The 72,089-nt window shown below is 36.0% G+C and overlaps 1 long non-coding RNA gene across 1 annotated transcript; it reads left to right on the top strand.

Annotated features, from left to right (window-relative positions):
* Window positions 1-3,721: 3,721 nt before the first annotated feature.
* LOC135744035 (uncharacterized) lies at window positions 3,722-7,268 on the top strand. The gene is made up of 3 exons (XR_010530655.2): window positions 3,722-3,806; window positions 5,003-5,076; window positions 7,221-7,268. It is a non-coding gene; the product is annotated as an uncharacterized lncRNA (long non-coding RNA).
* Window positions 7,269-72,089: the final 64,821 nt, after the last annotated feature.

Consider the following 72,089-nt stretch of genomic DNA (forward strand, 5'->3'; position numbering starts at 1 on the left):
CTTTTATTCAATCTGTCTGTCTGTCTGTTGCTTATATATTTGTCTGTCTGTTGCTTATTTTGTCTGTCTGTTGCTCACCGTTCTGCCTGTCTGTTGCTTATTCAAGCAGCCTGTCTGTTGCTTATATATTTGTCTGTCTGTAACTTATTCAATCTGTCTGTTGCTTATATATTTGTCTGTCTGTTGCTTATTTTGTCTGTCTGTTGCTCACCGTTCTGCCTGTCTGTTGCTTATTCTGTCTGTCTGTCTGTCACTTATTTTGTCTGTCTGCCTGCCTGTCTGTCTGTTGCTCACTGGTCTGCCTGTCTGTTGCTTATATATTTGTCTGTCTGTTACTTATTCAATCTGTCTGTCTGCCTGTTGCTTATTCTGTCTGTCGGTTGCTCACCGGTCTTCCTGTCTGTTGCTTATATATTTGTCTGTCTGTAACTTATTCAATCTGTCTGTCTGCCTGTTGCTTATCTATTTTTTCTGTATGTCCGTCTTAATGTCTGTTGCTTATTCAATCTGTCTGTCTGTTGCTTATCTATTTGTCTGTCTGTCTGTCTGTCTGTTGCTTATTTAGTCTATCTGTCAGTTGCTTATTCAATCTGTCTGTCTATCTTTTGCTTATTTCGCCTGTCTTTCTGTAGCCTATTCAAGCTGTCTGTTTGTTGCTTATTCTGTCTGTCTGCCTGCCTGTCTGTCTGTTGCTCACTGGTCTGCCTGTCTGTTGCTTATATATTTGTCTGTCTGTTGCTAATTTTGTCTGTCTGTCACTTATTTTGTCTGTCTGCCTGCCTGCCTGTCTGTCTGTTGCTCACTGGTCTGCCTGTCTGTTGCTTATATATTTGTCTGTCTGTAACTTTTATTCAATCTGTCTGTCTGTCTGTTGCTTATATATTTGTCTGTCTGTTGCTTATTTTGTCTGTCTGTTGCTCACCGTTCTGCCTGTCTGTTGCTTATTCAAGCAGCCTGTCTGTTGCTTATTCTGTCTGTCTGTCTGTCTGTCTGTCTGTCTGTTGCTCACTGGTCTGCCTGTCTGTTGCTTATATATTTGTCTGTCTGTTACTTATTCAATCTGTCTGTCTGCCTGTTGCTTATTCTGTCTGTCAGTTGCTCACTGGTCTGCCTGTCTGTTGCTTATATATTTGTCTGTCTGTAACTTTTATTCAATCTGTCTGTCTGTCTGTTGCTTATATATTTGTCTGTCTGTTGCTTATTTTGTCTGTCTGTTGCTCACCGTTCTGCCTGTCTGTTGCTTATTCAAGCGGCCTGTCTGTTGCTTATTCTGTCTGTCTGTCTGTCTGTCTGTCACTTATTTTGTCTGTCTGCCTGCCTGTCTGTCTGTTGCTCACTGGTCTGCCTGTCTGTTACTTATTCAATCTGTCTGTCTGCCTGTTGCTTATTTTGTCTGTCGGTTGCTCACCGGTCTGCCTGTCTGTTGCTTATATATTTGTCTGTCTGTAACTTATTCAATCTGTCTGTCTGCCTGTTGCTTATCTATTTTTTCTGTATATCCGTCTTAATGTCTGTTGCTTATTCAATCTGTCTGTCTGTTGCTTATCTATTTGTATGTCTGTTGCTTATTTAGTCTATCTGTCAGTTGCTTATTCAATCTGTCTGTCTGTCTTTTGCTTATTTCACTTGTCTTTCTGTAGCTTATTCAAGCTGTCTGTTGCTTATTCTGTCTGTCTGCCTGCCTGTCTGTCTTTTGCTCACTGGTCTGCCTGTCTGTTGCTTATATATTTGTCTGTCTGTTGCTAATTTTGTCTGTCTGTCACTTATTTTGTCTGTCTGCCTGCCTGCCTGTCTGTCTGTTGCTCACTGGTCTGCCTGTCTGTTGCTTATATATTTGTCTGTCTGTTACTTATTCAATCTGTCTGTCTGCCTGTTGCTTATTCTGTCTGTCTGTTGCTCCCTGGTCTGCCTGTCTGTTGCTTATATATTTGTCTGTCTGTAACTTATTCAATCTGTCTGTCTGTCTGTTGCTTATATATTTGTCTGTCTGTTGCTTATTTTGTCTGTCTGTTGCTCACCGTTCTGCCTGTCTGTTGCTTATTCTGTCTGTCTGTCTGTCACTTATTTTGTCTGTCTGCCTGCCTGTCTGTCTGTTGCTCACTGGTCTGCCTGTCTGTTGCTTATCTATTTTTTCTGTATGTCCGTCTTAATGTCTGTTGCTTATTCAATCTGTCTGTCTGTTGCTTATCTATTTGTCTGTCTGCCTGTCTGTTGCTTATTTAGTCTATCTGTCAGTTGCTTATTCAATCTGTCTGTCTATCTTTTGCTTATTTCGCCTGTCTTTCTGTAGCTTATTCAAGCTGTCTGTCTGTTGTTTATTCTGTCTGTCTGTCTGCCTGTCTATCTGTTGCTCACTGGTCTGCCTGTCTGTTGCTTATTCAAGCTGTCTGTCTGTTGCTTATTCTGTCTGTCTGTCACTTATTCTGTCTGTCTGTCACTTATTTTGTCTGTCTGCCTGCCTGCCTGTCTGTCTGTTGCTCACTGGTCTGCCTGTCTGTTGCTTATATATTTGTCTGTCTGTTACTTATTCAATCTGTCTGTCTGCCTGTTGCTTATTCTGTCTGTCGGTTGCTCACTGGTCTGCCTGTCTGTTGCTTATATATTTGTCTGTCTGTAACTTATTCAATCTGTCTGTCTGGCTGTTGCTTATCTATTTTTTCTGCATGTCCGTCTTAATGTCTGTTGCTTATTCAATCTGTCTGTCTGTCTTTTGCTTATTCTGTCTGTTTGTCTCTCTCTCTCTCTCTCTCTCTCTCTCTCTCTCAAATGATTTTTGCAGTTCACTGATTGGTCACTCTTCCATCCCCCCTCAATAGTAATGTAGTCATCCAATATTGTTTGTTTGTTACAAATTTTAAAGCCAGTTTCCCAGCACATCATGCCTTGGGGACAAAACATATCCACTCCAAAATGTGGCCATACCTCTTTATTCTGATGGAGTGGTTTTGTGGTGAAAGACAGCATGAACTCTTGAGCGAAAGGTCAAGCAGGCTATTGGTCAGTCTGAGAAGTACACAGAGCCTCAAGGGGTCACGCAATAACCTCTGTGCTCCTTAACCTTGACTGTCCACCTTCTTATATCTCCCTAGAGTGACCTTTATCACCTCTGGGTTATCTTCTAATCAGCAGAGCTGTCGAACCCTGACCCCAGCCCCGGGCGAGAGTGTGTCTCAAGCACCAGGCACTCGTCCTTATTAAGCATTTCTTTTCTGTTGTTTAAGTGGAGCGACGGTGCAGGTCTAAACAACTCTTTTCGGCTTAGGCTACGATTTTGTGCAATCAACGGATAAGAACGTCTGATCCCTGCTGCTTTTAAAGTGAACCATGTGTCCCCTCCAGTTACAAGACACACTTAAAGACACCAGCTGTCTGAAAGACCTGAAGCACAATATACAGTACCAATTCTATTGTAACATAACCAGAAGAAAGACATATAACAAACATTATTTCTTGAACCCCCAACTAAATCTCAAACTATGGTCACAGTTTCGACGATGATCTGCAATCAGAAGTCACAGATTATACATTTTTCTTGACAAATTCCTCTAAGACCAATTCATCTGCACTATGCTGTTCACATTTAATACCATTTTATATAAAAAATTTTATGCCCCATATCAACAACCTTTTCATTTAAATAATTTTTTATTAATCGTTTTAGGTTTTTAATTGGAATCACATTAGCAGATTTGAACTCATCCTCTGATTTGTTGAATTTTACAGGATTTCGGAGAAACGTGTGTGTCGCGATCTTTATCGCTCCACTTGGAAACAACACAAAGCCGTCTGATCGAAGAAGAAAGCTGGTATGTTTACATCATTGAAAATACTCATCAAAATTAAATAAATGCTGCATTTTATGTGAGTTTCACGACCTATAGGGTTGGTTTCCCAAACAAGGATTAGCTTAAACCAGGAGTAGGCCTTAGTTAAATTATGATATTTAAGTCATTTTTAAAAACATAATTTATAAATAAACACAACTAGTGTGCATCTTGAGACACAAGACTCGCACTTATATATTTTTAGATATGTCAGTGCAAGTTTTCCTTATCCTTGCTTTTTTGCAATTAGGGGAATCTAAAAGAGATATTTTAATGTAAAACCAATTTAGAGTATGGTGCAATAAGATTTATGTCAATTTTATCACAAAAATAATATAGTTTCTGAACTATTACTATAAAATGTGCAATAATATAGTTTTTTGATTGAATACTTGGTTGAGCTCACAGATTTACAGACATTGGGTCTCATTCACTAAGAATGCGTAAAATGTGGACGTTTTAACTTACAAATCATGATTCAACAAAAACTTTTATGATTGTTGCGTATGTGTGGTCTAAGTTGTTCTTACTTTTTTGCATACATTTAAAATAAATTTTAGCGTGAAAGTTTTTGTTGAATCATGATTTGTAAGTTGAAACGTCCGTGCGCACATTTTACGAACAAATTTGTGCGTCTGCATGCTTAGTGAATGAGACCCATTGTCTTTTCTCAGGATAATTTTTTGAGGAAGACTTAAGCAAAAGTTAATGTAAGTTAATGTCTCATTGATGTCTAGAGAAACTATTAAGGTTTTAAATTTTATCGAAAGACCGAACTTTATGCAAGACTTTTCAGGTTTTAGTAAAATTGATAACATCAACCACTGCCTCAGCTGTATGCCACTAGACATTCAGAATAACATTTATAAAGAAAGGATGGATGGTTACCGTAGTTTCGTATCTTAACCACTTCCTGTTCCAACCTGAGCACTTCATTTGCTTTCAAACGACAAAGTTACGCTCAGTTTGGAAAAAGTCCCATAAGACACGCTTCTGTGCTTTCATTTTGACTATGTGGAACTCTTTTATCTCCTCAAGATGTTTTTCAATATCTTATGCTATTCAGCCTGTACGTGTGTTTAATGTTATATTAAAACAACCAACCAAATCTCCAACCACCTGGGTTGATCCATGGTGACAGTTAAACAATTGTTTGCCTTTGTCACCTTTAATTTCAGAATGAACACCTGTGTATCTCTGTTCCACCTGAGGGGCCATGCAGGTCACGACTCCAACTCTGCCACAATCCAGTGTGAGTTTAAGTCAAATGTCTACTGAATTACTAACTAGTCTACTAACCATTTATATTTACACATTTGGCAGATACTTTTATTCAAAGCAACATACAGTGCATGCATACTTTTATCAGTATGTGTATTCCCTTGAACACACAACCTTTTGCACTGCCAAAGCAATTTTCAAATTTTGAGTTGGGACCCGATATAATAACTTAAGTTGATTTTACCATTTGAGCTCATTTAGTTAGAATGGTTGTTTCTGGGTTTTTTTAATGGTTAGAGAGGCGTAAACAGGAGGCACAATGGTTTTTGTTGAGGTGCAGTAGTGGGTGATGTGGTGAGTAGGGTTCGGATAGAAAGGAAGCTCTCAGAACACATTCACGTTTTCATATCTCACTGTACATTATGAAGTGCATAAACAGTCTAAAACATTTTCTTAACCTTTTCACCTGATTGGCTGGCTTTAAGTGATGATTTTAGAGGAAGGCCATTTTTTATGCATTTTTTATGCATTTGTCAGATGCGGTTAGCGGCATCAAATCTGCAAAAGGAGCATCTTAAAAAAATTGTGACTGGTTACTTTACATGTCAGTCAGGTCACTTCTTTCTGACTAAATGCACTCTTAAAAATAAAGGTGCTCAGTGATGTCATAGAAGAACCAATGTGCTTCCTCCAAGAACTATTTAGTCAAATGTTCTTCAAAGAACCATTTGTTACATACCTTATTATAATGCTGATGGTTAAACGTTCGCATGTTAAAGGTTCTCAATGCAATCATTTAGCCAATAATGGTTCTTCTATGACATCATAAAGCACCTCTATTTTTGAGAGTGTGGGCGGTTCAGTTACAGTAAGCTGTAGTATGGACCAGACTTTCATATAGATCTGCTGTGAAATCATTGAAGCCTTGAAAATGCATCATGGGAAAAACCCCACCATTCACCATACACGTCTGTTCAACATCATGCCTACAGAACCCATGAGGAAATCTCTTCCCACACATGCATACATGCAAACACACATGAACATATGGAAAGATATGCAGAGTTTTCCACTTTGGTTGCCATAGTTTTGCCTTTAAAACAAAAGCAGACGTGTTTTCTTTAACATTAATGTCGTTAACCTGCCGCTTTGTTTAAACTCTCACTTTCCCCAGTTGACCGTAATATGTTTATAGCATGTACAAGTTTGTTGTTTATCAAGTTTTGTTTTTGAAGTAATAATAGAAGCTGCCAACATCCGGAGAAGCTCTATATTTAATCTGAAGTGTCTTGTTTAACACTAGCTGCGTTTTCATTGCAGATTTGTGCAAAACTTTACACTTGACAGTGTTTCCATTAACTGATGATATGCTACTGAAATGTAGTTTTTACTCTTGCGATAAGTCATTCCAAACATCACGTCAACTGATTTTGTTTACTAATATCACATCCACCACACTAGGCATTATTTTTAATTGAAGCAGAAGTAAGAGTGTTATACAAACATTAATGCCAAGGAAAGCCCCTACTCAGGAGCAGCAATGTATAGATGTTTTTTGGAGGGCTGTGCCGATACATCGCGTTCCCCATTAAAAAGACCTGCCTGAAATCGATTCTGAATCGCAAGGCTCCGATTCTGTGTTTCATGCACAACTTGTGCATGTACTACGGCTCTGATCAGTAGGAAGTCCTTATCAATCTAAAATACCTATGAGTTTGATGTGTTTATAACGTGCATTTAAAAAAGCAACACTCGTCAAACACAATCATTCAAAATATTTTTATTATCATGAAAATACCTGAAACAATTTGAAGAACAGCAATATAAATATGCCTTTAGACATTTCCTGGAATAGTTTTTGTAATGCTGCTTCTTCTGTGGCACAAATGGCTTTTCTACACGAGAGCGCCCTCTGGCTTTTGGATGTAGCGCAATTTCACCGTAATTCATTCAAATTCACTCACTGAGAAAACGCGCATTTGCACGATTCATCCGCACAGCCCTTGTTTTTTCGAGGAAATAGTACATTATATCAAATCAGAATAGGAGTGTTTTCCGAACAATATTGGCAAGAAAAGCCTCTTATACTTGGGAACAGACACGTTTTGAGGTGTTTCTGGGAGGTTTTAGTACATACCGCATCATCTTCAAATAATAATTTTGTTTCCATTGCAGTTTTGTGAAATGCACCTTTTCCGAATTGCCTGAAAAACCACCTCATGTGAGTGTAAAAACGTAATTGTTTTGCGATTATATGGTATAACTCATATTTTTGTAATATATGGGAATTCTTGAGAAATGGACGTGTTTCCGTTGGCTGTATTTGCAATTCGCAATGTCAATTTGCGCAATTTAAAGTTAGTTATTACTGATAGGGATGCACCGATGTATCGGCCTATAATCTGTATTGGCAGACAAAAACAATTTTTCCCATTACTGGATATCGGCCGATTGTTTAAAATCAGACTATGATGAGGGCAGATTATATCATGGCAATTAAAAGGGGCAAAAAAAAATGCATCAGAACTAAAGATGCACCGATATATCAGCAAATAATCGGTATTGGTCGATTAAAAACAAAACAAAAAAAAAACTTTTAACACAATCGGCTAATAGTAGTCACAATAGTCTAAAAACACCCAATAGTCATGGCCGATATATCCTGTCAATCAAAAGAGAAAAGGAAAATGCAATGAATTTGAATTCCGTGTATAGAAAATGTAAAGAAACATCTCTAGTTTAAAGTCAAATATTAATTGAATAGATAGCATTAAATTTAATCATCAGAATTTAGTTAATGCAAGTTAATATAACCACCAAATTATCGTATCTGCATCGGAATGGTGCGATATCAGTCTGAATAATCGGTTATCGGTATCAGTGGAAAAATTTAATATCGGTGCATCTCTAATCAGAACTAAAATAATGTGTGATTATTTTAAAACGGGTAACAATGTCAACAGAATTGCAGTTTTTACGCCCCATACTTCCAGATTTTTCCATCATAATAGTTTAAAATGGAAAAACTATCTGTATCAGTAGATATCATTATAAGTGATCGAATATCGATATCGGTACAGACATTTTGTATCGGTGCCTCCCTAATTATAGCACACACTTTCTAAAGTTTGTCCTTGTTTTGTTTTCGATGCTAAGTGAGCTAAAACCTGTTAAAAAGCTGCATGCATATTTATCACAGGATTGTTTGCATTTGAATCAAACATGACATCAGTTAGACTCTAAAATGATGAGTTTTATAATTTGTGTAGTTACAGTCTGAGTGGTTATTACAGTGTTGCGTGTGGCTGCCAAGGGTTTCTTGGTGGTTGATTGATTCGTGGCCCAAAAAGTCAAAAGAGTCCACATTTATGTCACTATGATATTCAGGTCTCTAGATATGATTTGGCGCCTTCATCATGTAAATCTGAAGGACCTTTGGCCTATTATTGGTTCACAAGGTGATAAGCGACATGAATCATAGTCAAACTCAAAAGCAAAAACTGTTTGCTTGTCAGGTTGTACCCTATTTTGGCAACTTTTGTTTATGTGTTTGTGGTTTAACGGTGGACTCACTCATACTTTCATAAGTTTCCTCCAGAGAAAATGTGCTATAGGCAGCAGCTGCTATATCCTTTGCACGCATGCTCATTTATCTCAGATGACTTGATAAGTTTCATTTTTTAGCTGAAACTTATTAAAGATTCAATAACAGGAAAGTGCTACCTGGTTTATCAGCTCTATCATATCTCACGGTATCTCCAACAACATTTATAAACTTTTGAATTGCTCATTTTCTTGTTTTTCTCATTGTTGAAGTAAAATCGTAGCTCAATTGGTAGCACGTGTTTGACCCCAGGAACACATAGCAATGATAAAAATTTACTATTATGCATTTTAGCAGATGCTTTTATACAAAGCTTATTTACAGTGCATTCAAATGTAAACACATGAGGTTACCAGTGACTTTCTCACCAGAGATAAATCTGAGTATCTGGAGACTTGTGTAGCTTCAGGGCCCACTTTTGGATCCACATATTTGGCATCTGTATCGAGGGTAACTCTGTGGCTCTATGTGGGAGTTGAGTGCGGCCCGGGACATTTTTGCAGCACGTGTAAAAACGTTGCAGTTGAATGAATCCACCGATGTCGCCACAAACACAAGCGTGTGATTCACTTTCCAATGCGCATGTGGCTTAATAAACATCTGAATAGCAGAACACAAGGTACCCCTCGCTTATTCTACTCCGACCCCATCATCAGGCGGCCATTTTTAGAGCGAGCCGGAAACATCTTGCTTGGGTGTGGCCGCTACTACAATCCCACTAATGACGGGTTGGTGGGGGATTGTTCTAATCTAGCAAACCCAACGTTTTAGGAAGTTTTACTTTTAACTTTAAAATGGAAAAGACTGGAAGAGACGTTTCCCAAGCACAAATACGTTCTGACATTGCGACCACCAGGAGAGGAATGGAGGTAAAATGAGCATACGGTCCTTTAAATATCAGACCACCCACTCCAAGACTAACAGAATAACATCCTGACGGTGTGTATTTAAAGATGATCTTTCTGTCGTCTGTTTGCTTAAATCTATAATAGACCAGAAGTACTTCACAATTCTCAAAGGAATATTCTTGCACTGTAAAAAAATGCAGCATGAAGTTTAAAAAAACTTGGTTTTGCAAGTTAATTTTACCTGCTATTTTAAAGGGGTCATATTATGAGATTTAAAAAAAAAAGTAAAATAAATATTTAGTGTCCCCAGAGTGCATATGTGAAGTTTTAGCTCAAAATACCCCACAGATAATTTATTACAGCATGTTAAAATTGTCGAAAATTTGCTGTTTTTAGGTGTGTTATTTTATATGCAAATGAGCTAATGAAATGCAAACGCTGATCGCAATGATGGTGGTTTGTTGAAATTAAAAGTGTGCTTAAAGGGATAGTTCGGCCAAAAATGATATTAAACCCATGATTTACTCACCCCCAAGCTGTCCGAGTTGCATATGTCCATCGTTTTTCAGACAAACACATTTTCGGATATTTTATAAAATGTTTTAGATCTTTCAGTTGATTAAATGTAATGTTACGGGGTCCACGACCTTCAAGTCCAAAAAAAGTGCATCCATCCTTCACAAAATAAATCCAAACGGCTCCAGGATGATAAACAAAGGTCTTCTGAGGGTAATCCACGCAGTGTTGTTGTAGAAATATCCATATTTAAACTTTATTAACGAAAATAAATACCTTCCGGTAGCGCCCCCATCTTAGTCGCGTCCGCATTCAGGATGAGCGCTTACGCAGCCTACGGAGGCTACTCTGCTGCTGCTCTGTGCCCCCCGAATTTGTCATACGTCACTAAGAAAAGTGCGTACACTATGCTAATACTCTCTCCTGAATACAGAGGAGTCTAAGAAATAGCGGCGCTACCGGAAGGTATTTATTTTCGTTAATAAAGTTTTAAATATGGATATTTCTACAACAACACCGCGCGGATTAACCTCAGGAGACCTTTGTTTATCATCCTGGAGCCGTTTGGATTTATTTTGTGAAGGATGGACGCACTTTTTTTGGACTTGAAGGTCGTGGACTATGGCTGGACCCTGTAACATTACATTTAATCAACTGAAAGATCTAAAATATTTTATAAAATATCCGAAAATGTGTTTGTCTGAAAAACGATGGACATATGCAACTCGGACAGCTTGGGGGTGAGTAAATCATGGGTTTAATATCATTTTTGGCCGAACTTTCCCTTAAAGTAACTTTACTTTAGTGCTATAAGTGGGACATGATTATAGCACTTAAATATGGAAAGTCAGATTTACATGCTAAGAACCCTTTAAGTTTTGACTTGTGATAAGTTGACATAACTAATGAAAACAAGTTGATATTGTTTAACATAATTTGTTAAGTAAAGTTACTTTAAGTTAAAGAGGACATTTTATGAAAATCAGATTTTTTTCCATGTTTAAGTGCTATGATTGGGTCCTTAGTGCTTGTATCAACCTAGAAAATGTGAAAAAGATCAACCCAGTAACTTAGTTTTGGTAAACCATTCTCTGCAAGCATGTGAAAAAATAGGTAATTGAAATTTGGCTCCCCTTGTGATGTCAGAAGGGGATTATTCCGCCCCTTAATCTGCACTATCCAACCATGGCACTGCCATTTAGTGCAGAGATCAGCTCATTTGCATTTAAAAGGACACACCCAAAAATGGCACAATTTTAACTTTTTATAATAAATTATCTTATTATTTTATTGTATTTTGAGCTAGAACTTCACATACGCACTCTGGGGACACCAAAGATTTATTTTAGATTGTAAAAAAACTCAGGGCAGAAATGTAATGCACTTTTATTCAAAGCTTTCGACCGCTTCTGTCCGGATTACTTTGAGGTGGTGGTCTGTGGGAGAGTCCATTTGCTTACGTTTAAACGCGAAATTACGAGTTTAAATTGACGTGCGCTAATATTAGGTCAGAGTTCACTGCTTATGTTGTTTGTTTACATGCTGCACAACGTTTTGTACATGCATATGCGAGAGCTTTCTCAGATAGAAATCACTGAAATAAGCTCACGCAACTTTCACTCGCAAAATGAAACAAATGAAACGACTCACGTCCAGTGGAAAAACATTGTGCTTGCTGCATCACATTAGATCAATAGACAGAGAGGAGGCGGTTTTTTGTGGCAGCTCGACCACATGAGCGTCTAAACCACAGAAGATATCCGGTCGAAATTAGTTTTCGACCACCTCTGAATGTGGTCGAAAGTGGACGAGCTCAAAATGTTTTACACCTGTATTTAGCGTCATCCATTTGTGATTCGATCAACCAAAACTCATCTTAATACCAGGTGTAAACAGCCTCTTAGTAATTAACAGTCAGTGCTCCTGGTTTGAGGTGGACATGCTCTTGATGTGACCGTGCAGTTTCCAAACACAAAGTTTATGTCATCTTCCTCTTTTAGTCGAGGTGACTCACCGTGTGGCAGTCTGAAGGAGTCGCGAGTCCTACACGCCGGGCTTTTCTTGGAATGTTCTCGGCTCTGTAGGATCGTAATCTTTCCTGACCCTCAGCAGTTCTTTTGTCTAGAGCGCCGTGTGCTAATTACAGAAATCCGCCAGCGTGCCGAGGCTCCTCGAGCCCTTGTGCTCTCATAAAGGAACGGACGGGGGATATTTTGGGATATGTACTCAAGCATTGGCCTTGTCTAAAATGCCAGGAAGACGTGTGATATGTAATTGTACCATTCTGACATGCCTCACATACTGGATGTCTAAAAAAAAATTATGAGTCAGTTATATGCTTATCTTTCACTAAATAAAAAATATATATGTCAATACTTCAATGTATGCCGTGAGATAATTAAAAAAAAGTTTTTTCGTTTGAAGACTTTAAAGGAGTGGTTTATCTAAAATGATAAGTCTTTAATCATTTACTCAGCCTCATGACATCTAAAATCCCACATGAATGCTTTCTTTCATGGATCATTGCCATGGGAAGAAAATTTCACACATTGGAATAAAGAGAACAGATAGACACATTACAAACCTCTTAAACAGGGCTTATCCTCGTCCCAGACTAAAATGCATGTTTGAGGTGCCTTCATTTAAAAACATCTTGCAATGACATATATCAGTACCATTATTTTTTCTCAAGATGCCCTTTTGTAAGTTATGATTGTAAAAACTACTTAAATGTCCTAATATAACTAAGGCCTAGTCCTAACCTCAGCCCTGTCTGGGAAACCACCCCGATAAGTCATATTAGGTCTAAAGCTTTCTGTGAGGAAAACATTGATGTCATCATTTACTGACAAAATCTTCACTGCAATAGGTGATGATTTAAACGTAAATCTGTTCCTCACACAAAGCTGTCACATCCCTTACGAAACTGAATCAGAGTTTTATTGAAGTAAAAGTAAAAGTTAGGCATACTGATTACAAATAATTAAACAATGGTTTTTACTACAAAACACCGTTAAACTGTGGTTACTGTTGCAAAACAATGATTCATTTGTTGCATGGTTTAACCATGCACTATAAACCATTTCTGTAGAAATTACAGTATCACTGGCAGCTGTTTGCCGGTAACTTACTGTAGTTTTAGATTTATGCTTTTCCTGGTAACATTTTGTTCAAAGTTAAATCAACATGAAACATTAACAAGTCTTGATCTTTACAGACTAAAACTATAAAATATCAGCCTCATGCAAAGCATTCTGGGAAACAAAATCTGAAGAAGAAAAAACAGAAAAAGGTTGATGAAGATTTCTGGTTCCCAAAATGCTTTGCATGAGGCTGTTATTTTATAGTTTTATTCTGTAAAGATAAAGAGTTGTTCATGTTTAATGTTGATTTAACTTTGAACAAAATGTTGCCAAGAAATAACATACATTTAAAACTACAGTAAGTTACTGGCAAACAGCTGCATAATATAAAAACAAAAAGACAAATTTGCTGTAACTATGCAGCTGTTTGCCAGTAACTTACTGTAGTTTTAAATGTATGTTATTTCTTGGCAACAGTTTGTTCAAAGTTAAGTCAACATTAAACATTAACAAGTCTTTGCCTTTACAGAGTAAAACTAAAATAAAAGCCTCATGCAAAGCATTCTGGGAACCAAAATAGCCTAAATTTAAATCTACAGTAAGTTACTGGCAAACAGTTGCATAATTACAGCAATTTGTCTTTTTGTATATCTGTGGTAAAACCAGGTTAATTTACTAAAAGATGACAAGCGAGAGCCCTTAATTTTTTTACATTTTTATGTCATTTATATTGTGTCAATTTAATGTGACACTTTTTTACTATATTTGTAGATGAGTAAAATCAGGAGAACTGGATGTGAGATGAGGAGTGAAGGGCGATTTATAGTCGTGCGTAGGTCCTACGGCGTAGCTACGGCGTAGGCTGTCCGTAGCCTGTGCGTAGCTCTGCGTAGCCTGACGCGCACCTCACAAAATTTCTAACAGCGCGTCGGCTCTACGCGGACTGTAAGTGCTGTGATTGGTCCACCAGAACCCCTCCCGTCAGGTAAAAAAACTGCGTCATAGGTATTTCCGTTTGAGACGGTGAAAACAAAGATGAGCCAAGTTGAGGAGTGATTTATCTCAAACTGATACGACTATAAATCACCCTTGACTTTGAAACTACATTGTTGCGAGTAAATCGTAGCAAATTTTCAGTTTTTAAAAAACATATTGCGTTGGTATACTAAATGCGTTCAACCATTGTTCATCCTCTTAAAGGGATAGTTCGTCCAAAAATGATATTAAACCCAAGCCTTCCGAGATGCATATGTCCATCATTTTTTAGACGAACACATTTTCAGTTATTTTAGAAAATGTCTTATATCTTTCAGCTGCTAAACAGTAAAGGGGTCCACATCCTTCAAGTCCAAAAAATTTGCATATCCTTTCCCAAAGAAATCCAAACTGCTCCAGGATGATAAACAAAGGTCTTCTAGGGGTAATCCGCGCGGTGTTATTGTAAAAATATCCACATTTAAAGGAGCTATGGCACAAGACATTTTTTAGGTGTCAAATAATCTTTGGTGTCCCCAGAGCACATATGTGAAGTTTTAGCTCAAAATACTATATAAATAATTTATTATAGCATTTTAAAATAACCACTTTGTAAGTGTGTGCAAAAATGTGCCATTTTGGGTGTGTCCTTTAAAATGCAAATGAGCTGATGAAATTCAAACACTGATCACAATGATGGTGGTTTGTTGCAATTAAAACTCAATTGTGCTTTTCTCTTTCTAAATGGCAGTGCTGTGGTTGGATAGTGCAGATTAAGGGGTGGTTTTATTATAATAAGAGCTCCTTATGACATCATAAGGAGAGCCAAATTTCAACGACCTATTTTTTCATGTGCTTGTAGAGAATGGTTTACCAAAACTGAGTTACTGGGTTGATCTTTTTCACATTTTCTAGGTTGATAGAAGCACTGGGGACCCAATCATAGCACTTAAACATGGAAAAGTCAGATTTTCATGCCATGGCCCCTTAAAACTTTTTAAACGAAAATAACTAGCTTTCGATAATGCCGCCATCTTAGACTCCTTTGTATTCAGGAGAGTATTAGCGTAATGTACGCACTTTTCTTAGTGACGTATGACAAATTCGGATGGTGGGGGCACAGATCAGCACCACAGAACCCTCCATAAACTGCGTACGCTCTCATCTTGAATGCGGACGCAACTAAGATGGCAGCGTTACCGAAAGCTAGTTATTTTCATTTATAAAGTTTTAAATATGGATATTTCTACAACAAAATGGTGCAGATTACCCTAAGAAGCCCTTTTTTATCATCGTGGAGCCGTTTGGATTTATTTTGTGAAAGATGGATGTACATTTTTGGACTTGAAGGACATGGACCCGTAACTTTACATTTGATTAACTAAAAGATCAAAAACATTTTCTAAAATAACTGAAAATGTGTTCGTCTGAAAAATTATGGACATATGCATCTCAGACGGCTTCGGGGGGAGTAAATCATGATTTTAATATCATTTTTGGCCGAACTATCCCTTTAACAACATTTCCGATCCATCATATCCAGAAAACATTTGAAAGGCTTAGCTAAGGAAAACTGTTTAGGAACGCCACTGCCTAACTCGCAGTGTTTCAGCTTTTCCCAAAAAGACACACAGATCGTATAGAACGATGACATCGGCCCATGAGGGTATCTGTGTGTTTTGTGAGTCAGTTTTTCCTGTCCTTCATTTACAGCAAATGATGGAATGCTTGTGAAGTCAGACACAGAGCGTAAGTCTGACTGACGATCTTCTGACCTCACCGTTGTCTTGTGGTGTGAAATGTGTGAATGTCTTGCCTTTTATACCTCCCTCAAAATAACCGCCTGCCCATTGGCTGAGAAAACCTCACTTGTTGAATCACACCAAGCCAATTAGACAGCGACACTTCCTGGTCAGTGAAAAGATGTTTCCTGTTGATAGAAGGTGAGAGAGAGACAGAGAGAGAAAGAGAGAGAGAGAACCAACCTCCTGCCATTTTCCTGGACCTCGCTCTATTTGTACAAACATTGACATGACTCTTTGAACGCAGTGTATATATTCCGCTAACACTGACCCAAGATCAGTGCGTAAAAGCAGTTTATAAAAGTTTTCAGGATTATTAAAAACCACGTTTTCATTGTTCACATTTAGCATCTGGAAAGCATTGAACATAATATAAAAATTGTGACTATAACCACAGGTCAAAATTGTATAGATTTTGTGACGCAAGTGTAGCTAAGTAAACACACGCACACATTAGGAATGTCAGGACTGGAACATGTAGTCTGAAATCAGCACAGTACCGGAAACGACACACAAACACACACACACACAATGCTAATGTGCGTTTGTGTGTGTGAAACAGTGACATGTTTGTGCTTCACATGCATGTAAAGAAACAGAGAAAAATAACATGGCACACAGACGTTTCCTCTGTTTGTACAGGACTGTGAATCAAACACACGTCCTGTCAACCTCACAGAACATGTTTAATGGATCTTTACTTCTCGCTGGGACAGATATCCAGGAAATACACTGCAGAATATAAATTATGAATTTATTACATAATTATATAAAGTAATACATTATACATTCTCAATTCAATTCTAAATACATTTTCTGTACTTTTAAAAAGTGCTGGGTTGTTTCAATATTGGGTTAAAATGGACAAACCCATTTTGTTAAATAACCTAGTAGAGTGGTTCTCAAACTTTTTTGGCATGTGTACAGTGCAATTTTTTGTGGCTCCCCAAAGAAAATTTATGACATTACAAAACTTAAAGTTTGAACAAAACATATTCCATTATACAATGTAGTGCTGTTGGTTAGTTGCCTTATATTCCTGAGGTTTAAATACACAGAATTTATTATACACAGTATTAAAAAAAAAATAGGAAAGTATTTTATAAAATGTAATTAAACTGCCCCCCACCCCCCGGCACCATCTCAGGGCCCCCAGTTTACCTTAACCCAGCATAGCTTAAAGGTGTTTTTTTATTTCAGATTTGTGTTGTTGCAAAGCAACTTTATATAAGAAAAGAACTGCTGGGTTGTTTTATCCCATTGTTGAGTCAAATATAAAAAAATGTTGGGCTAATTTAACCCAGCAACTGGGTTCATTCCTTTTTGATCCAACGCTAGGTTGAAAGTAACCCTGCATTTTCTTCAGTGTCAAAAAAAATCATTAAACAAGAAAATAATTAACTATATCAGGCCTCCAGACTGCCCCCAAATGGTGGCATTTTGCCCCTAAAATTTGAGAGTGTGCCACTGAATTTTACATCCAGTCGCACATGTGCAACCAGTAAATTTTACCTTTTTTTCCAAAAGTGCACAATAAAATGCGACACTGAATTTGAAACAGCACATTGTACTTTCTGCATCTATCATTAAAGTATTTATTAGTAATACAGTGGAAATTAGTAGAAATGTGAATATTTGGTTAGCATGTTGATTTACGGTGTGTGCCCCTAAATTTTCTGGTTGCGCCCCTAAAATTTTCAGTTGGGGGCCACTGTGCTCCTAGTGAAAAACGTTAGTCTGGAGCCCTGTATATACAATATTAGTACACGCTAGGGATGTTACAGTGATGGAATTTTCCCACTGGTTAATCAGCGTGTGACAAACCTGGTGATACCGGTATCACCGGGTGGGAGGGGCTTATAAATGCACATGCAACCGTGCATTTTACTTTCATCTTTGAATTAGAGGCAATTGTTAAAATGCAGCTTGCGTAAGCTACGTTAAATCGCTTATGAATCCACGTGCAATGCAAGGGCAACAATTGTTTTTAATTAAAGGTCACTTCTTCCTGATCCCATTTTTTCAAACTTGTGTAATGTTGCTGTTAGAGAATAAATAATATGTGCAAAATGATAAAGCTCAAAGTTCACTGCCAGGCGATATATTTTCTTTAACAGAATTCCCCTTTCAAAGTTTACAGCGAATGGCCGGTTTGGACTACAGGCCTCTACTTCCTGGTTGAATTACGTCCATAAAACAGTTTTTGACTAAACTCCGCCCACAGGAATACGTCAGTCGCCAGCTTTGGCTCAAACTGCTCTGCTAAGCTAAGCTGCTGACGAATCATAACACACTAAACAAACTACACAATCAGAACTCGATACGTATTTCTGAAGGAAGGGACTTCATACAACAAGGAAGACATCAGCCCGTTTGCAGCGGTATACAGATAAGTAAATTGTGTGAAAAATACCGAATTTTTTTAACACGTGAAACATGAAAACATGTTATATTGCGCACTGTAAACAGTATCAAGCTTAAAAAAAACAGAAAAAATGGGACCTTTAAGTGCTTGAGCCAGTATGCGCAGGTACTTCTGACGGAACGCTAAAGCACCATGTATCACCGGTTACACCGACTATATCGCAACATGCCTAGTACACACTAAAAAATGTTGATTGATTTTTAACCCATGGTTGGGTATATATATAGAAGAGAACCAATGGTTATAAATAAACCTATGCTGGATAGATTCAACCCATGGTTGGGTCACAACAACTCATCATTAGCTATAACCCAATGGTTGGTTCCGTCCAATATTTATCCAACCATGGGTTACAAAAAAACTTTTTTTATAGTTTATCTTTTATTAGATGTACATATTAGCGATATAGTTTATATAGTTATATTTTAGTTATATTTTTGTGATATTTATAGCACTAGTAAGCAGGGATGTATGCAGCCTGATCTCACAGGAATACGTATGTATTTTACGAGTTGGCTAATTCGTATGAATTCGTACGAAGTGAATCATACAAAAACATACTATTATAAAAAACTATAACGAAAACCCTAATCCCAACGTCACAGGGGCAAAAGCACATTGTTTAAAAAAGTATGAATGTGAAAGTATGAATTTATAAAAATTTGTCCACCTTTGTCATGAGATAGCGTTGGTATATGATCACATACACACTGTAAAAAAATCCGTAGAAATTACGGATAAATCCGTTAAATTCATGTTATTTCCTGGCAAGAGTTTGTTCGAAGTTAAATACATTTTAAATATTAACAAGTCTTTATCTTTACAGAATAAAATGATACAATAACAGCCTCATGCAAAGCATTCTGGGAACCATAAATAATCATCAACCTTTTTTTGTCTTTTGCTTCAGATTTTGTTTCCCAGAATGTTTTGCTTGATGCTGTTTTTTAGTTTTACTCTTTAAAGACAAAGACTTGTAAATGTTTAATGTTCATTTAACTTTGAACAAAATGTTGCCAGTTAAAAACATAAATTAAAATCTACGGTAAGTTAACGGCAACCCAGCTGCAATTTCTACTGATTTTTTTACAGTGCACTGTAAAAAATTAGCTGTAATTATGCAGCTGGATGCCAGTAACTTACTGTAGAAGATAAAGACTGAAAATTATTAATGTTCATTTAACTTTGAACAAACTGTTGCCAGTAAATAACATAAATGTAAAATCTACAGTAAGTTACTGGCAGCTAGTTGCCAGTAATACTGTAATTTCTACAGCAATTTTTTACAGTGTAGTGAATGCGAATCTTTTCACCGTATCATTTATCAAGTAAAAAATATCAGTCACATTGTAACTAAAATCAATCTCTGTGTTGGCATAAAGTGTACAAATGTAATGTCAGAACAGACTGATCTCACGGAAAGTTGTGTTATAGTCACGCAAAATGTTATTAATGTATTTGTGTCCATGGCACGAAATTTTTTGTGCCTTGAACACGAATGTCTTTTTCGTGACACTCTGTAATTTCTATAAATATTTTCTTGTGTCCGTGGCACGACTTTCTTTTTCATTTTATGTATTTTTTTCTCATTGTTTTTTTCCTATTTTCTTACCATTGTCGCTTGGGGTTAGAATCACTTTCTGTTACATTTTTAGACATCCTAACCCCAACTCTAACCCCAGGCGAGAATAGTTTAAAAAGCGGAAGAAAACATGTAAAAAACCAATACATAAATGTAACCCAAACCCCAAATCTAACCTCAAGCGACAATGATTTAAAAATTGAAAAAAGAGAAAACAATACATAAAATGACACAAGAAAGAAAGTCGTGCAACAGACACTAGAAACTATTTATAGAAATTTGTGCAAGTGTCACGAAAAAGCTGAATTTTGTGCCATGGACACAAATAAATTAATCAAATTTTGCATGACTATAACACAACTTTTCGTGAGATAATGTTGTGTTAGAACTTCTAAAAAAATACCTCAATTGTTAAACCCAAAAAATGTAAGCTTTTTTGTTATAAAAGCCTGATAATTTGGCATTTAGAAGTCTACATTATATAAAAGTAGTGTGCAGTATACAGTCTGTACGGTTCAGTGTTCCTATACCTCCGCTGGTTGCTTTTGCAAACACAAAGGTTATGGGTTCGGCTTTCAGGGAACACATTGGTACATACCTTGAATGTACCATATGTCGTGTTTGGATTAAAGCATCTGTCAAATACATAAATGCAGTAAACAGTACTAGTATTTCAATACGGATAAATACATACATTAAAATACATCTAGGTAGGGACAGTAACACCAATTGACATGTATGCATTTGGCAGACGCTTTCATCCAAAGTGTCTAACAGTGCATTCAAGCAATGCATTTTAATCAGTATGTGTGTTCCCTGCGAATCAACCCTATGACCTTGGCGCTACCTTATTGCTAACCGATGTGTATATTACAGTAACAGTTGTATTATAACAATTGTATTCTAAAGAATGATTGCACAATTGTAAAAGTGATTGCATGTTCATCCGCAAAAAAATTATCTTTTGTGTACTGAGTCAACTTCCACTCCATGGGAGCAGATGATGTTTACAGTAAACTGTGACATTAGTCACTGAGAGCATGGCGCTCCTACGCCACTTGCATTTTCTCTCGAATTCTGTGGCTTTTTTTTTACGGAAGCGTGGGACATATTAGACATTTTAATGAGATTTGATTGTTATGTACGTTGTCATGGAATGGTGTTTTGCATTACTGCATACTATGATGCAAGAATTGTGTGAAATTGACTTTAATCATAGTGCGTAATTCTTATACAACACAAACGTGACTTTGTCGGTGATCAAATATACGATTACAGGGCTTATGTGGAATCTCACATCAGCCACTAAATAATTATAGTGAGCAATCATCAATAAAACATCCTCACACCCTTTACCATTTACAACATGACCTATTATGGTTTTAACGGTCATGTTGATGTGTAGATAAAATGAGGTGAACTACACTACAGGTTAGGGGTTAAGGGTTAATGGACTGAAATGTTTCTAATGATCTTAAAAGGGATAGGACATCATCCCAGTCATCATTTACTCATCTTCAGGCTGTTTTAATCCTGTATATGTTTCTTTACTCGGTTAAACACAAAAGTTTTTTTTAATTAATAATGGTAAGCATACATTTGACGGCACCCAGTATTTGTTTTTTTCACTATGGAAGTCATTGAGTACTATTAAAGTCGCAATGAAATTGAAATGAAAAACTATATATGTATTTTTAATAGTGTGGTATTATTAACAAATGACTTATCTGTGAGCTTCATTATTTTTTAAAAATTCGTGTGTGCTCATAATCTTTAATCAAAAATGCAAATCTCCTCCCCTCCTCAAAACGATCTCTCTTCACTTCCGGTCAAAAGTATGGCAGGTGGGCGGGGTCCGGGAGAAGATCGCAGTGATTAGCAATTAGCAACACGACCCAACTTCAAACGATCCAATCAGATCTCGATGGACAAATTCAAATCCAGCCCTGCCTTATTTCATCTCAAAAGCCGTTTCATTCGGATATACGTCACCACGGGGAAAATAAGGCAATCGCTACTTCCGTTTCATGGCGACTTTAACTGTGATTTGAAATTGTTTTTGTAGAAAAAAATGACAATAGTGCTAATGTTTCATTTTTTTTTAATTTAGTTAAAAAGTAGATTTTGAATAGGATGACTAAATGTGACATAGTCTGTGAATGGTTTTGTGTGATTTATTATTTTCTACATAAAATCATTTTACATAATGTAAAGAATATTCTGTGAAAATATTCCCTTGATATCTTTAATATTCACTGAGTGAGGCCATGACAAAGATTGAAATCAATGTGAAATGTTCGACTTAAATCAAACGTTGATGCTCCTCATCTTAGAATTAAGTTTTACCTCATTATACCTCATATAGCAGTACATGACATCATTATAAAATAATGATTAAATATAAAAATGTATGTCAAATTATCTTTAGTCACAACATTCTTTCTTAGTTTTGATGAGTTTATGATCATTTTTAAATTCTATAAGAAGATTATTTTACCAGTCCTTCCAGAGTTTTTCCCTGTTTGCCGTCTGAATGCGTGATAGTTTGCATGACACAAAATTTTGTGGCGTGTTTGAGTTTGTGTTGCGTGGACATAATGAAAGCGAGAGCTCATATAATCCGGTATATTTCGTGGCTAAGGGCGCACTCACATTATCTAAACCATGCCCCAGCGCGATTGTCACTCCTCCCTACTCCCCCAGCGGCACGCACTCACACTGTACTTTGTATCGATCCTAGTCCGGGCGCGCTTTCGTCATTAAGATGCGATTGTTTTGAAAAAGCAGGAAGTAAAGTGCTCTCTTAACACTGGAACCCACCGTAATGATAAGTCTGTGTTTTTTATTCGGAGTCGTTCGGTGCGCGATTACAGACAGCCCTCTCACATGTCATCATATTGCTTAGTTGATCTGTCACGTGTGCAGCTCGGACATTCACGTAACCCCGCTGCGCGCATCAAAAGGTTTTTAGGGAGGCAGATAAGGGTGAGTGGGAGCGCAACTGACGTCTTCACCTTTTGAATCGCGCTCAGGCGCGATTGCGCTCACACCACAGCCTTCCGCGCCTGAGCCCAAGTGAACCGCGCTCCGGCCCACCTCTGCAACCCGGCCGTGGCGCGATTAATCAATCCACGCCCGGGCACGGATCAGAGCGATCACACTAGTCAATCAAACCAGGCTTTGGGGGTCAAACGCGCCCGAGCGCGGTTTGGTTTGGATAGTGTGAGTGCGCCCTTAGTCAACTTTGTTGTTGTTAGTTTTGTTGTTGTAGAGATTAAAAAAGCACCCATGAGAAAACCACTGTTTTTAAGGGAACTTCACGAACCGGGCAGATTGAGCTGATGTACTGTATGTACTTAGTCTGTTGTGATTAGGCAACTTTGTCTCTTTTTGTGTGTGTTCGGTCGCGTTAACCGAAAAGTTTTTTAAGCAGGATAAGAAAAATCTGAACGACATTCGTTTTTTTGTGATTGTTGCAGGCAAAAATCCTTGATCTTGCAGCACGTTTCCTAAAAAATGCAATGGAATATGCGGGATATTTATGCAATTCTATGCAATGAAATTGCGGGAACTTGCAAAAACTCTTTGCAGCTTTTCAATGATGTTCACGTCACTTCATAACGTTCCCATGGCAACAGGGGACATGGCTGCGCTTGTGTGAAGAAAATGCAACATTTTTCAACTTTCTGCTGAGATATATGTGATTTTTACTACGAAAATGCGGGTATTATGAAATCATGCAAGCTCCGCATATTTTGCGCACGGAAATCTGCAATTTATGCTGCAAAAGTGCGGCGTATTTAAAAAAAGGCCCCAGCATAAATATACTGACTTTGGCTGATTATGCGTTAAATCATGCGATCGCATAATCACGTTTTGCTGGAGGGACTGTTTTACACATTGCCATTGGTTTGCATTTATAAAATACTGCAGAAAATGTGTAATATTTGTGTTTGATAACACACAATTTAATTCCTCCTAGTTTTATTTATTGTGAATTTATTTCAAAAGTTTAATTTTTAAGGTGAAAGCAATGTTAATTTCTAGTTTTGTGAAATAGTAGCTGTCAACCAGTGTAGCCAGTAGCGGAGTGGCCATCGGGCGAGTCGGGACATTTCCAGGTGGGCCGGTAGTGTTTTGAGGCTGCAAGGGCCGGTCTGATACTAGTTTTACATTGCAAGTTATATAGGGGGTTAGGGTTAGTTATATAACTCTTTGCTCAACACAGTAGGCTATAGAAAAGTGCTCAACCTGTTCTGCAGGTCCAACCATGTTTAGGATTTTTAAAAATATAGGGGGATCATTGAACGGCCCCTCTCCAAATTGCATAGGCTGTCGGCCTTTGATGTAAAAAGCCGCGCCGCCGAATGCCTGTTTATTGCAGTACATATGCGGTCGGATTGATCCATCAAGCGGATAGACTATTTGATAGTAAGTGTGGATTAAGGATGTTTAAAATCTCTTGCCTGGTGGTCAAGTACATGAATGAATCAAATCAGCACATTTGCAAAGGTTTATCTCCATATCATAAATACAAATTAGAAGGGTAACTTTGCAGTATCACATTATATATTTCCTACTTTTAGATTTCCATATAATAGACGAGAGCATTCAACTGCAATATATAAACATCCTCACAACATTATTATTTCTCAAAACTTTGACAAAAAATATTTTCATAGGAACTGTATTCTTACAGTTATTTAAAGATGCACACATTATTCCATATATGATTTGAATATTAGACAAGAGAATATAACGGCAATGGACGTCTCATATGACAATAAATATCCACATATAACTTAACATAACAGCATAATGAAATTAATAAAAAGACAAGGAAGCAGGATTTGCATGTAAATTGTATTATTATTAGCGGAAAAACAGCAATATTACTGAAATATAATCTGAGGTAAATGCGCCAAACACGTTAAAATAAATAAGCAATAACAGTGGAAACATTATTATCTCTCACAACTTTATATGACAAAATTTATCTCTGGCCTCGCTCTGTTATGTAATAGCTGATTGACAGGTGCGCAACTCCATCTTTCAAACAGGTATCATTTTGTATAGTTACTCATTTAGGAAAATTAGCATTTATTTAAAGATAATAATATTATTATTATTATTATTATTATGAAAATGTTTTTATTTTTTTCGGGCAGATTGATTACGATTTGTATTACCCTAGTTTTTCTACAAATAGGCTACGAGACCTTTTTTTTCCACGGAGGGCAGGTGGTATACGAAATTTCCCGGTAGATTTTTTGGTCCCACTCCGCCCCTGAGTGTAGCTACTTAAACTGCATCATGAAATTGAAATTAAAAACTTAATTTGTCGGAAATATATATATATTTTTTACAAATGACTTATCTGTGATCTTTATTATTTTTTTATAATTCATGTTCCATCATAATCTTTAATCTATCGATTAGCAAATAATAACATGATCCAACTTCCAACAATCCAGTCAGTTCTCGAGGAACTAATTCAAGTCACTTTTCTCTCATTTCAGAAGCCGTTTCACTCGGATATATAAAATTAGACTAAATCGCTACTTCGGTTTCATTGTGACTTTAACCACATCTTTCAACAGTGTGAAAATCCCTCAACTTGATGTGATCACTCACATTATAACTCAAACCATCAGTTAAACTAGCTACTTAAACTGCAATGCAGCATTGTGAGACTCACTCAACTTTGCTTAAACTAGCGTAGTTTTGCTGTTTTTCCTCATATTGTTGCACATAAGTGTCTAGACTAATACGGTCACTATATATTTAAAAAATATATATACTTTTAGGTTTTATTGAAAACTTTCTGTTGTGCAAAAGCTTTTTTATAGTAGAAGAAATATCCCACAAACAATAAAAATCTAAAAAAGAAAGAAAACCAAAAATGGTTATTCAATGGCATCACTGCCAGGAACCCTTTTAGTAAGCTTTTAGTATTTTTTACAAGTGCCCCTTGACGGTACAGTATATTAACTCCTTTAAAGCATGAGAATGAAGTTTAGTCAATATGAATCACTGTATACTTTGTGAAATCAGAAGCCGCAGCACATCATTGTTCCTACAATCTCCGTGCATTATCCTGAGAATAAAACACGCCACCTTTGGAAAGTGTTTGACAGGAAATAGTTGCTATAGGTCAAACAGTGTGCTCTCTGTCAAACCCTTCCCAGCAATGAAAAAAAGCACTTCTTTCTCAGCAGCAATTGCTTAAGACACTTCATTTTAGGAAAAGAAAGTATGTCCTTGTTCCAAATATAGGTTTTTGGTCAGAAATGTTTCTCCTGGTTGCGCGTCTGGGAAAGGAGTCTTTTGATCTGGGTCAGGCCCTGTGTATGTTGTTTACTTAGTGCTTGAGGTATCTGAGGGCCCCTCCATATTCTCCATAATCACCATCAGTCCAAACTACAGCCATGCGTATTCAAGGCCAAGAGAGCGGCCACAGAATGACCAGAAGGGACGAAAGCGAGGGCTTACAGCATTCCCGAAAACGTTGCTTGAATTTTGTGCGTGTTTTTAGAAACACTTTACAATAAGGTTGTATTTGTTTACATTAGTTAATATATTGGCTCACCTACTATGGATGAATAATACTGCTAAAGTATTTATTCATCTTAGTTAAGGTTAGTTTCAACATTTAGGAATATATTTTTTTTAATCAAAAGTTGTAAGTTGATAGACCCAAGAAGAAACACACATTCTTGTACACTGTAAAAAAATTCTGTAGAAATTACAATGATATTGCAGCTGGGTTGCCGGTAATTTACCGTAGATTTACATTTATGTTATTTACTGGCAAGAGTTTGTTCAAAGATAAATAAATTTCAAATAATAACAAGTCTTTATCTTTACAGAATAAAACTATACAATAACAGCCTCATGCAAAGCATTCTGGGAACCAGAAATCATCATCAACCTTTTTCTGTTTTTTGCTTCAGATTTTGTTTCCCAGAATGTTTTGCTTGATGCTGTTTTTTAGTTTTACTCTGTAAAGATAAAGACTTGTAAATGTTTAATTTTCATTTAACTTTGAACAAAATGTTGCCAGTAAAAAACATAAATGTAAATCTACGGTAAATTACCGGCAACCCAGCTTGCAATTTCTACGGATTTTGTTTTACAGTGTATATATACAGTACTGTGCAAGTAGGCCTGCCACCACCACCAGACTTGTTATTTTAGAAGTTTTAATGTCCATCCATATTTATTTGTCAATCTATTTTATTAAGAAACAAACAGAAAACATGTACAAAAAAATTAAATTTTCAGGACTAAATTTCTTCTTTAGGCATCGTCTGTGTTTAGTGTGACCTCTCTTGGCACGAAACACATCTTGAGCGTTTTTGAGCAGAAGAAGTAAAAATACTAATTTCTTTCAAATTAGGATTTAATTTTATTTAGGTTTAAGAGATCCTACAGTTTCCTGTTATTGCTTAAGTGGAAGGGAAGTTTACCCTAAAAACTTGACATCAGTTTACATGTTTATACGGTTTTTAATACTATATACACATTTCCTGTATTTTATGGATGTATTCTATTAAAGAGACTGAGAAACAATTATATATGATCACTATAACATTGCAAAAACAACTAATCTAATTCTTTTGCAAAGTACTGTGTGTATATATATATATATATATATATATATATATATATATATATATATATATATATATATATATATATATATATATATAAAAAGACCATCGAAGACCACATTTCAATAGAATAATATTATATATATATATATATATATATATAGTTATTCTATTGAAATGTTGGCGCTGTATTGTCTTTTAATACTGATATGAGTCTCCAATGATCTCTATCTCAAGGTTTTTATTAACGTCACAAGAATGTTGTGAAACAATACATTTCCACTGTCTGTGTTTGGTGTAAAAACACCTGCTATATTTGCTTCTAGTCAGACAAAGTCATCTGACCATGGACAAAGTTAGTCAGACCATTGACGAAGTTAGTCAGACCATTAAGAACGTAAATAAGGTTAAACAATATTTACATCACTTCGTCTCCTGCCTGATGTCTTTCCCTACATCTTTTTTTATCTCTGTATCTGCCTTGTGGTGGATTTGAAGTATTAACTCACAACAGAGTTGATATTTAAGGACAGATTTAATAAACCTTACTTAATTCCCTAACAGAGAGATCTGAAACTTGGGCCTCAAGGGCGATTTATAGTCGTGCGTAGGTCCTACGGCGTAGCTACGGCGTAGGCTATCCGTAGCCTGTGCGTAGCTCTGCGTAGCCTGACGCGCACCTCACAAAATTTCTAACAGCGCGTCGGCTCTATGCGGACCGTAAGCGCTGTGATTGGTCCACCAGAACCCCTCCCGTCAGGTAAAAAAAACTGCGTCATAGGTATTTCCGTTTGAGACGGTGAAAACAAAGATGAGCCAAGTTGAGGAGTGATTTAACTCAAACTGAAACATAAGTCGCTGTTTATTTACTTCCATCATTGCTGGTCTTCTCAAATTATACACAACAAGTTGCTATTTCTTCTTCGTTTGTGGGTTAACTTGCTTAGCTTCTTCTTCTGTGACGACTTCTGCTGCTACTGTGTACACGCGTGATTACTGCCAACCAGCGGTTTAGCGTGTGTTTGCACGTCGACGCGGACGGCGACGCACAAGTATAAATGAAAACCGACGCGGAACCTACGCCGTAGGACCTACGCACGACTATAAATCGCCCTTTATTTATAAAATGCTGCGTAGAAACCATCCTACATTTGATCTTACGATCATTTATCAAAAATGTAATTCAGAAACTGAATGTACACGCGTACCCCTTTCTTTTTTAGATGTGAAATTTATAAATCGTAAATGATCTTGAACTTGTGCGCAGCTCATCAGTTTCAGATCTCCACCTTTAACCGATGTCTTATTAATGTCATAGACATACAAAAGAGTGCTTGTCAATGTTTAATCCTTTTCGAGCAGCAAGAATAGCTTATATTTCCAAAAACCTGCAGCTATCAGACAAACAAAAGTGCGTAAGTCTGCTCAGACCCAAACACTTTTCCACTTCAAAGTTTTAAAAAAATATGCATTTTGCTGTCGATTTTTGCGTACGCACACTTTACGACCAATTTGTGTGTATGCATGCTTTATAAATGAGGCCCCTGGACTTAAATTGGATCTATAACATCTGCAATCTGCTATCAAATTGTTAACATTACTTAATGCACAATGAACTAACATGAACAGTTGAATTAACATTAACAAAAAATTGTGAAATTGTAGCTAATGCATTAAGAATAAGGTTGTATTTGTTAACATTAGTAAAGTGTTTCTGATTTTACAATGTTTTATAGCTTTATTTAATAAAAAAAAAACAGTAATTGAAAATCATAAATGCTTAATTGTCATTAATATTGCATCAGTGATCTTAAAAATAAAAATCTTACAAATGTTATTTCTTCATTTTTGTTGTTTCTATTAAAGTTAACTCAACACACTTACGTATGTCAGTAAAAGAAGCACATGCACTGTAAAAAAAAATCCGTAGAAATTGCAGCTGGGTTGCCGGTAATTTACCGTAGATTTAAATTTATGTTATTTACTTGCAAAATTTTGTTCAAAGTTGAATGAACATTTAACATTTACAAGTCTTTGTCTTTACAGAGTAAAACTAAACAAACAGCATCAAGCAAAACGTTCTGGGAAACAAAATCTGAAGCAAAAAACAAAAAAAGGTTTGATGATTTCTGGTTCCCCGAATGCTTTGCATGAGACTGTTATTGTATAGTTTTATTCTGTAAAGATAAAGACTTGTTAATATTTAAAATTTATTTAACTTTGAACAAACTCTTGCCAGTAAATAACATAAATTTAAATCTACGGTAAATTACCGGCAACCCAGCTGCAATTACATTGTAATTTCTACGGATTTTTTTTACAGTGTGGTGTCACATGTATTTTGAAATTTTCCCATACTCAGACATCCCTGTAATTACCATAAACACAGAATATAGAGCCAACTTATTCATTGCGTTCAAGCCCATATGTGTTGCAGCTGCACATTACATTTAATTTCTAAGATTATTTTATAGACTCAGCAGTGAAAGTTTTCCAAGTTCATTAAAAATGTCAGTTGTTCTGTATTTAGGAATTTTACAGGTGTCGCTAAAGCGGTAAAGGCTGGTGTACACCTGGATCACGTCTCTATATCTCTAAATCTTGATAGAATCTGTATTTGATACGTTATTGGTTAGGATGCTTAACAATAGATAGCATAACACCACAAATGTTTTTTAAATAAATATCAAAGCATTTGCATTATACTGTAGTACAATATACATAGGGTTAATTCTTCACTTACATCATTAAATAACGTAATGTATTTTGAGTCAGTTACTCCGATAAACAATGCGTTAGTATTTCCTGCAAGAAAGTGGTGATGATGATGAACTTACCGATTACTGATCAAGGTTAAAAATAGAAACATTAAGTCGCACTGCATACTTAAATTATGAAAAGTTTGTGGTTAATCGTTTGAGATGGGAGGATTTACTGCGTGTGATGAAAAGAGTTCAGAAGGTCACAGAAAAGTTTGCGCCGTTTCCGAGAGAAGCTCGAGTTCTCCCGGGAGACGGCAGAGAGCAGTAAGGAATTCTGTGAGAGATCTTACTGTAGTGCATGAAGGTGATGCCATAGAAGAACCATTTCTTTCATAGCGTTTTATAATCTAAAGAACCATTTTTCAACATTTATGAAATAGAAAGGTACTTCAGATGTTAAAGGGTTCCTTATGGAACCATTCAGCCAAAAATGGTTCTTCTACGGCATCGTGAGGCACCTTAATTTTTAAGATTGTATGTGTGTTCCATAACAAGTAACACTTATATATAATGTTACGTAAATTGTCCCCAATATTGCTGAAGGGAGCAGATTTGCATACCCAAGATTACAATCATGTTGATAATAGAGATGAAGACATACAGTAACATCTGAAGGCTTCATTTGTATGCGGAACAACTGAAGTTTCTTTCGTGTGAAAGTTCCTTCCAAGAAATGTAAATGTAAATGTAAACAACAGCAGATAGCATTAGTTAAGTCTGTCTATTGTGCAGCCGTTACCCTGAGGGATCTCAGCTTGAGTTGTAACACAAGTCCAGCAGGCCCGGCTTACTCTCCACAATCCGCTTTTGTGCGAAAAGCATGAGGAAACCTTCCTAAACAAAGGTGAGGAACGGATATTTCTATGCTTGGCCTCCGTATTGTGAGTTGATGTGTGAGTCATACCTGTTTGGGATGGGAACCGCAAAGAATGAGATGAACTCTTCCTTTGTGTTGTATTTATAGCATGAATCACCTTACAGTACGGCCATGCGAAATACTGGATGACAACAGAGTAACGCGCATGTGAGTGCATTGTACCTGGTAAATAAAACTTACTGGTTCCGCTCATGCAGTTAAACGCAAAAACATCTAGACATTAAAGTAAATAGAAACGTGAATAGTGCATAACCAAAATAAAAAAAATTTTATTTCAACGTGGGGTCAAAAAGGGACAAATTCAGCCGTTGGGTTAAATTAAACCAGATTTTTTTATTTTTGACCCATCAATGGGTTCAAACATCCCAGCATAGCTTAAATTACAACCCATCGGGTTGGGTTTGTCCCTTTTTGACCTAAACCAGAGTAAAAAAAAAGTTATTAATAATTGAAAACTTGGGAAAAAAGTTTTGCTCAGTCAAGTTGCTCAGGATGTTGTGCAGTGATGCACAGAATCGTTGGGTGCAGCGTTCATAACCCAGCAAGCAAAACTGTGACAGTAAATGAGGGCTAACAGTGATGCGCGGGTTGATCCAAAATGAGCGGTTACTCACGGAGTCATCCAAAAATATTTATAGCGACTAGAGCACAAATTTAGTGTAAATAAATGTATAATGTCACTTTTGACCACTTTTAATCGCATTTCAATGTGGAGAAATTTGTATTGTAGTTTTCAAATATGTGATTAGTTATCACAAAGGCGCTCTGTCTATGAAGTGTGTCTGAAAGCATTTCTCTAAGCTGCCTTCATGCCTCCGAAGTCATTGCCTCATGAGGCAGCGAGGCAACAAGTCAGCTGCCTAAGTTTTTGGACACAGCCATAGAGTTAGTATTTAACAAATGCATGGAAAATGTGTGTTCCACCAGCGGGAAAGAAGTGAGAGGTTACCACATGGTTGATGTACTTCTTTAATCTTGATCATTTACTCAGCCCCCATGTCATCCAAGATGTTTATGTCTTTCTCTCTTAAGTCAAGTTTTTTAATGAAAACATTCCAGGATTTTTCTCCATATAGTGGACTTTAATGGGCCTCAACAGTTTGCAGTTTCAATGCCGCTTCAAAGGGCTCTAAATGATCCCAACCGATGCATAAGGGTCTTATCTAGCAAAACAATCGTCATTTTTACCAATTATTATTATTATTATTTTAATATTTAATTTTAAACCACAAGTTCCTGTCTTCACTAGCCGTGTGACGCGCCAAAGCGACCTTACGTATTATGTAATCACGTCAAAAGGTCATGCATTACCATTACCAACACTTGCGGACCACTTTAAACAATAAATTTAAACAAAGACATTAATTCGTATCATTCCACATACAACAACATTTAAATGGTGCGGTTTCTCCACACTTGTAAACACTGGAGCGGTAGTTTCGCATACGGTTCTCATGAAATTCAGATTTAGAAGGTGTCCAGCATCAGAATTTTTAAAAAGCCCTTGAAGCCAATTTTTTTTAAGGTCTGAACTTACTATAACCATTATTTTTAGAGGATTTAAAAAATATTTCCTATAGAATTATTTACATTTTTTAGATTATCATTATCAAAAATATTTAACTTTTATCTGGAGAGAAAAAATAAGAACTGCTTACCTGGTAGCCATCTTGAGTGTCACAGTCAATTATGTCCCTTCCAACATTTTTTTAAAAATGTTAGTTCCTTGAGGGCTAAACAATGATTGAAAATTGTTGCGGAGGATGAGAAAATTGGTCTTGGACACATTTATATTCCTTATTATTGTCTCTACATTTACCAATGATCACCAAATATCACATGTTTCTTTACTGTCAATGTTTATAGTATAACATGCACTGAAGCTTTTAATTTTTTAGATCTTTTAATTATAAATATTTCCATGTCAAAGAACCCAAATCCAGTCATGGACACGTTGCGGTAATGAAAAATTTCCCCTTAAAAATTGAAAAAACAACAAATTGTTTTTTATGTTGTCATTTGAAATTATGTGCAAAATAGTACAAAATAGTGTTTGTAACTGTGCTTCTTATTTTGATATTTTGATACTCTTACTTTGCATTTACTTTTTTTATCAAAATGTTTCATGACACCTCATACGTCTAATTTTGCGGAAATCACCCATACGTCATGCGTGACCTTTTCTCGCGATTATGTAATATGTAAGTCTGCACTGGCGCATCACACAACTAGTGCAAGACAAAAAGTTGTGGTTTAAAAGTACTTATGTTTTTGGCAAAAAAATTATGATAATTTCGTTATATAAGTCCCTTATGCCTTGGTTGAGATCGTTTAAAAATTTTAAACTGCATTAAAAATGTAAACTGTTGCGGTCCACTAAAATCCTGAAATGTTTTCTTAAAAAAATTAATTTATTTCTTTCTTCAGTCAAAAAGACAAAAACATCTTGGATGACATGGGGTGAGTAAATTATCAGGTTTTTTATGAAAGTGAAATATTCCTTTAATCAATTGTTGGCTTTAGTAGTTGTGTACTTCATATGAGGAGACCTGTATGTGTGGACTCTCTTTAAAGAAATTTAAAAGCAATAGACAGCAAAGAACTTCGTTCGGTTTTGGGACTGATAACAAGAAACGGTTTAGTGTTTAATTCTGGCACAGTGTGTGGTGTTGTGTGCTTTAGGTGTGCTTGTCCTCATTTGACCTATAGCGTGTGTATGTGTGTGTGTTGTACTGATTCATGCGGACTCTAAAGCAGTCATCCTGGCTAAGCACTAACAGTCTTATCACTGAGTTTATATAAAAAACAATTAGTTTTATTGTTGTGAGTTTATTGTGCTATAAAATTATGTTGAGTCAGTTTTATTTTTGTTCTTGGAAAAATTAATTCAACTTCAAGATCTGAAACTTAGGAGGAGGCGTGTGTGGGGTTAACTAGAGAATTTTATTACGATCAAGGGGAACTTTTAATACTACAGAGATCTCGCATGTGATTTGTTTCGGAAAAGGATTCCTTATCTGCGCCGTAAAAATTCCTAGATGCACTTAAATGAATTTACAATTAGTTTCAGCATGCTTGACTAGTGAGGAGTTGCTTAAAATTATAATATAGTTATTTCAACTTTATTGCCGAAGTTATTTAAACTTTATTTTAATCATTTATAGCAACTCTTCGCTAGTCAAGAAAGGTGAAATTAATTGTAACTTCACATGGATTAAACTTAAACATTTAAGGAATTTTTACAGTGCGAGTAATATCACCATCATAATCATGTTGGGTTTACAATATCAACCCAATCAAAACACCTGCATCTTTAACTAGTGCATAGTGCATAATACATACTATATTTATTACATTGATATTGCGGGTCAAATGCATATCCAAGTCTAAGAGTCAATCCACTCGAGGTATCTGTGTGCAGGTGAGTCACGGCACAGGGTGAGGTTCATCCCATCGATTCAGTCTGTTATCACTGTATACACACAAGTAATTGTGGCTCGGTTTGACCATGATGAATAAAGATAGCATACTAGATTGTGATACAAACAAATAAAGGTACGGTATCAGCATTAATAGCTTCTAAGATTACTATATCTGACAGCTCAAATACCTGCACACATTATTATCAAAGTGCTATAGCCATTAAAATACATGCTGAGATGATTGACAGTGTGAGTCAGCAGGGTAAACACGTTACAATACGGTTTGTATTTGTTAACATGAGTTAATGCACTAGCTGACATGAACTAACAATGAACAATACTTGTAGAGCATTTAGTTCATGTTAATTTCAGCGTTTGCTAATACATTATTAGAAATTAGTTAATGCTAACATAAACTAACATGAGCAGTGAACAAATATATTGGAAAAACATTAACAATTAAATTTCATTTATATAGCACTTTTCACAATTGTTTAAATGTTTCAAAGCAGCTTTACATTAATAAATGCAGGAGAAAACACAGAAAAATCTGTGGACAACATAAGAAGCAGAGTACAGAGACTAAGATTAAACCGTACCAGTGAGCGAAGTAATATTGTAATGTATAGAAGACAGTTATAAGTTAAGCCAATGTCAGCTGACTCCCTAGGGGTTAAAAAACTCCTAGGAGAAAAAAGGATAAAGTCCTAGGAAGAAAAAAACCCTTGAGAGAAAACCAAACATATCTAAAGACATATACACTCACCTAAAGGATTATTAGGAACACCATACTAATACTGTGTTTGACCCCTGAGTATATTGCGTGATAAGTACATTTACTAGACAAATTATGTGAATGTTTTGTTAAAGAGATATGTCTTTAGTTAAGATGTAAAGTGATCGACTGTGTCATATTCTTGGTTTGATTCCAAGGGAACACAGATATGAAAGTGTATGAATGCTATGTCATTTTGAATAAAAGCATCTCTCAAATGCATAAATGTAAAAGTGACTTATTGTAAATATGTATCCTTACACAATATACTAGATATGCTTCGTCTCTGATCTATACTCTTCTACATACAATTGAGGATATGAGGAAATATTTTATTTAGCAATGCCATTTACATTCACAATCACATACACACAGATTTACGGACAAATAAGGGTGTGTGATGTCTTTGTAGATATGAAAACGTTGCAAAACCCTTTTTCCTATTCACACATCACTGGAGCTGTCAAAACCACCTCCAGTTTTTCAACGCTTGACGTGAGATTTCAGGAAAAGCCATAATGCACTATTGCGTAGATCATTTTTCAATGCATGTTACCAATCATGGCCATTACATTATGATAACCTTCCCTTATTCATCTTTTGTGACCCTGTGGCTTTGTGTGCTAAACCATTTCATCCGTCAGATTAGGCGTGCCATACGTCCATCTGAGAGTCAAGCGTTTATATAAGGAAATGTTTTTAAAAGATTGCTTTCATAACTTAGGTGGTGTTAAAGTTCCTTAAACATTTTTAAGGTTCGATTGCATCACGTCAGCTCCTCATCTCTTTTTGCTTATTGAATTATGAACACATGCACATGCAGTTTCCGCTCTTGACATCACAAAAGACCCCATTGAACCCGTTGTTTACAAGGGTGGAGAGGAATTTTGTGTTGAAATACTTCAGCTTTTGTGACAACGATCCAGTTTAAAACTGTTTTTTAAGACGACATTCCATTGACTTTATTTACGTCTTGCAGTTCAGAGAGGAATGATAAGATTTGAATGACAGGTACATTTTGTTACAGTAAAACTGTAAAGCTGTCAGTCAGAAGCTGTTTGTAAAGTCATCTGTCTGTATTGACATCTAATAGATGTCACATGGCTCTACATGCTTAGCATTTTTAGAAGGCCTTTGAGGTTCTGTGCATATTTAAGAGACCTTTACAAAACATTGCTACTATAATCATTTCCAAGTTTCAACCAATATACTTTCCACTGTTCCAATATAGCTCAGTGGTAGAGCATTGCAGTAACAGCGAAAAAGGTCATGGGTTCGAACCCAAGGAACACACGTTTATAAAATGTATACCTTGTAATGTACTGTAAGTTGCTTTGGATAAAAGCGTCTGAAAAATGCATAAATGTAGATGACACTAAAAAATAGCTCTTTAGCTAAACATGATTTAATCATGGACAGTGGTCCCATCTTGTTTCTCAACATTAAATTAGCACTACTTAAATACTTCATGTAGACACAACATGACTACATTATGTAAACCCAATTAGTGATAGACCGATATATCGGCCGGTCGATAGATTGGGGACGATTTTTGCGAGTTTTATGTGTATCGGCATTGGCCGATTTGTGGCTGCTGTGTTCGCTGATAGTTTTTTCCGGCATTATTTACAGACAGAGTGTTGGAAGCCGCAAGCGATTGCAGGTCATTTGACTAAAAACAACCAACCTTTCCATGACAACATTGAAAGCTCTGCCTAACAGCTGATCATAGCTGGACAAAGCGGGTTTTTATTTCTCATCTCTATATATATTTGTAGTAGTAAAGTGCTAGAAATCAATATCCTTTGCTGATGAGTTTCTCGTCATTGTGGAGAGCGCAGTTCATGGTTTCATAGAACCCTCACCTGTTTTTACTGTTTGTTAAATATAGTTTGTTAAATAAGACTTGTAACATTTGGCATCATCGTGTTATTTTTATGATGTAAATTGAGTGAGCAATAGCTGTATCGGCTCCAAATATCGGCTCAAGAAAATTGTCAGCCTGTATCGGTCATCGGATAAGGCTAATGAAACCAAATCGTTATCGGAAAAAATATATCCATATCGTTCGATCCATAAACCCAATACAATTTTCCAAAAAACATATTTTTTATCCAACTTTTCAAACAATGCACATAAAGCAATATAATGAATGCAGATCAAGCAACATTTAAAATATCACAATGGTAACCTTCTAAAAAACACCAACATAACACAAACTCTTTTACAATACCAACACAACAGAACAATAAAGGTGAATGTCTCCTCCTTATTTCATTTTGATAAAAAAATGCATAACATAGTACCGAATTTCTCCATTTGCTGTTTTTATTATTAAGTCCCATGCAAAGCATGCTGCTGAAAATATTCTGCTTAAATTAAAAAAAAAATCACGGTAGTTTCACTTGTGCAATCGAAAGTTTCACGTGAGCATGCAATAGTTTCACGTGATAATTTTAAAAATTATATAAAGTTTAGTTTTGCGTGCGCACGTGAAACTAAACTTTATTAAATTTTTACTCCATGTCTCCTTAGGGGCTCCTTAAATAATGATGCAACTACTTTTGAAACAAAAACCGTATCATTCGTGTTAAATCTAAACTAAAGAGAAACAGCATTAAAAAAAAAATTTTTGTGTAGTTACCACTGTACATCTATATATTTTTCATTTCACTTAAAATGCTTGGTTGTACTTAAAAAGCATATGTAAAATATCTCATTAAGAGCAATAAGTATATATATTTAATTAGTATAACACAAAATAAATATGTACTATAATTTATTAATTTATTTTTAATTGCGTTAACACAATTAGTTTGAGTTCTGGAAAAATAATTTCCCAGCATGCTTTGCATGCAACTGCTTTTGGAGAGTCATTTTTTTAATTAAGTGTTATTTTATGCATTTTTAGGTAAAGAGAAAGACTTAATAGTGTTTAATGTCCATTTATCTTATTGATTTAGAAGCGTTTGTGTTATATTTTTTCAAATTGTTTGGTTACCATCGTGCAGAAGAGTGGCGCTTGTGGTTAGGTTGTGGATGTGACGTATATCTCTCAATGAGCACTAACGGTGTTAATGCCTGTTTGGAGATCAGTCTCTTCTCACATACTCATGCAAAGTATCATATGTTATTATTATTAGCATGCTAACATGTGTTCATGCTAATTAGTATAATATAAAAAAAGTTTTATATAAAATAACAGAATTGAGTTCTTCAGACTACACTACATTGAGTTATTCAAACTACGCTAAATTGAGTTATTCAGACTACACTGAATTGAGTTGAGGCAACTAATTGAGTATTGCCATTTACTTTAAATTGAGTTGGACCAACTCAATATATTTTTAGTGTGTAAAGCAGTTTTTTATGAGTTAGGGGTACACATTCATATTGGATGGAATTCCTGCCCACAATTTTATTGAGTTAATCCAACGAATATTTTTTTTGAGTGTGATGTTAACTTAGCAAACACAACAACTGGAGTGACTATTGTGTCATGGTCATCGTGTTTATTTTTTTGTCTTATTTCTATAGTTGTATTTTTTGTAAGACAATCCGAGTAAAGACAAAAAAAGAGTACATTTTGGCCAGTCCTCACTTTCTGGCACCCCAAGACTTGGGTTTAGGGGTACTGTTTGAACTGGGTTATGGTTTGGAGTTAATGTAAGGGGGTGGGGATTGTGTGTGTGTGTGTGTGTGTGTGTGTGTGTGTGTGTGTGTTGACATTTGTACCATACAAACTGGATTTAATAGGTAACCAGTTAAGTACCTTAAATTAAGTACCTGACACCCCTCAACACACAATCACACCACATTAGGTCAGTAGGTCCTTTGTAATTTATTTCATTCTTTGTAACTGCAAATGTATCACTCCTCTATGACTGTTGATTTTGTGTCAGCACTTCCAGGTAAACAAGTTCTCAGGTGAAAAGCAGCAGGCCAAAGTTTTACCCACCCCCTGACTAGTGAAAAGTCTGATATTGGTAATGAATCACTCATGGTCATAGTGTGTAGGTGATCTCACTCACGTAGTGCAGACGACCAATGTCCAATGTGGGAGTCTGAGACGCCAGACCTGTGATAAAGATGACCTGGATGAATATTAAAGATCCCCTATGACATTGCTAAAAAGAACGTAGTTTTGGGTATTTGCTACCCAGTCGCACGAAGTTATGTAATTTTTTTTATTCTTTTTTGTGATGGTGTCACGAATTTCCGCGTTTTTTGTGATCGTTTTACAAATTTCTGTTTAAGTGTCATTGTCACATATCGGTTACTCAACTGCTTTTTCCTTTTTTTCAAACCACTTTCGCTTCAGTTTAGGGTTAGATTTGGTGTTTGCATTAGGATGTTACTTTAAGTATTGGTTTAATACTATTTTTTTTTTGTGGATTTTTTATATTTTCTGATTTTTAAACCATTGTCGCCTGGTGTTAGGGTTAGAGTTGGGTTTGGGTAAGGATGTCATTTTATGTAAATCTAACCTTAAGCCAAAGGACATTGATAAGAAAATAGGACAAAACTGTTGAGTAACCAATAGGTGACAATGACACACAAACAGAAATTTGTGATATGATCATGAAAAAACGTGGAAATTTGTGACAGTATCACGAAAAAGAATCAAAAAATTACAGGACTATAGGTGCGTAATTTCGTGACAGTGGGCTGGTATTTGGTGTTATTTAATCTGTTTGCATGGTTTATGGTTCAAAAAACAATTTTTTTTACACATACTGTACATGTTGCTTACTGAAACGTGACGATTTCTACAAAGCTCATCGTTCTGAAAGCATAGTGTGCTCTAGTGTTGTGATTGGCCGAATGCCTCAAGTGTGTGATGTAAATGTGACGTTCCTTACCATCGTGTTTGAATCATGGTTTAGTCAGTAGGAAATTCTTTAAATATGAAAACATAAACTACTTGTACAGGCCGTGAGTCAGAAGCGGGGGGAAATCATAATAAAGTGCATCGAGTCCACGTCAACAGGCCAAGGAATAAACTGTTGTAGTCAAAGTAACGAGATTTAAGTTGGAGACGATAACTCCCGTCAACGTAGACGTTAGGATTTGTAACTTTGCAAATCGAAAGCATGTACTAACACACCAAAACAAATGTAAAATGATGAAAAGGAAAACAGGGGCTCTTTAAAACAATATTCCAGGTTACTACCACACTTATTATGACATGCAGAGGTGTAAAGTACTTGAGTAATATTACTTGATAACTTTACTTAAGTATTATTTGGGGGGATTTTTACTTTACTTGAGTACAATTAAAAATCAATACTTTTACTTAAAAAAGTACTTTTTACTCCTCATTATTAGATTTTCCGTCAAAAGAACTTCTTTTTGACAGATCACTTAATTTCTATTCTTCCTTGCTCTTACCAAACCAATTGAATTGAGCTGATGGCCAGTTTAATTGAAATGTAATTTGTTCTGGATCCTTTGGACCAGTTTATGGAATTGGCCAACAGTTCATCTGATGATAAAGATTTTTCACTTTTTTGAAACCAACAGCACATGTGTTCCCGTGTGACTTGATTTTGGTGTATATCCTATTTGACAGACTCGCTTTCCATATTGTGTATCACAACTGTTTAGATCCGATCTGTGTCCTGTCGTGTTCTGCCGTTTTCTGGATTATCTGCACTTATGTTTCTATGGCAATTATGTCGCGCTGGCACTACCTCGACGTCTGCCGTGTTTACGTTTTACATGACGCAATCAGGGCGGTCAGACTTAAATGAATTTCCGGAAATGCGTTTTAAAAAAACAAACAATAAAATTCGTATAAGAATTCGTAGCTACTTTACAAGGTTGCTAATTCATAAACCATAATACACTCTTAGTAAAAGGTACAAGGCAGAGGCGTCTTGCCCATTCAAACCAAGTTTTTTTTTTAGCCAAATGGCTCAAAGAAACGTCCATTAATTTGTTACTTTCTTTTCATCTGTTTAATATGCAAAATATATTAATTCTGTGCTGCATCCTTGTCACTTTTCAATTTTTTTTGCTGTTTTGATCATGTTACATTACTTTATTCTGGCGGCAGGCGCTGCAGTCAGCGCAGCCGTCATCAGCGTGAGCGCGCTCACAAGCTTTGCTGTTGCTGCTGCATTGGCTATCTGAGGAATTAAAACATTTAAGAAACCCTCCCAACATGTCCAAACTCCAGTACGGTAATGTGCAGTTAACCTCCTCTGTTTAGAAAATGTATGGTTTAAAATGTGACCGTCTGGACGTTATATTAGTAGATTTCTAGATTCATCTTCTTGGAACAACGCCAAGGTTCGCCAGAGTTCACGGGGGCGCGGAATCACACATGCTCACCAGGGTTCTAAATTAACTTTTTTGACCACCAGCCAAAGTGGCTTGTAGCTTTCTAAAGTTACCAGCCAATCAGCATTTCCACTAGCCAAAATTTTTCCGGTGAAAATAAGAGAAATTACGAGTGCCACTGAATGCAACAATGATTTGTTTTTTCCTTCGCGTGCATGCGACAATCCTGACAAAACATGACAGCATTTTTGTGATGAAACATAAGCTTTCTTCATTTCTCTGTTGATAGACATAAAGCTTTACTGGGGCACAGGCCTCCCATTTTTTGCTGACTTTTTTGAAAGCCTGCTGTGTGCAAGTATACAATGTCCTTTGCTTAACCAACTATTCTACAGTGCAACAGGTACTGCGAAAGATAAATATGTATTTAAAAATATTTAAGTATAATCTTCATCATACCTAACGTTATTATAATGTTTGGAGGCATTAATGGCATAAAATGTTTGGTAATAATGACAGCAGAGAAATATTTTCTACATTATACAATGATAGCAATGATAAATAACTTATTTTATGTCATTTTATGACTGCTATACTAAATAATCTCAGTCATAGTTACTGTTAACTGTTATGTAAGTGTCCTAGAGTTAAATATTAGTAAACTAAATATTAATTTAATATCTGTAAATACAGAACAGGATAACACATACATCTGTTGATTTTCTCAGCAACATTGCAATTCAAAAGACTTGACAAAAGGTTTTCCTGAGATTTTTCCTCTAATGTTTGAGACCTGACAGGGTGAGGATGTAGTGTCTTACCTCCCTTAAACTCATCATCTCTTCTTTCTGCTTCTCTTTCCCTGCTTTGCACAAAACATTTCTGATGTCCATCTACAGAAGCCAATAATGATCGTTGATCGAGTCAAAATAAGATTATCATTATTATTTAGAAACGTACTTCTCGTCATGTTTTCATAATTACTCATTTGCGTGGCGTCCCCTTTGGATGCAGTTGCGCACGCGGATGAACGCAAAGACGCGCGTGGACATGGATACATGCGTGCATGCGTCAGTGCGATGCTTCGTCGCTTTACAAGCGTAAATTGGGTAAATACTTTGCATATAGATCTGAATACACTAGTTAACTGCTAAAATTTAAACTTGAGATTTACACCTGGGCACAAAAGATTTACACTGGGGAACGTGCCTCAAAGGGGTGTGGCGACACCATCTATCCTCCCTGCTCTGCCAGTTCGTTCTCCTTCTTCCGTTTGTTTTCTGGTGGACGCACTCCGTTCGTTTCCACTGGTTTCGCTGCAAACTGCGCGCAGCCAATGGGCGTATGAAACATCATCACGCAGCATTACGGCACACTGTTTATGGGAAATGTAGGAATTACTGCCAGAGGGATAAATGACGAGAACGGAGCTTTATGTATCATGCTTGCAATGCCTCATGCATCACCGGCCAAAGTGGCTAGTGAGTTTTTATTAACACCCGCCAAAATGAATTTTAACCCGCATTTGGCGGGTTGGCGGGTGTTAATTTAGAACCCTGATGCTCACATATGAGGTAATATTTGATGCAATAATCCGTTCCTTTAGCCTAGAAATCTAGACGCACCCTAGCGGCCGCAAAATATATTTGCTGCCAGGGTTTAGTCTAGGCACTCACAATACACTTAACCGGTCCAAAAACCAAAAATTGGTCAGGCCAATCACATCGTGTGTAGCGTCTGTGGGGCGGGCTTAACATGATGACGACAGAGCTGCAACGGTTCCTACTTGAAAACAGAGAATGGCTGCTGCTGCTGGCGAACAGCTATCTTTTGAAGCGGCTTTGGCCGCGACTCTGGAGGACTTAGACTTATGTTTTTCTTTGAGAGAAGAGCAAATAAACCCTACTAAATAAAGAAAGATGTGTTTGGAGTTTTGCCGACTGGTTACGGTAACTACGTCACCTTCTTCGTTGCTCTGATCCGTCATAGCGCTATCCTATTGCGTGCAGAGGCATTTTGAGGGACAACCTTATATCCCGCCCCTTGCATTGAGCCGTTTGTGTGAAGAGTTGCCAGACCTTACATCTTGATGTAGGTCTGGCTAACCAGGCTACCGTTCCTTTGTATCTAAAAAAAATTTTTTTTATCATTATTGAACATTAAACTCAATCACGTGGCTATAGCTTATGTCATTTTCGTTGTTTATATACTTTATGGATTTAAAATGACATTAATTTCATAATGCAGTTGTTGTGCAAAATGCATTAATGACACAATTAAACAAGTCATTAAACTTGTTAGTAAACGTAAATAAACAAACATGCCGTTTCAGATGTAAATATGATGCCAATATGTCATTATTCTGATTGAATAGTATTTGATATAAAAGTTAGTCAACATTATTTTTGAGTTTTTGCATGAAAGCAGGGGTGTTCAGATTGTTAGAAATGTAGGTGCCATGGAAAAGACTGAAAGCTCTATAATATTTTGTTTGATGTCTGTGTATGCACAAATTTCTGTGAGCTGTGCACACTGTGCCCCATTAAAAAAATTGGTGCATGCCCTTGCAAGATCGTACAAAGTTGTCACTGGGGCGGTACCTTAAAAAAAAGTACGCTTTTGTACCTAAAAGGTCCATGTTGGTAACTTAAAAGGTACAAGGTGGTACCCCACAAAATGGTCCTGTGTCAACTTTTATACCTTTTTTCTGAGATTATATGATGGGAATCGTACAAAATCATACGGTTATTAGAGAAAATCTGTAGTGAAGCCTCAACCTTAACTTGGAATAAAAGCAGATCGTACAAATGAATGAATGTGATCATATCAATTCCCACGAATCAGCCACCCCAGTTTATGCTTCACTTATGCTGAATGCTCCTTTATGATTGAGGTTTAGTCCTGAATTACATTAGGATCAAACATAGGATCAAACCCTTGGCACAGCATCTTTACTCATTCAATGTACTCTCTATATCGTATGTATCTCACAACAGGTAACACAGTGCCCTCAGGTAAAGCCCTCCAGGCCCAGACGTCTGTCCTGGCCTTCCGTGGTCCTCTCGGAGCCCAGCACACAGGTGTCCCTGCTGGGCTCTTAAACAGGACAATAGGCGCTGGATCTGAATGGGTTCAGACTTTACACACACAGACTTCGAGAGTCATTCCCCACTGAGGTATTGTGCCGCGCAACAACAACAACATCACAACACAATACACTCTCTTTCTCTCTCACTCACTCAACTCCTTTCTCTTGTGTCCAAGGACTCTTTACCTGGCAGACAACAACAAAAAAAGAAAAGAAAATCCCCTGTATTTACATTAAAGGAGGGACCTGTGGTATAGCTGGTCACCAAGCCGGTCTAGTGTGATGGTTTAAGAGGGGTTTTGGGAAAGCTCAATAATAACAAAACTGGTTGTTGCAGGCGGTTCACACACATCTGTTTGTGTGTTTTGGCATTGAGTCTGATTGAGAAGCAGGTCTGTTCAAATGAAGTCAAATGCACTTTTCAGGATTAAAGTCTTTAGGTTGTTTGCCTCTGTCTCTTTTTAAAGTAAATCTATGGGATTTTTCTCCCAATTTATCATCTTACTGCGTGTGCGTGTGTTGAATCTTTCTGCTCATGTGACACATGGATTATAATTGTACAGAAGAGAAAGACAAAAGTAGAGCAACATTTGACGCTGGGCATTGTATTACATGGGAATGAGGGCGCAGGAAGATGATCCTGTACGGGACGCTCTGTTTCTAGAGATGAATTTTACATTAAACTCATGGGACTCATCCAACCTCGGTTTACAAGTCACTCTGTAGAAATCACATCTAAGTGTTCAAAAGATCATCTGACGCCAGATGATGTTCATCAGGTGTTTGATTTCTCAGCACACACAGGACAGTGACCTCCACGAGAGAATATTATATTAATCCTTCTGTTTACGACACTTAATATTAGGATGAACCAAATGTACTATGTACAGTAATTGATCGACATATACCAGGATCTGATCCACTGCAAATATGATGAGCAAAACGACCCCCAAAAAATAAGTCTAGTTTTTAGACCAAAACTTTTAAATGCAAGTGATTTTGTGCATAAAACAAGCAATTTTGCATGGGGTATGCAAAAAAATCTTGAACATTTTTCTCAAACACTAAATTCAAGAAAAATTCAAGAAAATAATTTTTTGGGGTCATTTTTCTCATCAAGGAAAAGCATCTTAATTTAAGAATTTTTTTATTTTTTAACTGAAAACAAGACAAAAATACTAAGATTTTTTTTCTTGAAATTATTTTTTTTTGCATTGTATATCTAGCCTGATCTCATGAGAATTCCAACATTTTTACAAGTTGGCTAATTCGTATGAATTCGTACAAAGTTAATCGTGCACATTTTTGTACAATAATCTGGCAAAAAACAATAACAAAACCCCAACGTAACAATGGGGCAAGGCAAATTGTACAAAAATTTACGAATATGCACTGCAAAAAATTATTTTCAATAAAAAGATTTCTTAGTATTTTTGTCTTGTTTTCAGTAAAAATATCAAAAAATTCTTAAATTAAGATGCTTTTTCTTGAGCAAAACGACCCAAAAAAAGTAGTCTAGTTTTTAGACCAAAAATATTAAATTTAAGTGATTTTGTGCATAAAACAAGCAAAAAAAAATCTGCCAATGTGGTAAGCAAGTCTAAAAACTAGACTTGTTTTTTTGGGTCGTTTTGCTCATCAAATTTTTAGATATTTTTACTGAAAACAAGACAAAAATAATTTTTTTTTTTTTCTTGAAAATCATTTTTTTGCAGTGGGGTCGTACTCATTTATACGAATTAGCAACCTTGTAAAATACGCACAAATTGCCATGATATAGCGTTGCTCAGTCCTTTCAGAAAAACTAGTTTTTTTGTGATTGTTACGGGCAAAAATCCTTGATCTTGTGGCACGTTTTCTTAAAAAATGCGATGGAATATGCAGGATATTTATACAAGTTTATGCGATGAAATTGCGGGAACTTGCAGAAACTGTTTGCAGCTTTTGAATGATGTTCACGTCACTTTATAACGCTCCCATGGCAACAGGGGACATGGCTCCATTTGTCTGAAGTAAGTGCAACATTTTTCAACTTTCTGCTAAGATATATGTGACTTTTTGCTACGAAAATGCAGGGATTATGAAATCATGCAAGCCCGCATATTTTGTACACAGGAAAATCTGCAATTTATGCTGCGAAAGTGCAGCGTATTTGAAAAATGCGGCCCTGCATAAATATGCGGACTTTGGCTAATTAAGCGTTGAATCATGCGATCGCATAATCGCGTTTTACTGGAGGGACTGGTTGGTGTATCAACAAAACGCATATGTACAGAACAACACAATCATACCGATAAGATTTGTTTTATTTGTTATTTGTTTATTATTTCTAACATATAAAGAACTCGGACGTAAAACCCTGTATAGGCGGTTTCATTGCACGTATGCACGTAGTCTCGGGTATGCGTCTGAACCGAAACGAACTTCTGGTCTGTATTTATTTATCGGTCTGGCTAGTGGCTAAACTGATCTCTAAAAAAATAGCTTGTAGAAAATGAAATGCTTTTGGGTTTTTTTAAAGGACGAAGGGGAAGACGACGAGCATGGATCACAAATATGCAGAGAGGTTTGGCAGCCAGGCAAAAACGTCAGGACTTGTAAAATTAACGTTAGCTCAGTAACGTTAGCTCAGTGTAATAGTTAATACGTATTAGATATGAACGAAGGTAATTTATTTGCCATTTATTTCCCTTGTTATCAAAAATAAACTACTGTTAAAGGAGAAGTCTACCGGAAGTTGCGTTTAGTCCACAAAGCCGTTTGTTTATGTTATTGCTGTTGAAACCCTCTATAAGCATACAACAAAGCGGTATTTATGAATGACTTTAGGCCAGGATTTAACGGATTTGAAGTGAAAGTATTTGATCAATGTATAATATGTGCCGAGAGCATTCGGTTAATATTATCAAATTTTTGACTGAGGTGGCATTTAGCGGCTTTTGCATCGGACCTTCTCATATATTTTTTCAATTAATTCCTAACCTTCTTTGTACTAGACCCGTATTCTTTTCAAGTTAAAGCTGCTACATTTTTTATCTGCATTGTAAACTTTCTTTAGACCTGATTGTGCCAAAGTGGTTAAAAAGACAAACATTGAGTATAAATGAAAGGCTATCTTTAAGTGCTGTCAGTAGTCTATAATAAAGTGTTTGAAGAGGCCCTGGAGATGTCTTGGAGGATATGCATGACAGCAGATCCTTGGGCAATTACAGAAGATTCACATAATCGCTACGGAAGCGTTTGGTTTCATCTGGCCATGCGTGTTAGGACAAAACATTTTTGTAATTATCAACGTGTTGCATAACCTGCTGGATAACTCCGCTGATTGGAATTTTGATCGCATGTGAGCAGGAATAATCGTTTGTGGCCCAAAGGAAAGTTGTATTGTTCAGAGGTCGCTCGCAGTTTAAGAGATTTATTGGAGATGATTGCTTTGGTATCTTACTGTAGCAATCTGATTTGGCACAGTTTGGAACATTATCAAGATCTCTTCTGATGCTCAGGAGAAGACACAAGATATTATAATATATGTATGTATATACAAAAAAGTAAAAAAACAACACTCAGAAATTGCTCTTTAATAGCTTTGTCAGACATTAGAGATCATTGCTTTAGTGTCATGGTTTCATAGCAAATCTAATTACAATTTGGGACGTTATTTCTTGTTGCGTTTCCATTACCTGCACTGTAAAAAATTCCGTAGAAATGACAATGTTATTGCAGCTGGGTTGCCGGTAATTTACCGTAGATTTACATTTATGTTATTAACTGGCAAGAGTTTGTTCAAAGTTAAATAAATTTTAAATATTAACAAGTCTTTATCTTTACAGAATAAAACTATACAATAATAGCCTCATGCAAAGCATTCAGGGAATCAGAAATCATCATCAACCTTTTTCTGTTTTTTGCTTCAGATTTTGTTTCCCAGAATGTTTTGCTTGATGCTGTTTTTTTAGTTTTACTCTGTAAAGACAAAGACTTGTAAATGTTTAATGTTCATTTAACTTTGAACAAAATATTGCCAGTAAAAAACATAAATTTAAATCTACGGTAAATTACCGGCAACCCAGCTGCAATTTATACGGAATTTTTTTTACAGTGTGCGCAAATTCATTGTATTGAAAATACGGCAATGGAAATACGTCAATTTCGCAAAAACTCCCATATATCGCAAAAAGTTTTACGTTCGCATGAGGTGGTTTTTCAGGAAATTCGGAAAAGGTGTATTTCGCAAACCGCAATGAAAACCTGATACAAGTAAGTTACATAATCATTATTTAAAGATGACGCAGTATGGGTACTAAAGCATCCCAGAAACACCTTATACATGTCTGCACACAAGAGGTTTGCCAATAATGTTTTGATAACACTCCTACAGCTCTTTTGATTTTTAATAATGTACTCTTACTTCCAAGAAACACCTACAGTATACAGTTTTGCGCAAACCTGTAATAGAAAGCAGCTTCTACGATCTTTTCTATTAATCGGCTATTACGTTATCGCATCTCTTTGGAAGCTCTAATAAATGCACAAGAGAAAGTTTTTAATGCACTTATAGTTAAAATGTGGTATAATAATATATAATACTTTTTATTAGTCAATAGCATACAGCAAAAATGTTGTTCAAAGGTTGCTCTTTCAGATCTTAGATCCTTGTGTTTTGGTTTCTTAGCAAATCTTATCACAGTTTGGGACATTATTGAGATCTGTTAAGATAATGTTTTGATGCATTTAAAGTTTACATTTGATACACATCCAGATGAGAAAACGTGTACTAAAATACACTTAGTAAATGCACAAATTTTTTACTTTTTTTGTACACAAAAAAGTCTTTAGTAAGGCAAACTTAAGAACTTCTAAGTGTACTCAACTGTGCTATTTACTTCTTACATATTCTTTTAGTACATTTTACTGGGGGTAAATAAATTTAGTCTATTAATATTTTTATTTATTTGGATCCCCATTAGCCATTATCAAGGTAGTGGCTATTCTTCCTGGGGTCTGACAAGTAAAAAACAAAGTTACATTACATTTATTCATGACAAAATAAAAAACAATACCCAAACCCATAATTCATTCAAAACATCACAATCAGCAAATTATCTGAGTACTGTACCATTAAATAATTATTAAAAGATTTATTTTTAAATAAATAGTTTAGTTACAATCTAACCAATAGAAATAATCTGTAAAATCTACAGATGCATAACTGTGACAAATAAAACTCTTCAATCTGAAAGGGGAATCTTGAGTCTAAAAATGTTTTTCATGTGAGTTCAAACACTAAATGTGTTTGTTTCTGTCTTTTATCTTTCACAATGGTCACAGATGAAAAGGTCAAATGCTCACGCCGGTCTGGTCAGTGTGTGATGCACATCAGCGCACTATTAAAGGCTGTTAAAGCTTGTCTTGTGCTGTGATCTACTTCAAAGGTGTGAGGATTTCAATGTGTGTGTGTTACATTTAACCTTATAATTACACTTAAACACTACAGTTGTTTAGAAGAGACTAGATAAGATCTAACCTCAGTTGTCTCTCTCTACACACACACACACACACACACACACACACACACACACACACACACACACACACACACACACACGAGAAGCTATTAGGCTGTCAGTTACTATCAATAATTATTGATCAGTAAAATTAAAACATTTCATCATCTTATGCACTAATGCATCTGTTTATATAGTTAACCCCTTGTTTGGGTAATACTATGGTACTTTCAAATTACTGTTTAAATAGCATATTATTAGTTGCTGTTTTGTATCTCAAGTAAGATAAGTTAAGTGCCTAATTCATTTGAACTTTAGTACAATGTATGCGCCAGTGATGTTGAGTTTAGGGATGAGGCATTATTATTTCTCTATCCAGCCCAGTTTTGTATGAAACACATTATTTGTTGTTTTAAATTCATACGAATTAGCCACATTACATTTGCAGTTAAATAACAAATTTTATTCAATGTGCATTCAAGCTAACACAATTTTATAAAAATACGGACTCATGAAGTGGCTTATTCGTACAGTATGATACTAGCTTTTGTACAATTTGCATTTTCCCGCTGACGTTGGGGTTAGGGGTGGGGTTTCCTTCGTGCTTTTTCAAATAATCGTACATTGCTATGACATCAATGAGTTTAGGGTTGTATTATCAGTATGTGTGTTCCCCACAACTTTTGCCCTGCTAACAAAGTACTCTACCAAAAAACACAAGTTACGAATGTTACAAACTCCTGAGAGATCCGGCTGGTTTTGACATTATATAAAACCCAACCGTCTCCCATTCCCAAACCCACCACTGTACAGAGTATAGACGCAGAGAGATGCGCAATTCACCGGGAAACAAAGACCAGCTATGCGATACATGCGACACAGAATTTGTACAAATGTGAAGCTAAGGTTCATCCAAACAGTTGCTAGATTTGTTGTAGTCCGTTTTATCACAAGTATGCAAACTTATGTGCACGGTCAAATGCATAGCCTTGCAAAGTATAGTTTATTTGACAGATGTTCGATGCATAAGCATTGCGACAAAATGCAATGCATCTCCTGGGCTACATACTACATTCTCCTGTAGACCCATGCACAACCTAAAATCTGGCGTGCGCGTACAGTACAAGTGCACTCTTCTGATCAGGGCCGGAGCCACCGGGTCCCCTCACCGCCAATATAACAGCACCTCAGATCACCATTAATGTTGAATGGGATTTTAATGATAAAATGTGCTATTTACATATGCGTAGTGTATTGTCTTGAGTGAATAATAACCTAAAATAGCAATACGGTCTGTGAGGAAAGGTCGATTTTTGATTGGTCAGTGTCCCCCCACCCTAATAACATTACGTAGACATTTTTGCACTACGAAAAGCAAACATGAATGCTACGAACATTCCATAATTTCAATAGCCTGGTTAGCCAGACCTACATCAAGATGTAAGGTCTGGCAACTCTTCACACAAACGGCTCAATGCAAGGGGCGGGATATAAGGTTGTCCCTCAAAATGCCTCTGCACGCAATAGGATAGCGCTATGACCAATCAGAGCAACGAAGAAGGTGACGTAGTTACCGTAACCAGTCGGCAAAACTCCAAACACATCTTTCTTGCTTAAAAAGGACTTCAGTAGGGTTTATTTGCTCTTCTCTCAAAGAAAAACATAAGTCTAAGTCCTCCAGAGTCGCGGCCAAAGCCGCTTCAAAAGAAAGCTGTTCGCCAGCAGCAGCAGCCATTCTTTGTTTTCAAGTAGGAACCGTTGCAGCTCTGTCGTCATCATGTTAAGCCCGCCCCACAGACGCTACACACGATGTGATTGGCCTGACCAAATTTTGGTTTTTGGAGCTGTTAAGTGTATTGTGAGTGCCTAGACTAAACCCTGGCAGCAAATATATTTTGCGGCCGCTAGGGTGCGTCTAGATTTCTAGGCTATAATTTCAAGGTTTAATGTAAGGAATAATTGACGACATGCTGTTGAATTATTAGTAAAATAATGCATCACCACGATTCACCACCTCGGGTGTGCATTATTTTTCAATGTTTTTTCTGGTTTTTGTACTTAAATCGCTGTTGTGAGTAGGACTATTTCTTCCACGTCTCATCCCACGGCTCTTTTGCTTTCTCCAAAACGTAATTTTAAAGCTGGCAATGGAGGCTCAAGCCATTGATAGCATTCTAATGCAGTTATTTTAATGAAGTTATTAGAAAGAGAGCGAGAGCGACATGAACACAGAGAGAAGAAAGGGAGAGCAAGAGAGAGAGAAACAGTGCTGTTATTGCCTCGAAAATTGTCTATCATGTTGTTTATGTTAGTCAGTTATTACAGTTAACGGAAGTGATCTGGAACTGTAATGCGGTCAAGAGAACTGCCTGGAACTACGTTCGCCGTGCGTTTCCCAGAAAATAATTGCACACCTCAGAACATTCATCAGCCAATCAGATTCAAGCATTCAACGGACCCATAGAATAAAGTAAGATTGTTCAGTACATTGCTTACCATAGCTGCAGTTTTTGTGGTTTAATTACAGAGATGTTTGTTTATAACGCTTTAAAACTAAGCAACGTACCAAAGCTAAATGTATTTTCTAGCTGAGAGACTTATGCTGAGTTTACACCAACCGCGTTTCGGCGTCAAAATCGCGTCTACCGCACGTGGTTTGCTGCTCGAACAAGTTGGATGCATTCGCGCGCGTAGAGCGTTGTAGACGCGTGGAAACAGCAAGCATTTGACGCGCGTCAGAGGCAAACTCCGCTTCTTGTGGGAGGGGCAAGTGCTATGCGGTTGGCTTTTTGCAAAATGACTGATGTTGATTGTGCATTTATCGAGAGAGTTACCAGTTTGTATTTGGTAACCTTACTATAGGGGGAAAAAAAACGCTGCGGGTCGATAAACGTCACCTGACTCAAAAGTGAAGTGTATTACAATTAGCAGGTTGCCCGATGTCCTCACTGACACTCTTCCAATCGAGGTCCTTTTTATTCCTGTCTCTATAGAAATAAGAACATGTGTCGTATAGCTCCGGGTGACTGCTTATGGACAATTTCAAGCGTTGGTTGAATGAGTGACTTCGGGAGGAGCTGCCACCACAGCAACAAGCAGGCTCCTGATTGGTTAACGCGGCGCGAAATTCCGCCAAAGTTTACATTTTTCAACTCTGGCGTCAGCCGTAAATACGCGTGAACTGCAAAATGCACAAAAGCACAATTTGCGCGTACCGCGCACAACGCTCAAAGAGGCGGAAACGCGTCTTCCGTGCCTCGGCACCTCCTGACGCGCGTCAACGCGTCTTCACATTGACTTAACATTGAAATTACTCGCGCTTCACGCCTCTACCGCGGTTGGTGTAAACGCAGCATTATACGCATTCATGTGATCACCCCCTCATCAGCGCTCGGCCGGCACCGGCACTGCTTCTGATGAAAAAAATTGTCACGCGCACTGAACACAGACCTTACAATAAACCCCAGCAAAATGAAATTTGCATACAAGTTGACTTTGAAGAACAAAAACCATGAAATGAAAGAGAACATAATAAAAATGTATTTGATTTTTGTCACATTATTGCGTGAGCATTAATAAAAAGCCTTTATAAATGTATTGGATATGAAATGTCAAATCAACAACTGCATTTTATTTGTTTTATTTTGTTAAAGTCTGTAAAAATGTACGGTCTCAACGATCTACAGTACGTCACTCACAAAAGCCTTTTCAGTCCCCCATTCATTTCACTTATTCTCAAACATTAACCCGCAACACTAAAAGTCTGTTGCAGAGATTTTTGGGTCTGTTTGGATTTTCAGAACAGAACGTAGTGATGAACAACTGGGTTTTACTACTAAGTGACCACATTAGAGAGATTCCAGAGTTTGTGTTTACTGTACAGGGGACAAACGCAGCTATTGAGCGCATGCCGAGCTGTGAATGAACTCATTCTGTTCAAAACACACAAGCAGATCCCCGGCACATTCCCCATTTACAAAACACACCCACCACTTCAAGAAAATAACCCTGTAAATGGCAATACACACACAGTCAGTGTTTTTTATTAAGTATTAAATGTTAAATTTTTCACATTTTTGAGGAGCCATTGAATTTCTCCAAATATTATTTTAGTTTAAGCTAAAGTCAAAAGTGTACTTTGAGTGACACATGCATTTAACTCTCTTACCATTCCAAGCTATTTTAAGTATTCAAGGTACGTTTACAACAAATATCAATGCATTCATACTGTACATAATGAATAAAAATTAATATGACATTTATGTTTTTTTTAAGAGAAGCAAAGGTGGTTTTACCTTAAACTGAAGAACAGAATAAAGGATAATCCTAAGTGAAACCTATTCTCTTTCATAATCTAACTTATGTTTCATAGACAGCTAGTAAGTCTCTTTATGTATTTCCTCTGTATAATCTCATAATTGTGACCCTGGAACACAAAACGAGTCTTAAGTCACACTGATATATTTGCAGCAATAGCCAACAGTACATTGTATGGGTCACATTTATTAATTTTTCAATAAGTCATTAAAATATTAAGTAAAGATCATGTTCCATGAATATAATTTGCAAATGCCCTACCGTAAATATATAAAAACATTATTTATCATTAGTAATATGTGTTGCTACTTCATTTGGACATCTTTAAAATTGATTTTCTCAATATTTAGATAATTTTTTGCACCCGATTTTAGATTTTCTAATAGTTGTATCTCAGCCAATTAGTGTCCAATCCTAACAAACCAAACATCAATGGAAAGTTTTTTATTTATAAGAAATATACATTTCAAAACATTTACCCTCATGACTGTTTTTCACTGGTTTTTACTAGTTTTTGTGGATAAGGGTCAAATACATGTCTCTTCTAGAGTTACAGAAGAGATCTTAAAGGAAAACACCACCGTTTTTCAATATTTTACTATGTTCTTACCTCAACTTAGACAAATTAAATTCATCTCTGTTTGGATCCTAAGGAATGAATGGGGCTAGGCTAAATGCTAACACATTCACGACACGTTGTTCAAAGATTAAGAGCACGCATTGAAAAAAGATAGGGATCTATTAACTCGTCTAAGTCGAGGTAAGGAAGTAGTAAATATTGAAAAACTGTGGTGTTTTTCTTTAACAATGTTTCAAATTGTCCTAAAGGTTGCCTAATGCCAATTTCAGACTGCACATTTTTTTTTTGTCAGGTCACAGATCTTTTCATACTGCATGACTATCTTGGGAAGCGTTCAGTTGCTGCCGTGTTGACACTGCGATAGGGGGCTTCACACTGCATGACTTTACCATAGGAAGAATCGGCAACAACTTTGTCCCTGTTCGCACTTCGCAAACTACGTCTCACAACCAAATGTTTAAGAAATGACAAGGAAACAACGCAAGGTCACGCATGCAAGACCCAAGTTCTCACTTGAGACTGGGATTATTATTAAAAATGGAAGCCCGCAAGAAGCTTGCCATACGAATTGCATGTGTTCTTATTAGCAACGAAAATATGAAAAAGAAAAGAAGATGGTTGGGGAGACTCCTCCCCAAACTTTCAGCAGCCCTTAATGTTGCGCTCTCATTGGCTGTGAGTCATCGCTGATGTTATTTTCAGTCAATTTCACGATTTTTAATCGCTGACAGATCCAGATATCTAGCATGCCAGATATCTCACAGGTTTCAGCGACTCGTCTACGATTCTCTCAGATCGCGTCTTTAATAGTTCACTTGCGTGAACAAACACCAATTTGCCAGCCTGATATCACGAGAAATCACACATATTTTACGAGTTGGCTAAAAAAGGATGAATTCATACTGCGTTAATCGTGCAAAATCATAAGATTTTCATGAAAAAAACAACAATGAAACCGAACCACTAACCCCGCCTTAACCCCAACATCACAGGGGTCAAGGCAAATCATAATAAAACTTACGAATGTGATTGTATGAATTTATACAAATTAGCCAACTGTTAAATACTTTGCTGCCTTAAATTTTTTTCGGATTTACAAGTCATTTTAACTTACTAATATTTATCTTGACTACAGATGAGTTGATATAACTACAGGTGAGTTGTTGTAACTTATAATATAAAAAGAGTCAACTTAATTTTTATAAGTTGTAACAACTCATCTCTTGTCAAGATAAATAATAGTAAGTTGACATGACTTATAAATCTGAGTTGATTTAACAAAAACATTTAAGGCAGCAAAGTTTTTACAGTGTACGAATTCTCGTGAGATAGCGTTGAATTTGCATGTGATTTTGGGCATTTGTCTGCGATTTCTCAAAACCTGTCAGCGAGTCAAAATAGGGGCTAAAATTGTCTCAACTCGGCATAAAATGCAAAAGTCTGAAATCAAAGTTAAAATGAAACCAAACCTTTTCTCATCACATTTGTGCAAGATCATATGAAGAGTTTGGTTCCTAAACGCCATTTTTGAAAAAATGAGTTAGTGCCAAAATCAGTATTATATCAGGTCAGTATTTAAAAGTAAATTCTTCATTTTACGCAAAATCCAATATCCGCTGTGTTATTCTGTCATCTTTTCTACCTTTTTTCCCAAAACGCAATAAACGCCACTACTTCTTTTCTACAGAATGCAATAAATCCGCTCCACAAATTACAGCGCACCATTCCACACAATGTAAACAAACAATGGCGGCGCGTTGAGTACACAGAGTCCTAGTTTTCCTCATCTACTATGTACTTCATGATCAACAAACAAACAAAAACTAAATAATACTTTAATAGCATTGATTAACCTGTGGTGGTTTTCTGTGACGGGAAAGAAACGAAAGTCATCAACATCTAATATTTTACGAGAGAGGCACTCGGGAGACGATCGCTTGTTCTCCCATTGACCCCAGTGGATCTTATGAAAAACTTTCCATAATTTTACTCAAAGTCAACGAGAATCACAGCTGATCGCTGTGAAAAATGTTAAACGACGACGTCAAGTATAACCGCAGCAATGACAGTGTTCCTAATATGACAAAGTAAGTGTTTTGATTAATGCCATTAATGTTTATTTTTAACGTCATTGTGTACAACTGATCAACTAAATGAATATAAAATGGCAAAAATGAATGCACATTTATACACTGATTCAATACATTCATAGAATTTTGAAAAAAAAAAAAACGGGATTTATTGCATTTTGTGGAAAAAATTATTCGTTTTTATAATAAATCTTTGAAAATCAAGTTATGGATTTGAATTTTTTATGTTTTTATAACCTTAAGATGCCATGTGAAAGTTTGTAACCGAAAATAGTGGTTTACATCTTGTCACTTTCTTGGTATAGAAAACACGTTTTTACCGAAATTTGTCAAAATGGATTTATTGTGTTTTGGAACCAAACTCTTCATATATATGCTATTCACAATAAATAGCTTTTTATTTTTACTAAATGTAGGGACTTTTTGTTTCTGTAAATACATTTTGGCAGAAACATTCAAGATGAAACTGCCACCCACTTAAATATTAAACATAACATTAAGTCTCAAGAGCAAAGTTTGAGGTAAAAAATATTTAATTAAAAGTTAATTTTGTTCTCATTTTGTAGCTTTTGGTCTACTGCTCAAACACATCATAAAGTCAAATCATACAAAATCATTATTATTTACAACGTTGTGAATTTTGGATGTGGTCTTGTAAAGGCGAAATGTAATTCTCAGAGTTCTGAGAGTTTTCTTCAAATGCCGGTACTGATAAACCGGAGTGCTCTTGTTATTCAGGTTGATCGATATAAAACATGGAGACAGTTTAACTTCAACTAACTTGCTTAACAAGAACAAGAAGTCTTCAGATTAGAGTTTATACCGAGGCCTGAAACACGCTTGCAGATGAAAACCGATGTATGCATCTTTTTCAATTGCAGTGTCTCATTGTCTGCTCTGCTGTCTTCTTTCCTCCTTTATATATATTTTTTAAAGATGTGAAACTTCCCCATTCAAGTATAAGGTTTCTTAATGTGAATAAACACATCACATACAGTACAGTATGTTCAAACAAAACAGCTCAGCATTGCCATACTTATTGTGCGCGAATATGACAAGATAATCCAGTTTTGGATTTGGGCGACATCAATCCTGTCATACCTGTTGATGTGTGTTTATAGAGCTTAAAGACTGTGGATGCAAAAAATGCTATAAATTTCCAGATCTGACAGCGTGCATTATCAAGGACGTTTGATAAAAGGCAAATAAGTGGAATTCCAGTTGGCTTTGAAAACAAAGTCAAGCTTTTACATCTACACAGTTTCCCAGGAGAAACCCGTCGGACGCCATGCGAGATAAATGTGTTTGAAAAAGACAAGTAAACGATCTGTCAACATCGAGACAATCGTCTGTCAGACGCATGTAAACGCACACGTGTGTACGTCCAGTAAACAGCAACAAATCTATTCCTCAAACACACTGGTTTCTGTTATGATGAAACCCATCCGTTGTTGGCAACAGGAGCTTATTGCTGGCGAGACAAGCCGCCTCTGCTAGCGTGCAAATCCTGCTGCAACTTGCAACCTTTGACTTACTCACACAGCAGGCTCACGTGTGCAAAGTGCATTTAAACACACACACACACGTGGACATGCACATACACACTAATGCAGATGATCTATGCCATTGTCATCTTTATCTGAGGTACAATAAAGCAGCTAGCACATGGTCTACAGATCACATGTGTGGTGATGAGAGAGAAGATTTGGCACACATGCCCTCTAATCGCTCTCGGTTTTGTTCTTACATGCCAGCTTGAGTATTTAAATAAAGAAGTATTTGTTTCATCGCATTACTACACACAAAACTGTTTACACAGCACTGCATTAACCGATGTTTGAGACAAAAACACATCTGAATAAAATATTGCAGTTGCATTCTTTCAAAAGAATGCTTTGAAAATAGTGCTGCAGCCTGGGCTGACAAAAATATGTATGTATTTTACGAGTTGGCTAATTCGTTTGAAGTCAATCGTACAAAAATGTCTGATTGTCATACTAAAAACAATGGTGAAACCCTGCCCCTAACCCCAAAGTTATGAGGTGAAAGCATAAAAACAAACAAATTAAGAGTTTGTCATCAAGTTTCTGTCATGCACACTTTGACCCCAGGGGATCTTAGGAAAAACTTTCCATTATTTTACTCGAAATCAACAAAAATCGAGCAGCACCAAAACATTTTACAGCTGATCGCTGTCAAAAAAGTTCAGCAACGACGTCCCAGCAGCATTGACAGTGTTCTTAATATAACAAAGTAAGTGTTTTGATTCATGCCATTTATGTTTATTTTTAATCAGTGTTTACCACTAGTCAACTAAATGAATATAACATCGCAAAGATGAATGCACATTTATATATTGATTCAATAGATTTATAGCATTTTGAAAAAATTATCTGTTTTTATAATAAATCTTTGAAAATCAAATTATTGATTTGAATTTTTTATGTTATTATAACTTAAAGATGTTATGTGAAAGTTTGTAACAAAAATTTGTGGTTTTCATCTTGTCACTTTCTTGATATAGAATTTTTTTTTTTTTTGCCGAAATTAGTCCAAATGGATTTATTGCGTTTTGGAACCAAACTTTCAAAATGTGGTTTTACGAATTAATAAAAATTTGCCACCTAGTAAATGTACGAATTGCCATGAGATATCGCTGGGTGGTACAATGGATGGTATCTCGTGCTTATCATAATTTCTTTGTTTGGGAAAATGCTGGGTTATTTTCAATCCAGTGTTAGGTTAAATTATCCCAGAAAAAGTTTATGTTTGACTCAACAACCTTAAATTACAACCCAACAGTTTGAGTTTGTCTCTTTTTGACCCAACGCTGAGTTGAAAATAACCCAGCATTTTTTTATTGTTGTATTTAGTACATTACGGTAGAGTATAGTATATGTAAGGAATAATTGACGACGGGCCATTGAATTATTTGAAAATAATGCACACCCAAAGTGGTAATGCGGCACGAGTGTGCATTATTTTCAAAAAATTCAAAGGACCGAAGTCAATTATTCCGCTTCTACCACAAACATTGCTCTGGTGCCTATTTTTAAGACATTTTAAAGGCTAGGTGTGCGGTTATTTAAACATAATCAACACCCATGGAACATTTTTCAACCAATCAGAATAAAGCATAGACCCGTGTTATAAGTACTATTTATACCACGGGTCTGTTGATTGCTGTATTCTGATTGGTTGAGAAATGTTCCATGGGTATGCATTATTTTTCAATAACCGCACACCTAACTTTTCAAATGTCTTAAAAATAGGCACCAGAGCAATGTTTGTGGTACACGTGGTATAAGCGGCTCGTCGTCAATTATTCCTTACTTATAACACGGGTCTATGCTTTATTCTGATTGGTTAAACAATGTTCTATGGGTGTTGATTATTTTTTAATAACCGCACACCTAGCCTTTAAAATGTCTTGCTTTATTCTGATTGGTTGAAAAATGTTCCATGGGTGTTGATTATTTTTTAACAACCGCACACCTAGCCTTTAAAATGTCTTAAAAATTGGCAATATTTTTGGTAACCATGGTATAAGCAAAAATAATTGACTCTGGTCCTTTGAATTATTAAAAAATAATAAACACCCGCGTCGTGCCCACTGATCTATATAAATGACTGGATTGCGCATGACGTCACACTTGTGAAGCCACCGTGCCGCCATGTTGGTATACCCAAACGTTCTATTAAATCAATGGACGTTGTCAGATTTTATTGATAAAAGATCACTTTACTCGTCTTCATTTTTATATGTGAAGTTACCCTGTACATTATTACAACACAAACGTCCAAAGCATGTAAATAGTTATTTACTGAAAGTTGTACTTTTTGCGTTTTAAACAGTTATTATACATTCATCTTTATTACAGTATCAGATCAGCAGACAGACCGCAGCATTTTTAGTATTAATGCCAATAAACGTGCTCATTCTGAAATCTAAATAAATAATCATGCTTTGTACCGTATGTGCATGCAATAATTTGCTAGTTTTGTAATTATGTTAACTAAACTTACAAGTTACCTAAACTTATTTAGAGAAATAACGCTGACCGTGTAGCTGAATGTCAAAAAAAACTTTATTTATACCCGTGTCATTAACAAATGCAGCAGACACACTCACCTTAACGGTTTTTTATAAATCCATTATCCTGCCCGATTAAAACATAAACATTGCAAATAACACCAGAATTAACAAATAATTAACGTACACCATGGGCGTCAGTTTGTGTTGAAAAGTGGTGGGGACAAAAGATCAGATGAAAAAACATTACAGCAGGACTGGAAAAATATTGACAGCGCATCAAAAATGTAGGCCGGTCAACAACACAAAAATACTCAGCATAAAACCCTCAACAATGTCGACTGCACATGTAACAGTCAACACCAGCTCAACCGAACAGTGCCAAAGCACCATACTGTAAATAAAGTATGTAAATGCATAAAACAAGCAAAAAAATCTGCCAATGGGGTAAGCAAAAAAATCTTGAACATTTTTAACAAACACTAAATTCCAGAAAAATTCAAGAAAAAATTGCTTACCCCATTTGCAGATTTTTTGCTTGTTTCACTTAAATTTGATATTTTTGGTCTAAAAACTAGATTTTTGCTTATCAAGAAAAGAAAATCTTAATTTAAGAATTTTTAGATATTTTTCCTGAACACAAAACAAAAATGCTAAGAAATTTTTTCTTGAAAATCTGACTTTCTTATTAAGTATTTTTGTCTTGTTTTCAGTAGAAATATCTAAACATTCTTAAATTAAGATGTATTTTATTTATGAGCAAAATGACATAAGAAAATAAGTCTAGTTTTTAGACAAAAAATATAAAATTTAAGTGAGTTTAAGAAAAATAAATTGTGTTTTAAGCACAAATTCACTTAAATTGTATATTTTTGTCTTCATCTTGATTTAATAATTTTTAGATATTTCTACTGAAACAAGACAAAAAAACTAAGTGAGGAAGACATTTTTGCAGTGTAATTCGCACAGGTATTGTTTGATTTTAACCAAATGCTTTCAAAAAGTGGTGGGGACAAAATCAGACATTTTAAAAAGTGGTGGGGACATGTCCCCAGCGTCCCCAGTGTAAATGACACCTATGACGTACACATATCCTAAAAATTAACCTTGTGTAACTGATACGCTGTAAAGGGGGTACATTTTGATCATGATTTTGAATGGAAGTCAATGACGCTCTCTGCCAGTTGGGTATACCAAGATGGCGGCTCGAACTCTGCGCTGGCTTCACCTCACGCAGTTTCGTCAAGCGTTCTATGCGCAATCCAGTCATTTATATAGATCAGTGGTCGTGCCGCATAACCACCTTGGGTGTGCATTATTTTCTTATAATTCAACGGCCCTTCATCAATTATTCCTTACATAATACATGGTACTTTCAAGTGGAATGTGGTATTGCCATAGTACAAATTGAAAATGCATGGTATTTTCGTCCTCATAAAAAACTTTACTAGTACTATAGTACTCTGCTACATACCAGTTTTTTGGAAAGCGAAATAAAATGTAGTAGTTTAATTGGTTAGTACAGTGGTTCTCAAACTTTTTTGGCATGCGCCCCACTTTGTGTGTGGTGCATCACTCTGTGGCCCCCCCAAATAAATTTTCATAAAATTTGACAGTTGAATGTAACAAAACATGTTAAATTGTACAACATATTTCTGTTGGTTGGTAGCCTTATTTTTCTGAGGTTTAATTACATACACTGTAAAAAAAACTTTGCTGCCTTAAAATTTTTTGTTGAATCAACTCAGATTTACGAGTCATGTCAACAGAAATTAGTTGTCACAACTTCTAAAATATAGTTGAGAAAAGTCAACTTAAATTTATAAGTTATAACAACTCACCTGTATTTATAACAACTCATCTCTAGTCAAGATAAATAATAGTTAGTTGAAATTACTGTAAATCCGAGTTGATTCAACAAAAAATTTTAAGGCAGCAAAGTATTTTTTACAGTGTAGAAATTATAAAAAATGAATGCATTTTATAAAATCTCATAAAACTGGGGGTCCCCAGTTTGAGAACCACTGGTTTAGTAGTTTAATGTAAAAATATTAAAAACACCTCATTGTTCCACTCTCATAAAGAAAGATAAAAAGGTACAAAAGTTGTCACTGGGGCAGTCCCTTTTTAAGAAGTACAGTTTTCAGGGTTCCCACACCTTAGTTAACTTCAAATTCAAGGACCTTTCAAGGACTTTCCAGGTCCAATACCCTCAAATTCAAGGACTAAATGTGGGGACACATTTCAAGTGAGAGCAAGGTTACATCGTGTTACCTTTTAAGATACATTGTTACAGTTCCCTTTCTAGGGAACTCATGCTGCGTCACTGCGGTGAAACTTTGGGGATGCCTCCAAGGGTAAGTGCATACAGAAGATATAAGCATTGAACAGTGTAGCAGTTTTTTATGATATTATCCTACACCACACAGGGAACAATATGGATTTTTTTTCCAGAAAACATCTTGCATAAGATTCAAGCCCTTTCAATGACCTGTATCTACATGTATATTTTCAAAAACTTCCCAGGGCCTTGAATTTCTTCTCCCAGATTCAAAATTTCAAGGATTTCAAGGGCCAATGGGAACCCTGACTTTTATACCTAAGAGGTGCATATTGGTATTTTAAAGGTACACACTGGTACCTGAAAGTTAAAAATCTGTACCAAAATGGTACATATTAGGACCTCTTTAAAAGGTACCATCCCAGTGACAACTTTTGTACTTTTTATCTGAAAGTATTATGAAAAATTATGTTATGAAAGTGTCTATAAAAATAATGATTATGCTGTCATTATTTACAGTTGTCATTTGTAAATTAAATATATATAGATATGCCTATATAAAGTACCTGTAGTATGTAAATATAAAAATTAATAACAGGGATGTTGTATTAACATTTTGCATACTGAATATCACCTGTCAAGTCTAGACAGAGGAGCACAAATGCAATCTGAACGAAATATGTCACGTAATGCGACGCAACGTAACCACATTTGAAAGTTAAAAGCCGTGTTTAGCGCACCGCACGTTTTATTGTGTATACAGAGGCATGAGCTCAGAGCATTTATGGAGAATAAAGTAGACTGTCTGAAATAGGTAAACATGCAATTAGCTCCATGAAAAACAAGCCTGGCTTGTCGCACAGTTACAGCTGGTGGGGACCACAGAGAAGAATCTGGTTCCAAAAAAACAGAGGTATCAGATCGGACCCTGCCGGCTCACTGTTATAATACGGCAGGTCTGATAAACACGAACAGACCTGCTGTGTGTTTAACGAGTGTACGGCCACAAAATGCGTCACAAGTGGGTTTTACATCACAGTGCGGCAATACAAACACAATAAATGAACCTCACACACCTCACATATTCACATCCAGTGGCCACAAATATTTTGGGCTTAAATGTCTGGATGTTTCAAAATGAGATTGAATGCAAAACGTTTTCTCTAAATGAACATTTTACAACAATTAATAAATAAAAGCATTGATGTGATGGTGATTTTTAGTGGTTTTCTCTTACGGTCAAACAGGTGTCCTAACAGTTCATCATATTAACTATAAATCCATTCCACACTATAAAAAAGTAAGTTACATGGTTGCCTTAAAATTTTGAATTAATTCAACTTAAAAAATATTTGTTGACAACTATTTTACAACTTGTTAACTAATATTTGAAAGTTAAATTTACTCAAAATTTTAAGGCAACCAGGTAACTCACTTTTTTTAAGTTGAACCAACATCCATCTTTTTTTACAGTGTCCACATTTCAAACCCAACCATTTTAATGTCAATTTTTTAAAAGTCTGCTTGTGCTATCCTGCTTTTAAACCAATGACAGTTGTTTTGAGATTATGTTATCTACAAACTGATATTCACACAAAATTGTATCTATTTATTTGTGTTAATGGCACGAAATTCAGCTTTTTTGCCTAAAGCCGAATGTCTTTGTCGTGTCACTCGCACAAATTTCTATAAAAAGTTTTTCGTGTGCGTTGCATGACTTTCTTTTTCATTTCATTTTATGTTTTCTCATTGTTTCATTTCATTTGTTTTCTCATTGTTTTTTCATATTTTCTTACCATTGTTGCTTGGGGTTAGAATCACTTTCTGTTACATTTTTAGACATCCTAACCCAAATCCCAACTCTAACCCCAACTCCAGGCGAGAAAAGTTTTAAAAGCGGGAGAAAAACAAACCAATACATTAAAGTACATCCTAACCCAAACACCAAATCTAACCCCAACCTAGGGGACAATGAAAAAAACGAGAAAACAATACATAAAATGACACGAAAATGACATTCATGCTCAAGGCATGTAAAAAAGCTGAATTTCATGCTATGGACATGAATAAATTGATAAAATTTTGCGTGAATACTACACGACTTTCCATGAGATCATGTTATCTAATGATTTTTGTAGCAACTGTATGTTTCTGTGTTTCTATGTAATATATGATTTTTTTTAGGTATCATAATATATCATTTTGTCCGCCTGTAGCTCAACCGGTGTAGTATTGAGTTAGCAGTGCAAATAGTTACAGGTTTGATCCCAAGATAAACTGTATAGCTTAAATGCTTGAAGTCGGTTTGTATAAAAGGATTTGCGTAAATATAAATGATGTTCACGCCTTGCATACACACCACACGAAGTCAAATTGTTTTATCTCTGTTCGAGCAGACTGATATAAAAGAAATCAACGTGACTATCTTACACAACACCTGCACTGAAACCGGTCTCAAACACAAACATTGGCTAAAAATATCTCCACATGTTTGTGATGTCTATTAATGATAAGTGTATTTTAGCACACGTTGTGAACAGGTGAATCACTTCTGTTGTCCTCACATTGCTAAATACAGATTCTCATCACACTTTCTATTATTGTAAGCAAGCTTTCCCACGATCGGACAGTCATTCCCTGGCATGTACTTCTTTCAGTGTTTTCAGGTATGCATAAAAACACATGCGAACGATGTATGCTATGTTTCATTGATGGCTGTCAACACAGCTACTGCTATGTGTTTGTTTTTAGATAAAATCCAGGGAAGCAACATTCCTTCTTCTTTACATGTATTACATCGTCATAAACATCTCCTGCGAGCGTCACACTTTTGCATAGACCTCAATGAATTTCTGTTGCTTCATGAAATTTCGACTGAAAGGTTTGGATTAAGATTAAAAAAAAAAATCACATTACCCTAACTCAACATTTCTCATAGGAACCAATGAGATTAAAGGGTTTCCAGCTTCTTTTTAAAGACTCACACAAGAATCTCAAGAAAACAACATTCATATAATACAGTTCAGAGATTATTTGTATACTATGTGCATTAATGCCTTTTACACTGAAAAAATGAGCATTTTTGTCAAATTAACATATATTTTTATGCTACTTTAACTTAAAAAATTAAGTTTAACAATTTCAACTTGTTTTTATAAGTTATGTCAACTAGTCACTGGTCAAAACTTAAAATAGTATGTTAAATTGACTTGACCACAAAACCATGATGTTTTAACCTCACCCTGCATTTTTTTATAGTCCAGGTTGGGGTAAACTATGAAAAGGTGTATGATACAAAATGGACAAAGCACTAAACTTTTTTGAAGATATTTATTGGACAAATAATTTATCAAAAAGTAGTGCCTCACGTGAAAGAGAAAGAACTCTGTGTATGTTTTAAAGATCGTTCTGCATCTGATCTCTATCAAAAGTCCTATATGCAAGAATGAAATTATCTCAGCTTTTTGCTCAAAATTGGGTGTTTTTGAAGAAACCTACCCATGTTTGAGAGGTGATTACAAGCAACCCAGTCTCACCCCATGGCGTCAATATTTGACGACACTTGACCATGCGTCAATATGTTGACGCGGAGGGTATACCTTTCGCGTCATTTTTTGAGGAACTGGGGACTTCAATACTATTACGTCCGTTGCATTCTCTTTCCTATTTTCTTACCATTTTCGCGTCGGTTTAGGGTTAGATTTACATAATGACATCCCTACCCAAACCTAACTCTAACCCCAACGCCAGGTGACAACTGTTTAATTTCGCGTACACTGTTTAATTTTGCGTAATCTAACCCTAAACCGACGCGAAAATGGTAAGAAAATAGGAAAGAGAATGCAACGGACGTAATAGTATTGAAGTCCCCAGTTCGTCAAAAAATGACGCGAAAGGTATACCCTCCGCGTCAACATATTGACGCATGGTCAAGTGTCGTCAAATATTGACGCCATGGGGTGAGACTGTGTTATTACAAGAGAACTAATGAAGGTAGGATGAACTGTTTTTTTTTTTTTTTGAAAGCAGAGGGTCTGTTCTTTCATCTGATATATTGTTTGTTTATATATTTAAAGAAGAACATTTTCTGGAAGGCATTAAACGTTTGTGAAAATCATGAAAAATGCTGGTGCTGACTGGCAACTATTTTTTAAAATGCTGGCGGGGAAAGAGTTAAGGAAAATTGGATAAAAGATGAGAAACTGTAAATGATACAAGTATTTATATTGCCATGCTGCCACTCATCTCATTATAATATGCTATCTGGATATAACTTATTGAATATGTGCATTGCAGGCTGATCCATGGTGTGCCTTAAATTTTCTGCTGGCGCCCCTAAAATTTTCAGTCAGGGGCTACAGTGCTCCTTATAACAAAAAAGTTAGTCTGGAGCCGTGAATGACTAGAGTTTAAAAAAATATATTAATCCGGGCCTGTGTATAATACACGCCAAGCTTTCAGTCAATATCAGTAGCTGGGTTTCCATCACACTAATTTTATGTGCATTTTGAAGTATCACATCAAAAACGAATTGAAATGCCAAATTTCGATTAAAAATCCCTTAATTCGCAAAAAAGTTCTTACGCTCGCTTAAGGTGCGTATTTAAGTATTTAAAGTATTTGCGATTAATGGGAGATGAAAACGCATTTGCAGAATAAAATCTGACATAGCGAACATTAAACCCATGTAACTGACTGATCATCCAGCTGTTTCAGTTTATAATGTCTTTCCCATATATGAGGTTTGACGTCGTCTTAATGCGCTTGCTGTTAGTGGCTGCATAAAAAAATCTGCATTTCTTCTTCTGCACTGCAAAAAATGAATGTCTTAGTATTTTTGTCTTGTTTTCTAATATAAATATCAAAAAATTCCTAAATTGAGATACATTTACTTGGTAAGCAAGTTGCTTAAGATAATAAGTCTTGTTTTTTTTTTTTAAATAAATGATGAAAATCAAGATGTTTTTACTAAAAACAAGTCAAAATATCTGCCTTAAATTAAGTTGTTGTATTAAGTTGAAACTGGAACTAAGTTTATTTTTCTTACTGCACTGGCAGCTATTTTGACTTGTTTTAAGTAAAAAAACCTCTTGATTTTCATTATTTATTTCAATAAACAAGACTTAATATCTTAAGCCACTTGCTTACCAAGATAATGTTTCTCAATTTTCAGATATATATATATATATTAGAAAACAAGACAAAAATACTAAGACATTATTTTTTTGCAGTGTGTGCACAGCATTCAGTTTGGCAATTACAAGCTGTACTGCTAATTAATTTATAACTTGCCAAATTTATCATTGGTTACTAGGTTGCCAATACCACCATCATTCGCTCGAATAACTTGATGAAAACACTTAAGTTTGTTTTTCTTTATTTGTGAATTTAAAAAAAAGATTCAATGAAAACTCAGCTATCATCTTATTGTTGACAGATTTGGTGTTTAGCGACTTTTGCATCTGAGCTTCTGATTTGTTGATCATCTTTCTTTGTAATATTTTTAGGTATTGTCCTGGGCAATGTCTTTATAAACTTTGCACTTGAATGCATCTTCAATATTTTATTTTTATGTAAAGCAAAGATGTCAAGTGTTCAAAGCTAGACATCACTTTTGGCCACTACTTCAGCTTTATACTTTCACTGGATGCCAGCAATTGACTTTGTAAATCTAATTTAAAACAAATCTCTATTCGCAAAAGAGAACAATGATGCACTAAATTTAGTTAAATGTACGTACTTAAATGATATTTGAGAGCTATAAATCAACCTCCAAGCAATAACATTTTCCTCTGGGAAAATTGAAATGGGAATTTATGGAGTTAAAGGCAAAGAGAGGGAAAACTTTAGTCACTTGTGATGTCATCGCAGATGAAGTAATGTTAGTTTTACATTTTAGTTAGTGCATTTTCTATTTAAATATTATTTAGTTATTACACATTAATTAACATTTAAAATTGTAGCAAAATTTAATAAATCTATTGTACATTATTTATATCAGAGTCAAGTATTTTATGTAGACAATGATGATACAAAATGCAACAATAGGAGTTTGCATAAGTAACAGCATTTAAACGACGACATTTGTACAGTGAGCTCCATAAGATCCTATTTAAATAGCGTCACCTTTTTCCAGATTTAAATGACTTCCTTAAAATCCCACGGGTAAAGCTACGGTTAACCTAGATCTCAGTCGGCTTGTGCTTTGGACATCCGAGACTGTTTCTCCGCAAAGCCCTCTGGTGGCTTCCTTACTATTGTTTAAAACATCCATCAACGTCTAAATCATGTTAATTGTAGGGAGGGGTGGGTCTGTAAACTGTAATTTAAAAGGGATACGCGCTTTATTTAGACAAAATGGTGGTTAGGGGGCAAATGTAAAGTAACGCAGGGCTCTGCGTGCTGATTGGCTGCGTTTGTGCGAAGATCTCAGGCCTTTCCACTGGTGCTGACCGGGTCCTGTGATGTGGCGGACCGCGCGGGGTAGATGTGGGCCCAGTACTGGCCCTGATGAGAGGTTGGGATGTGTTCTCTGACCCAGACCATAACACAGCCGGAAGAAAATTACAGCCCTGCAGGAATGTTGCAGTTGTTATTATTTTTCCGTCTTATAAAACGCTGGAAGATGGTTCTGTCGTGCACGAAAAGCATCGGGATTTAACTTGAGCCCTGGAGAAAAGCTTAGGGAGTCAGACATGTTAGCATGAAGACGAGTTAAAGACGCTCAGGTTTGATTTTGCGCAGGGCGATTTTTTTATATTCAGAGTTCATTTTTTGATATCACAGGAGACTAGATTTTAGGTTTTTAGATTTCCAGAACTACAGAACAGATAGATAACGGTTTCCTTAAATAAATATATTAAAATATATTTCCCAAACACGAGTAATATGATAATTTTTCACACTTTACACAAAATTACAGCGCAACTGAAAATAATGCACAGGAAAAAAATATTTTCCTTATGAGAAAGTGAGCAAATAGAAAATATAAAGTAGAGAGCACCTGCTTGAAATATAATGCATTGTGCCACAAAAACGTATGAGGGTCAAACTGCAATGAGTTCATGTTCATCCTGTTCAATTTCAAACTGCCTGATATTTTTAGATTCACATTCACAGGTAAATAAATCTAATAGTGGCTCATGAGCTCAACGTTCTGGCCATGAAGGTTAGTGGTCAAAGTGTGGTTTGGATGTGAAAGCTTCACATCTGGGAATCTCTCTCTCTCTCTCTCTCTCTCTCTTGCCAAAGCATTTAAAGCAAAGCGCACACCAATAGAAGAGTGCAAACTAAGTATAAAATATAAAAGTTGTTCAAATAGAAAGAAAAAGGTTCACAGCAACAACAACAAAATTCTTAGTTTTTGTCTCTTTTCCCAGTATAGATATCATAATATTTTAAAATTGAGAATAAAGATTAAATCTGTCTGTCAAAAGATTAATCGCAATTAATCGCATACAAAATAAAAGTTTGTGTTTGCATAATATATTTGTGTGTGTATTGTGTGTAATTATTATGTATATATATATATATATATATATAAATGCACACATACAAAATTTTTATTTACGTATATATTTTTTTATTTCTATATAATATAAAATATTTAAAAATCTAAATAAATAAATATACATGTAAATGTTTCTTAAATACGTGCATTCATGTGTATTTATGCATACAAAATAATTGCACACACATATATTTTGCAAAAACAAACTTTTATTTTGTATGCGATTAATCGCAATTAATCTTTTCACAATACAATTACTTAATTTTGTTCAGAACTCAAGACTAAGTACGCTTTGCTTAAACCAACACTGTAAAAAATGTGTAACATTTTTGTCAAATCAATATATTTTTATGTTACTTTAACAATTTCAACGTGTTTTTAAAAGTCAACTTATCGCTGGTAAAAACTTAAAATGTGTTAATTTGACTTGCAAGACCAAGTTGTTTTAATTTCAAGCTGCTTTAATTTTATACTGAAGAAAAAATCTACCAAATAGGCAAAGAAAATTTACTTGAAAAAGTAAGTTTTACTCCTGTTTTGAGGACATAATTCAAGCTTATTTTCTTACCCTGATTTTCGCTACACAGTCTCACGGAGGATCGTGATATAGTCACGTAAATTTTTTATTCTTTTTTCGTGATCGTATAACACATTTTTTTCCGTGTTATTATCACGTATTGGTTACACAACTGCTTTGTCCTATTTTCAAACCATTTTTGCTTCGGTTTAGGGTTAGAATTGGTGTTTGCATTAGTATGTCACTTTGTGTATTGTTAAATACTATTTTTTCGGATTAATTTTTTTATATGTCGCCTGGCATTAGGGTTAGAGTTGGGTTTGGGTAACGATGTCATTTCATGTAAATCTAACCCTAAACCGAAGCGACAATTGTTTGAAAAGAAGAAAAAGCAGTTGAGTAAGCAATACAGTACGTGATAATCACAAGAAAACCGAAAATCGTTATATGATCACGAAAAAGAATAAAAATATACATAACGAAATTTCGTGAGACTGGTGCTTTTCTTTAGATTTTTTTTTCAGAAAAAAACTTTAGATATTTGAATTGTAACAC

Source organism: Paramisgurnus dabryanus, chromosome 6 (assembly GCF_030506205.2).
Source record: "Paramisgurnus dabryanus chromosome 6, PD_genome_1.1, whole genome shotgun sequence".
NCBI classification, from domain to species: Eukaryota; Metazoa; Chordata; class Actinopteri; order Cypriniformes; family Cobitidae; genus Paramisgurnus; species Paramisgurnus dabryanus.